General features: G+C 41.2%; 1 non-coding gene across 1 annotated transcript; it reads right to left on the bottom strand.

Moving 5' to 3' along the window:
* Positions 1–13,265: 13,265 nt before the first annotated feature.
* Positions 13,266–13,339, bottom strand: TRNAW-CCA (transfer RNA tryptophan (anticodon CCA)). The gene has a single exon. It is a non-coding gene; the product is annotated as a tRNA-Trp (tRNA).
* Positions 13,340–72,089: the final 58,750 nt, after the last annotated feature.

The raw sequence follows: 72,089 nt of genomic DNA on the forward strand, positions 1-72,089 counted from the left end.
TCCTAGTTGAAACTTCACTTGACACAGTCTTCGTTCACATAGTAGAAGAGGTAGAGGGATTGCTTCTTGACTGAAAGTCTTATATCCGAACAACTAGGTTGAGCTTGAAAGCTTAAGGTGAACCATAGTTAAGGGAATCTATCTTTACTTACTTCCCGGCAAAGAAAAGGAGAAAGAGGTGCCCTATCTGCAGGTGCTTCACCCGATGACTTAAGGCGTCTTGGCCCAGGCCTTATCCTATTTATTTGGCATTCAACTTCAAAGCTAAGTGGTAAAGGCACGGAATCCGATATCCGATAAACTAGGCCACTTCTCTTACGATCACTGATGACTCAACCGCGAAGAATGAAAGAGTTGGGCACTCGATCGCGCTGTGTCTCTCTCTTGTTGCGGATGACTATACTTCCACTGCCAGACAAAACTAGTAATAAAGATATGGAATCCGCTTTTCCCATAACTGCTTGACTCCCGGGCATCACTTGAAGTTTAAGCATAAGGACTTGGGCCTTACCTGAACACAAGCACTCGTACGATTGATTCAATCAATAGGAGCTATCCTGTGCCTACTTCTTGCCTACTATATAGTGGCCCCTACGGATACGCCTGCCCCAAAGACTTCCACAACACCAATTCCGACTACTTCTGCGTCTGCCACGTCTCTAACGAATTAGCTCTCGAGCTTTCAATGCTAGAGCCATTCCCGCGGGAGAAGAACTTACTATAATAGGGAATCTAGCTTGAAAGACTTGATCGGTAGTGCCAGTCATTCCCTACCTTGCTTGTTCAACTTCTCCTATATTGATTCATATAGCAGAGGGAAACTAGTAGGGATATAAAAGCAATCAAATAAGGCATTCTCCGCTGGAGAAGAACAGACTAGGTTTTCTTTCTCTAAACAGATAGAGTTCCGGGATAAAATTAAGCCTAAGCCTGAGTTCAAGAATCTTGCGACTAAAGAATAGTTTCATAAAATGCCTTTTGGCACTCACTCTCTATCATGTTCACTATCCCTGATAATAGATATACTAGGTATTATCCCCTAAGTCGCCGGGGGCTAGGTCCCCACCTGTTGTTCCTATGACATAAGCTACCTTACCTGATTCTGACATTCGACTTGAAAGGAAAGCATAAGGAGCCTCAGCATCTTTTCCCTACGTGACAGAAAGAGATAATTTCGTAGTTAAGGCACTTCCCGATCTAGTAGCTATTTCTGCTGCTCCATTCACGGAAGCATTTTATACGGCCTCTCATGAGACAAGAAAGCAGAAGCTTCTAGAGCCGTATCCTAACCTGATTCAGAAACAGAACGTGACGGAGGCCTAGTTGTTGATGAGTGAGCCCCATCCGATGAATGTGTGGACTTGGACGCTGGGTTCAAAGGCAAGAGCGATAAAGAAGGCATTCCATGTCCCCTTCCTTGTTCAAGTTCCGATTACTTGACTTCTAATCAATCTAGTCCAGACTGCCCCGGCATTCGGTTCATATATCTAAGAAGGAGATTTCTTATCTACTATACTGCTATGACTGCCACAAAAAAAGCTTCAGCAGCTACATCACCAGTTTCAAATGCACTGGAGCTCTTTACCTCTCGGCTTTACAATATGGATTTGCCAACATGAGCGCCACCAGAGACAGATTGAGCTCACTCTTTTCCCACCGATGACAGACTTGTTCAAGCACTATAGACATCCGATGCCAGACTTGTCTTCGACGCGGGCAGGGTTGCTTTCTAGACAGACGAGTATGCTCTTTCTCTTCTTGCTATTGATGGGGCATCTTCAACTGGCGTATCCAATAGTGCCGCGCAAGACTTGACCGCGTTAGGGGCTTCTTCCTCCGCCTTTAGTGCGACTCCCTAACCTTATTTTCCGGATTCAACTGGAGCTCGAGACCTTCTTTTCCCATCAAAAGGTATAGATGAGGAATCTATCGAGTGTGCCACTAGTGGTCAATATCCATCAACTAGAAAATCGATCTTTATAGGTGGGACACCAAAAACGAAAACAGAAAAAGCTGTCGAAACAGAATAAAAAAGAGACTCCTCAATGGGCGGAGACTCAGCCTCAGGAAATTCTGTTAGTGAGAGACGACCTGGCAACCTTGCTATGTGATTACCGCCTTTAGAAAGCAATTAAGACAGAATGGAATGAATGACTGAACGAGCAGCCGGGCATGGGCATGGGAAAGAAGTTCCCTTATATAATGGAATCATTGAACTAGGCTAGGAAGAAAGATCAATCAATTCTATATGCGCTTTTGCCATCCGATCCGATGACCCCCTTGATGCCCTTTATGTTCTCTCTCTTGCCATAGAGTAAGTGTGCCGTTACGGGCCCCTATCTAGGTGCTTTGTCTCCGACTCACCGGAAAAAGAAGAAAGAAGGTTTAGCGACTCTGCCCTAGACTCCTATTGGCTAGTGAGCTAGTTCCCCTTATCTAGAAAGTCAATATCCCGGATAATGGATCCTATAAGAAAGAGGGGATTGTTGCAACTACAGAAACAACCGTACCAGAGAAATAGAGACAACTACTAAAGCAGAAACGGGCGTAGCCCCGGGGTCTAGTTAAAGAGCCTCCTCGCCTTACCTTGTTGATATTGGAAATAGTCGAGAATAAGCCCTTGTCATGCTTCCCTATGAGTTGGGCATCGATAGAACTTGAAGAGAAAGAAGAAGCAGAAAAAAAAGCCATATAAAAAGGGGCATCATCCGATCCAGAACTTGTTGTTGATGAGTGAGCTGCCTTGCCCGAGGACCCTTACCTTTATGGTGAACGATCCCAGCCAGGCCAGATAAGAATGTGCCCTCTCCTTGTTTCCATGATAGTCTAGATCCGGTTTAGCGCTTGATAGTTACACTTTTTTTTGTTGGCATCCGATGACGTCGACACGCTGGGCTGGGTGAAAAAAGATATTCCGAGAAAGTAGGTTTAATACAATAATATCATAGTATAAAGAGTGATGCATCAACAGGTCAGACAGACCGACCTTCCTCCTGCCCACTGGCCTTCTTCTGGCTTACGAAACTTGTTAGTGAAACTATAGCTATCCGGGAATCCGCAACTAGAACTACAAAGCAAAGGGATTACTTGTCCCCAACAAAAGGTGCAAAGCTTGGTTGGGCCAGTTCCTGCTTAAACTCCAAACCCCATAGCCCTTCCTGTTATGGCACGCCCTCTATTGCCAAGACGAGACTGAAACTGCCATATGCACGGGCGAAGAAAAGCCTATATCTGGGTCTGCGTCAACAAGTTATGATTCCTTTACTGAAGAATTCAAGCTCTTCAACATGGGTTTAGTTCATACATTATGAAAGCTTTCCTATTCAAGACCTACTACCAATTCCTTTGAAGCTACTACCACTACCGAAGCTTGCTTCTTTTGGTTACCGGTTGGGGGTTTGAAACCAGAGAAAGAAGATCCGGTTGGGTATACCATCTCGATACAGAGTGAAATTAATTACCAGCTTTCATACCAAGGAGTCTTTTCCCGTATAACTTCCTTACTCTTTCAGTATTCATACGCACCTGCATCTGCAGCTAATTCGTAAAAGTAGTTGCTTAGTTATTTTATACGCACGAGGCTCGAGGTTGAGTTCTACACCGATCCCTTCACATTTGAATGAGCGGCTCTTTATGCTTTAGTAAGAAGGATTAGTCTCGCCCTGAGGCGTACCCCGCTTGAAGAATGCTCTTTGAGGGTTTTAAGAATAGCAATTATAGGGGAAACTAATTCATTGATGGAGCCGAAGCCCTAGTTTCTTGATGATAGGAATTGCCGTTTTCTTCTTTCAATCCCACCGTATCTGCTGAGCCTATCGGAGTTGCCTATGTGAGGTTCCTTCCGATCTCTGGACTCTTTCTAATAAAAAGTGTCAAAAAAACGAAAGCTAGCAAAGTTTTATTCTTAGTCTCTTCTACTCAACTGCTTCTAATCCGGTTGTGGCATCCGATCCGGTCTTGCAGCAGGGGTTTTCTTGGCCCTTTTGCTTTAGCTTTCCCTTTGCCTGGGTATGAATCCCATCTCTCAATTGAGTTTTCTTTCCTGCTCTTACTTGTCGTTTTTTTTAAACCTCCTCTTCAATGCTTTCTTTAAAATGAAAAAGGGGGATAAGACAACTTTATTCCCCTACTGAAGGAACCGTTGGAAGGTCTGGTGCGCTAAGCGCGCGTGGTGCCAGTAGTAATGGTTCTGGCGCCATGTACCACTAGATCAAAAATCCAATCATAGCGAACAAAGCGAATGTATCTTCTGCTAGTACAAGTGTTTCCTCTAGTCGGAAGCTCTTAATTCGTGATGCCTCTTCTTTCTAGGCTATCGGCAAGACAAAGTAGCCTCTCGGGCGAGGGACTTATTTCCTTGCTTTGCTTGCATCCCTTGTTGGAACTAAAGAAAATCGCTGATCTCCTTTTGGTGCACATTCCGTGAGAATAAAATCCTGGATTTGGAGGCCCCCCGACGCTTCACAAAAGTCATCTAGTATAGCTTTCACAGTACCCGCTTGTTCCATGTCTGCTTCAGCAAATAAGATGAAGTCATCAGCAAAAAACAGATGGGATATGGCCGTACCTTTTTTATGCAGCCTAAAAGGTAGCCAACTACCCAGATCAACCTCACTTTGTATCAGATGACCCAACCGCTCAACAGCCAGTACAAAGAGGTATGGTGATAACGAGTCCCCTTGTCTGACACCACGTGAAGGAACAAAATCATTAGCTCTAAGACCATTCCACAAGAGATTCATCCGCGGGGAGGAAATACATTCACAAATGACAGATTGTATGTGTTCAGGGAGCTGCAACTCCTTCAAGCAATGGAAGATCAAACTCCATTTGGTGCGATCATAAGCTTTTTCTCAATAAATCTTCATGGCCATGTACCCTCTCTTCCCTTTAGATGTTTTCATGGAGTGAATGATCTCCTGCGCAAAAAGAATATTATCTGTACTCCCTAACAAAGCTGCATTGATTCGGAGCTATAACGAGGGGCATAATGCTCTTCAACCTGTTAGTAATGATTTTGCCTTATAGATGACGTTGCAAAGACTGATGGAAAATCTCTGATGGTCGGAGCCTTAGGAATAAGAACAATTTGCGTGGCATTTACCTGTCTTACAACACTAGGATCAAGAAAGACGGATTTCACCATGGTTCCACTGGCTTTGAAAAAAAGGATTCAATCGGGGCTTTGAGAAAAGAGCTTGCTTGATTTCCCCTCCCAACGCCAACTAACAAGTGCTGATCAATAGAGGGATAGGTGCATCCAAAAGAGAAGTTCACATCCCGATCGCTTTCATCCGTGTAAAGAGTCTCGAATCACTTTGTACCCATCTCCATGATTTCCTTGGCATCATATGACCATTCCCCATTATCAAGCTTTATAGCTTCAATCCTATTTTTCTTCCGTCTTGCACTAGCTAAAGAGTGGAAATACCGGGTATTACGATCTCCATGTTTATACCAATTGCAACGAGAATTATAAACCCACATTATTTCTTCCTGAGCCAGCAATCCCTCCAATTAAAGCCAGAGATCATTTCTCAGTCTGTCAATTTCAGGGTAGTAAGCGCCAGCTGCAAGCTTTCGGTTAATGCCATCCAATCTTCGGTACAAAATTTCCTTCTTCTATTTCATATTTCCAAACACTTCCTTATTCCATCTAGTCACACGGTCTCTGAATCCATCAACAGCTTCATTCCAACCTTGTTCCCCTCTCCAGGCCGCTTTGACAAAATCCGGGAAGTCCTTATGCAACACCCAAGGGAGTGGTTACGTGAAGTAAGTCCCCCCTTATTCCCGACATGCTATGGTGGCCGGGGGCTGTCTCGCGAAGATCTTCGATCCGAACCTTCGCATCTACTCTCTCTTAGAGTATGAACCACGCCTTCCCCTCGCTACTGCTAAATCTCGCTATCGCAAGAATATAGCGATCGAAGAGCGATGGCTCGGCTGCATCGCGTATTACACCGTATTGCCCGAAGGGGGCATGCTGCAAGAGCGTAGGTTAGTGATAAGCTTAGGAGGCGTGCCCGAAGGGCAGCGGCAGCAGTGTGGTTACAGATGCCGTCGCTAGATTGAGATCTGCAGGCTGGTGGGTACTTTGACTGAGGTGAAGAGAAGCCACCGGAGGTGAAAAGGTAGGCTTAGTAGGGCTCGAACCTACAATATCACCGTTATGAGCGGTACGTTTCAACCAATTAAACTATAAGCCCCTACGGATCTCTACATGCAATTCGCTCACTTCGGGAAGAGCGAACGGAAAGAGGAGGCCTTTGCTCTATCTGCTTCTTCCTCTCCCTAGGAATTAACAATTGGAAAAAGAAAAAGATTCTATATCTATTTTTTGTTTATAGATAGATATAGAATTGAATATATTATTATATAGAATAATATCTAGAAAAATGAAGTGAAGCAAGCGGCCCTTTCGCGACTCAAACTGCCGGTACACTTTCCGGCTCGCAACCGATCAAACGGGCGGAGGCTCTCTATTTGCTTGCAATGCCGGCTCTTCGCCTTTAGTTAGAAGTAGAAGTAGAGGGCGCCGTTTGCCCCACACTTCAGAAAAAGTAAAAAAGTATGGATGAAGTAAGAAAAAGTACATAAGGAATGATAAAGAAAAACTTGGTTACGGGAACCGAAGGTTAGGCCAACTACTTTAGTATAGCTACACCTAAAAAAGTGTATTCCTACCCTTTCCCCTTTCTGTCAATGTTGCCAATTCCCAGAAGACTAATGTACCCTCGTGTATACAGTTGTCCAACTACTTTCTTCCTCCGACTTCTTTAGCCACTTCCGGCTTCCCCACTTCCGCATCTGTCGTATTCGGGAGAGCTTGCTTCGTGGCGGAGCATTTAGCAATGCTAGCAGCCTGGTGAGGGCTGGCTGTCTGGGGACATTTTAAGGTAGGGCCTATTGGGCTTGCTTCTCATGAGATTGGGTAAGGGAATCGGAAATGGGCTCATAAACCGGGCGGGCTTTTGGGCACACGGAAAAGGGGAAGTGGATGGAGGGTGCTTCTCAGCTAGAGTTGGGGGTGGGGTCGCTATAGTGGCTAGGGTGAGTCTTCCTACACGGCTGGACGACCGGCTCTAGACGAGAGGGGGTTACCACCACATCCTCTCCCGATAGACTCGAAGCTCTTCATAGTCAGGCGTGGTATAAAATCTTCTCTCAAAAAGAAACAGACCAGAGATGACAGAGGAAGGTATTCGGTTCAAAAAAGATACGGCAGTCAGAACAGCTTCAGTCCAAAATTGACTAAGGACAGAAGCAAGCTACAAGCATTAGCAACCGCTTTCGTTTAATCTTTTGTAAAAAAAAAAAAATAAGCAGCGAAGAAAACAAGCCTCTATGCGGGGAGTTGCTCCTGCCAAACAAGAAGGAAAAAGCGAAATCAACTGCACTTTACTTTTTCGGATAGGTTTTCCTCTAGAACTCTACCGGATGCTTGTACCGATCGTGCGAAAGTACCAAGCTAATATTGATAGGTCGCTAAGGAGAAACCCCTCAAAACCCCAACAAAGCGGACCAAAGGCCAAATCGGGATAGAAGTTCCAACTAGTAATCATCTCATTTCCTATCGGCATTGTCAGAAGCTCAGTTCCTTTTCATCACAGGACAAGATCCGAGCAGAATCAGAGGACAATCGAACAGCTACAAGCTAAGATGAAGAGTCTAAGTGACGAGCCTTTTAATGCCGGGTTAAGGCAAGGGAAGCGAGAACATTCAAGCGGAGAGAGATTGTTCCCAGCATGGATTCTTTGCCAGCAGTTCCCCTCGAGCTAGCCTAAGAGCTAAGGAGAGGACTTACTTTGTTTTCTTTCCTACGCAAGTCTGGTTCTGTCTCGGGTAGTTCGAGTAGTAGTAGCAAGCCTGTATATACATATATTCTATTTCATCAGGATAAACACCCGGCTGAAGCCTTGTTGCTTGCTTGTCTAGCTCTGCTGCTCGTGAAGAGCTAGATCCATAACATTCACACCTGGCTACTCGCTCTGTTGCGGATTTAGTTTCAGGGTTCGTTTTGACTGATTCTTTAGTTGAAGCAACTGATGCCCTAACTTAACCCGCCTTACCTTTGGTGCTTTCTATTTCTATAAGTAGTACTTGATCCCGGAAAAAGGTTAAAGGGATAGGCTTGATGCCAGATCCACTTTTAGGGTTGACTCAGCAGTTGAAGAAGGTTGTAATTTGACTAGCTGTTCTCTCCTTCCTGTGCTCGCTAACTTTTTCATCCGTGATAATTGACTAAACTCTGTCAGGTGCTATCTACGAACACCAAATCGGGTATCTTGAGCTTGAGAAGGACAGCATCCGATCGGGAGACAGACCCTTCAGCGGCCTATTTTCTTAATTCAGCTTCCGCGACTGGTGAATCGAAAAAGCCTAGTTATTTATCTTCGGAGACAGTATCCGATTTAGCATTTAGTGGCAAAACCCCCTCCCGGGCGATCTTCTTATACGGACTTTCTATCCCGTAAATAATATATGACTTCTCGGCAAAGACCTACTCCAGATAGGTTGAGGAGGCATAAGTCAATGATGATGGCATCGAATGCCTCTTTGAAAGGAAAGAAAAAGCTCTTGTCGCTATTATTGAATCAATAGTTAACCCAAACACAGAGTAGGCTGCATGAAAAAAAGCTCTAAGCCTTTCGCTCTTCCCTTCCCAACCCCACTTTTTTCTTAACTACCTTATTCATGAACCTTTTACCCTTAAACAACGGGAGTTATGTCCTATCCCCCACGGTTATGCCCGATTTAAATTGAGGAGAATGATTGGACTTAACCCTTTATACAGGCTTGCTTCTTTTCCGGTCCGGGCTAGTTCGCAAAACCTAGACTCCCATGGCTCGCTTGGAAAACGTTCGTACGTTGCTAACCTCTTATTCTCCTCCTACCCTTGAACTCTTCTTGAATCGAGGAGTTAAAGCTCAGCTAGGGCTGTTCCTCTCTCCGATGGATGAGCGGAGAATAGCATTCTGATATGATTTCTTAAGAAAACCTCAGTGGGGCGTGCCCCAACCATAACCCAAGCGGGCCCAATGAGAAGAGACCCGCCCTCCCACTCTCTCTCATTTATTCAGCGAAAAAAACTACATAACGGGGGCCCTTCCGTTCAGAGGTAGCGAATCTACTTTTTTATGTTTTCGGGGGGGATCTCTTGCATGACCAAGTACAAAGTAGAATAGACTTGTAAAGAAAATAGTAATTCTCATTCTTTCCAATTCCAATAGGAAATATTATATCGGAGTCTTTTGGAACAACTTGCGGATTTTCCTTGTTCGTTTAAAGCGGAAAGCATCCTTTGGAGATCTTCCAAGGAAGACTCCTGATCTTTTTGTCGTCCTTGAAAGAATTTCTCTCGAATGACTTTTGTCAATTCCCATTCATCGTTGGGATAAAGGGATTTCATTTTGGCGATGATTTCATTTTTGAATTCAAAGTGTCGAATAGCTATATCCCTTAATTGGGCTTGTTGCTCTGCGTTGAACTCCTTTAGTGGCTTTAGAATGGAGTCTGCCCTAATTACGTCTTGAAGTTCTGCCTTAGGAAGTCGATTTATTAGAGAAGCCATTTCGTTGTCCTGAAGTTCAACGTTGATAAATTTATTGTTTGGAATTTGAATCCGTTGTTCATACACTATTTTTGGCAGTTCATTTAGATTAGGAAGAGACTCCCCCCTTTCTAGGGGCGTTCCTGGTGGGCCTAAGCGCAATTCCAGATCTGGATTGTCAGCGCATTGCGCTATTTGCACGACCCCTGTGAAATACATATAGAAACAAACAATACACGTAGAAATGGAAAAAGTTTTCTCAATCTTAGGTACCCATGAATCCCTACACTTATTATAGTGGAAATGCCATAAAGCGCGAACCAAGATCCGTGAGACGAAAACCAAAATAAGAATGAGGAAGAAAAAGATATCGTGATGTAAGTCTAAATAGAACACTAGAAAATTTTTAAATCGATAACAACATTTATAGAGCTTTTGCTCTATGATAATAATGAAAAGACCCAGAAATAACGAATAATGAAACAATTCATATAGTTCAAGAAAGAGTCGTCTCATTTCAAAATTTATGTTTTGTTATTTCCATCATCTCTTACTGTGGTAAGAGGATGATTCACAAGAAAGGTGGCAGGATTCGAACCTACACTCTTCAGGTCATGAGCCTGATGAGTTGACCAATTCCTCTACCCCGCTTCTTTTTTATTAGAAAAGTTAAACTTGCATGTGTTAAGCATATAGTTTAAGTAGCATGATTTCCCTTATTAGCGCTTTTATACTACCTATAAGCTTCAACCTTCCCTTCTCTTACTTAGATGGAGGAGAAAATAAGCAAGACTTTCAACGCGGCTTTTCTTTATTTCTTTTCTTAATTAAGAAATTTCTAGTTAGACTTTGTTTCCTGCAACCAAGCTTTTCCTTTCCGAAATCGAGAAAGAGCACTCCTAAAAGCAACCGTTCTCTTATTCTATTATACGAGACCCTCGCCATGGGTGATACGATTCCAAGAGACAAAAGCATATTCGATTAGCTACTTAGGATGAACCACACGGAGGCGATCTCGAACATCAAAAAGAGATATATAGAATTGAAAAAAGACAGAAGACCTTCCTAAGATAGATGGAGAACTCACCCTCTCTCCTATAAATCTTGTTTACACGAGCTTTAGTAAGCCTATCCTGTAACATCCTATCGCCTGCCTGCCACTACGCTTGCTGCCAAGCCATCTCCGACTCCTTGAACGAGGGGATGAAAGAGCATGAACTAATCTCTAAACCGATGGACTTCTCTGATAAATGAGATTGGTTAGCTGCTCCCTCACAATATCGGTTCATTGACCGGAATAGAAGGCATCAAAATCTTCGAACACCCAATCCCCGAGGTTCCCCCCAAACCGATTCCTCTGGAATCGAATATTTGCATTTGATCCGACTTCGATCGGAGAAAGCCTCTGGAATTGGAACAGATGTGGTTCGCCCGTCACCCGGTTGCTTATTGATCCCTCGGGTAGAGGGGGGGGGGGTAAGGCAAATGTCACTCTATCGATACAACGTATTGAGCGACCGCGATGAAGAGGGAGATGCTCCTTTACTTGACTGGAAATGACGGGTCGACAACTCCGAATCACAAGCTATTGACAACTAACTAAACTACTCCGGATGAGGGGTGAAATACGCCGCCTTCCTTAAAGTATACGCGCTTTCTCACTAAATTAAAATTAGGGAAGTTAAGGATTTAATACCCCCACCCAGAAAGACGTGTTTTCCATTTTTTAAATAAGGCATGTAAGCCTCTTTGTCCCTCCCGGTTCGGCAGCAGAAGCATTCTCAGCTCCCGAAGAAGATGAAGCTACTGAGATAGGAATTAGGAGCTGCTTTTCCGGCCGATAAAGCTATTGAGAAAGCCAACAATTATATCCGTTTATTCCGAATATCTTAGATCGAACATCACAAGCCTTATCACCAGAATTCACAACTCACTCCCGACCGATAAGAGGCGCCTCCGTCCAACCTCGATAGTATTGAATGCTCCTTCCATCCAAGCATGAGAGTTGCATTTTATGGTCAGAACTAAATCCCGGGATGGTGAATTAGACTCAGCCTATGCTGGCCTTATACATCCGGGAATCTTCTTAAATAAGAGGGCCACGGCCGTGGCGTTGGGCAGAAAGCCGATGATTTCGGCGAGGCCCTTCCCTTTAACCCGAACAGCCAGATTAATTACAGGTCATCCCCTACCTCCGAATCCTTTGACGGACACCAGAGAAGTTAGTTCTTCGCCTATCACATTGGTCGACTTGAACTTCCCTCTAGTCCTAGAATCACTACCTCTTTAAACCTCTGATGATAAAGTCGTAGGTGAAAGCGGGCCTTTCACCCATACTCATTCAAAAATGGGGGAGCTTACTTATCCATTTCGAGATAGTTGCTACCTATATGTTCGGATTCATTTACCACAAGAAAGCCACTATTCCAAGCGTAGGTCGAGATTTAAAGGCAAGAAGGAGTGTTCAAGCTGTAGATGGTTCCCAGTTATGCTTGTTTCCTCTCTTCCATTGCTTCACTTCAGAATCATAAGGAGACTAGGTTATTCTCATTCCTGTTTCAGTCCATCAATGCAGGCGGTTAGACTCTTGCTATAGATTAGGGCCTCTATCGTGCTATTCTAGACATAGGTAGGCGACAAAGACAAGGGATCTCTCTCGCTATGGATGGTTGCTGCTTGCGAGAAGCGTCTCTTCCACTTTTTCCTTTCAAAAATTGAAATAAAGAAAGAATTTTTCCACTGGTATTCTAGGCTCGATCTCTACTCCCCGAGAGCTCACTCACAATCTATGGCTCACTTAGGGCTAGAAAGAGAGGCTTCTTCATACAAAGCCAACCGGGAACCTTATTTCGACAGATCAAACTAGCTAGGATCGAGGATTCACGCCTTCCCTTCCGCTTACACCATTTCTTTGTGAATGAAATTAGACGACACAGTTATTATTACTATGACTTAAAAAAAAAAGAGTTGCCATATCTCGGTAATGGGGTCTGTTGATTCGTAATCGTGGGATGAGTAGATGTAACAGATGATGTTTTTTTTTATACCTCTGTCACTCTATCTTTGTTAGTGCCTTATATTAATAACTGATGAATCAAAAACAAACTGTCAATTGGTATTTTTTATTATCCTCGTATCTGGAAACTTAGGTAAGTTTTTTAAAAGAGTTCTAGTTATTATAACTATATAAAAACGTATCTCATTTAGCTCCTTCATGCCTATTATAATAGAACTACTTATTTCTATTTTGGTGGCTTCAACTATAACCCCAGCTCTCTTTATTGGTCTGAGGAAGACTTATTAGAAATTCATTGAATGAACAATTTTCAAAAAGAAATCTTTCTGTGAGATTCCAGGTATTCTAGAGTTCCTTCCCGCGTCAATTGCCAATTCTTGGTCATTGAGGTTCATGGGCGATTCGGATGTTTATTTAGGTTTGGAACCCTATATTTTTTCCCCTTTCAAATAAATAGAAATGATTGAAGTTTTTCTATTTTTAATCGTGTTAGGTCTAATTCCTATTACTTTTTGGCTGGATTATTCGTAACTGCATATTTACAAGACAGACGCGGCGATCAGTTGGACCTTTGATTCATTAACATCTCTTTTTTATTGACTTCCTCCTTTTTTTGATCCGCGGGAGGTTCAATTAAGGTTGCTGTTCAAATGAGTGAAGTTCTTGAATTCTAATTAGACCTAACAAGAACAGAATCACGCTCTGTAGGATTTGAACCTACGACATCAGGTTTTGGAGACCCACGTTCTACCGAACTGAACTAAGAACGCTTTTTTATCACAGTAGATACGACTAAAAAGAAAAGGCTTCTTTTTGTACCCCCAATACTAAACATGCATATAGTCTCAGAAAATGAAAATTATGTATGTCCGAATCGATCTCAATGGATCCCTCGTGACTGCCCAGAGGAGAAGAATAGGTAGGGATGACAGGATTGGAACCCGTGATATTTTTTACCCAAAAAAAAAGGCGCTACCAAGCTGCGCTACATCCCTTTCAATTGGTCTACAGTGTCATTGTAGAGAATCCCTGCCCTGTTTTCCACATCGGCAATGCACCTCCATCGATATTCAATTTCTCTTGCCATTTCTTCTTTTTTGTCTTTATTGATTTAGATACTCATCATCATCCCGCCGATCCCACCAACGCTTTCTTACTTATCTTATGAGCAGGGTTCTAAATAATCAGCCCTTTGAATGAATTGAATAAGCAAGGCTTTCCCGATAGAAAGATTTGCATGTGACAGAGATCCCAATTCCGTGTATCCGGTTAAGCAAGCCCCGCCGCCAGCTTCCACCCAGAAAAAAAAAGTGAGCGCCTAGCGCGAAAGGTTGCTTTACTAAGTAATATAACGTTAGCGCTTTAGTTTGTTTGATTGCTCGTTAGTTTCGTTTTCAATAAGGGGCGGGAAGAAGCGAGCCTAGAGTAGCAGCGCAGCCTCTTACTTTTTCAGGCCCCTTTTCTATTCTATTAGTAAAGCGCTAGCGCCCTTATAGAGTCAGGATATTCTGCTATCAATGAAACCGAAAGAAAGAAAAAAACCAGTGCCTTTCGTATAGATCGAGATTTGTAGCTTGATTCTTTACTCATTCCATACTGGGAAGAATTGCAGGCGATAACACTTATTCCTATTTATTTTAAAATGATACCCGACGATCAAGACAATTCCCGTGAAAGTCTTTCATAGAAGTGAATTCTTCTTCTTACGAAGCAAATTACATTTCCTATTGATTTGTCCCCTGGACCTATTCTGATTCTGAATTATCCGTCGCTACGCTGTTCCCAAGGACTAGCAGAATCGAAATAGCGAAATTCTTGGGTCATCTCAATGGGTTCAAAAACCACACGTTTCTCTGGATCATCATAGCGTACTTCCACATATCCACTCAGAGGAAGGTCTTTTCGTAATGGATGACCCTCGAAACCATAATCTGTTGATATACGGCGTAGATCTGGATGATTTATGGAAGAAACACCAAACATATCCCAAACTTCTCGCTCCCAAACTTCTATCAGTTTGTCATCGATTTTCATAAGATTTGTTTTGATTTATTTTTGTTGTGTTCAATTATTCACGTTTTTCCACTGTAAATGAACTTATCTTGTATGCATTACAATTGTTTGAGTTTGATGAAATGCTCCACATATTATGTCAATGTACTTGTTTGTCATTGATTTTGATATGATTTGTTTTGATATTTAGTCGTTGTGTGCAATTTTTCATGTTTTTTATAATTATTGAACTTAACTTGTATTCACCTTAAATGGTTGATGAAATGCTTCAAATAGTTTTGTTATAATTTTTATATGTTATTCACATGTAAATAATATATAAAATTTCTTATTTACTTTCTCCTCTTAATAAACATATATTGATTCACTTGTGAATATATATATATATATATATATATATATATATATATATATATATATATATATATATATATTCTTTATATGGTTTAATCACAAGTGAATATTACATAAGCCATTATGCAATTTATACAATGAATTTATGCAGTGAAAAAATAAAAATCTTAATTGGTCAACATAAACCTCCATTGATTTTGACTCGGTCTGCATTCCCTATCCATTCCCTATCCCGCCCAACAACCTCCCTTAAATATCGCAGGTTTTGAATTGGTCAAAAGATGCGCCGTTCAAAACTACACTACCCAATCTCTGCACCTATATGTGGAATCTCGCCTCCTTCCCCACCGAGATAACGTAAAATTGGTCTCCCATGAAACCTGTCATCGCCTATTTTGCACCATCTCTAAAAAGCCTAGAGCGAATGTTGTCGCTGCACCATATGACACTGTTGGAGCCCAACAATCTATGCACTCACACCATATAGAGATCCAGAAATCAGGAAGAATCACCAAAAGGTATCTCTCCAAACTTTATCTTTGAATGTATGTGTGACGATTTTGTGTGTTGTTTACTGTCTTCACCTCCAAATCCGAACAACCATCACTCATTTGTCAATATTAATGTAACGCGTTGTTCCGAATCGATTCCTAGTCTGAGGCTGTGGCCCGAAGATCGATCATCATAAGGATTAGGGCTTTTGAAAAGGTATGATCTAGGCCCATTTGGGTGCGGGTGATGTATTAGAAGTGATCTGAGTGTTCGGTTCGTGTTTTAGAGCCTAGAGGTATTTCGGTAAAGTGTCAGTTCGGGATTTTGTGGAAAATGGATTTTTGTTCGGAAGGTCTTAAGAAAGGTTTGAGTTGTTACAAGTGTAGGGCTTCTCGTTAGCTTTCCGTTGATATAAGGATCGTTGGAATCGGGCTTCTAACGAAGAAGTTATGGCCTTCGGAAGTTTCGTGGGTTTAAGGCTTAACCGAGTACGCGGGGCATACACAAAGAGTACGCGGGGCGTACTAGTGAAGAAGGCAGTACGCGGGGTGTACTTTGGAGTACGATGGGCGTACTGAACAGGATGGTCGTGAATGTTCATCGGAGTACGCTGGGCGTACGCCAGTCAGATCAAAACCCTATTTTAGGGTCTTGGACCCTATTTAAGCTCCTTAACTCATAACCTAACCCTAATATCTTCAGCCTCCATCCCTCTAAACCCTAGAAATCGACCCATAGCCCCCATTTGAGTGATTGTAGAGCTTCAAAAGTGATTTTTGTGTGTTTTGGTGCTTGAGGAGGAAGAAGGAACTTCTTGAAGAGTCATTGTTTGACTTAGAGCTTTTGGATCCGAGCTTTGTGCACCTAGATCTATCTTTTGGAGATATAAAGTCTTAACCTTGACAACGTTTTCTTGTAGATCTAGCTAAGTGGTACATTGTTATGGTTTTGGTCCCTTGAGGTGGTTCTTGTGAGTAGAAGTTACTCCAAAACCTTTGAGCTTCATATTTGCCCCTTATTGAGGTTATGGAGTCATAAAGTTTGGATCTTGATGGGTATAAACCTTCCATGCATGATTTGGTAGTCATTTGATGAAGTTTGGGACTTAAGGTTTTGTTTTGGGCCCCACTGAGTTATGCTAAGTCATAAAGTTGGAAACTTTATGACTTAAGAAGTCCCTTGAAATCAGATCTGGAAGTTTGGACTGAGGTCTTAAGGTAGTAAGAAGTTTTAAGACATTTTGAGAGTGATTTTGACCTTTTAGAATTCATCTTTGGTGTTTGGGCTTTATTAAGCCATGCAAAGGCTTAAAGCCTTCGACTATATGGATCAAGTCACTTATATTTGGCTATTATGAGGTGTTGGACGTCTTGACTTAATGGGTTAAGAGCTAGAATTGAAAGTTGGTCATCAGGAGGAGTACGTTGGGCGTACAATCCTGTACGCACATCGTACAAGCTCTTAAGCCAGTACGCTTAGCGTACAAGCTGAGTACGCCCCGCGTACTCAGAAGAGTGGGATTTCGGGTTTTGGGCTTCAGTTTGGGCCATATGTTTGGGCCTTGATGCTTGGGCCCTAATGGACTATCTGAGTAGTTGTATTCTGGACTAATTGGAGGATTGGACCTTAGGATGGCCCATGCAAGGGTTTGGGCCCAATTTGGAAAATTGGGCCATTAGTGGGCCTTTATGGATTTTGGAGTTTTGGATTGATTGGTTTTGGGCTTGGTCCTTAGTTATGTATCTTGTTGGGCCAGGGGTAAAATGGTCATTTTACCCCAAGTATGGATTATGGATCATGGTATAGAACCTAATTGCTAATTGGGTGATATTTTGGTATTGATAGCTCGAGGAGTTGCAAGGATAACAATTAAGGATTTCTTAATTGTAGTGGACTTCAGCAGCATGAGGTGAGTTACCTTCCAGTAGAAGTGGGTCTACGGCCACAATGCCGACCCACTAGTAGGAATTGTTTTCTAGATGATTGTCTTTGTGATAATTATCTAGGTTTGCTACTATCTGATATGCTTTATGTGCTAGGATGCTCTGTTATATGTGTTAGTAGTAGTATGGGTGAAATAGTCCCCGGATACCGGTTGAAAGATACCGAAGGGGTAGTCAGTACCCATGCATGCCTGGCAGTATGTTTATGTTATGTTCTTATGTGGTAGTGGCAGGGGGTGAAATAGTCTCCAGTAGTCGGCTGAGATAAACCAACGGGTAAGTCAAGCACCCCAGAATGGCTTGACATGGGTAAGTCAAGCACCCTAGAATGGCTTGACATGGGTAAGTCAAGCACCCCAGAATGGCTTGACTTGGGTAAGTCAAGCACCCCAGAATGGCTTGACATAGGTAGGTCAGGCACCCCATTATTGCCTGGCAGTATGTTTGTTATATGGTATGTGGTATGATGGGGGAACTCACTAAGCTTCGTGCTTACGGTTTACAGTTTTGGTTTCAGATACTCATTTTCAAAGGAAAGAAGTCGGCTTGATTGCAGCGCATCACACTATGTTTTCCGCACATGAGATCTTTGGGATTACACTCTGATATGGATTTATAATAATGTGTTTTGATTATTGACACTTTGGTTTTTACATGATATATTATTATGAATGTTTTTATACTGTTGGTTTTATATAATAAATTAATTAAAATGAAATTTTTGGTCGTGAATTTTGGGATGTTACAAGTTGGTATCAAAGCCCTGGTTTGAGGGATTCGGACACACTTTCGGGTGTGTCTGGACTCAAATGTAGGGTTTGAAAGATTTTTACAAGAAATTAATTTTCTAAAAATTAAAATAACGAGTTTTGATAAAGAACAAGGAGTGTGATGCGTGCAATCAGCCGAGCTCAAGTAAGTTTTCCCCAAGATACCCATACATGTATGTTATGTTATGTTATGTTATGATACGAAGTGAGAATATGTGAACTGCATGCTAGATTAGGGCTAAGGATCTAGGAAGGATGCCTTATATGCCTATTATATGTGCTTGTAGACCTGCATGCTAGTACTGATCAGTCAGTGATAGGATGACCTGTTTAGGTTATGTCTGATTGTATGAGCCTTTGAATTGCATGTATAGATTCCTGATTAGAGGATAGAATGGTTTGATTGGATCATGTTGGTTAGAATTTCCATTGTCTGAATGCTTCTTGCTTTGTGCTTTGTGCTTTGTGGGACTCCTAGTGATGTGAGTTAGCTACTAAGTGAATATGCTAAGTCACATGGGACACAAGCTGGATAATCTCAGAGTGATGCACCTGACCCTATTGCGCAACTCTCGTTTGAGTCTAACCGTTCTAGGGATGAATCTTTTACTTGAAGGATTATCTGATCTCTGTTGCATGTGGCTATATCCATAAGGTAGCTAGTTGACATTACTGAGAATCTTTCAGCAGCTGAGGACTGGATGGGTTCGGGAACCTAGGGAAATCTTAGGATAGGATTAGTGTTGGGAATGGTATTAGTGCAAGGGACTTGGTGGAGTCGAGGCAATCTTTGAGGAAAGTACAGATAGATGTGGAAGGTAGTAGGGGCCCATACTACTGAAAGCAGAGGATCCATACTCGATTCAAGGAAGGCTGAGATAAGACCAGGGAACTTGTAGTGCTTGTGATCCCTCGATATGTGACGAGTATTCAGATGGTTGTTATGGTATGTTTTCAGCATGGAGACGCTATGTGAGATACCAATTGGCAGTTCGGGTGCCGGTGAGGGATGTGGCTCAGGCTCTGGAGCCGGGCAGCTTGGCGATCGGATGAGAGAGTTTATTTCAGCTGAGATTATGTGCAGCATCATTGATCAGACTCCTGTGATCTTCAGTTCAGTCAAGGAAGGGATTTTGGAACTTTTGGATGGTCGCCTAGAGGCCTTTTGAGCCGAGATCGTTTCAGGGCAGTTGGGGGCTCATCCGGAGCCCAATGCTTACGGATCCCTGAGATCCTTCAGGAAGGAGGACCCTACTGTTAACTCTGGTCATTTGGGACTGGGGGTGGGTTATGCGCCTTGTCTTCAGGAGAGGCTACCACATGATTGGATCACTGTAGAGGTTTCGCGAGCCCTACGAGAGGATTTACTCGACATCATTAGGCGTGTCTCTGATAGAGTGGTCGCCAGACTTGAGGGGCGGACCTTAGTTATACAGATGATTGAGGGGATGGTCGAGGTAACTCAGGAGAAGAAGATTGGTTTGGATGGACAGCTGGGGAAGAGGAAGCGGGAACATAGTCTGGGTCGACAAACCGAGCAGTTGGGTGCGACGGAATCAAGTGTCAGAGATACAAGGGGTCGTGGTGGTTGCACGAAGGACGAATGGGTACAAAAGGATGTTCGTAGCAGGTCTAAGTGCGGCAGGTGCGGGTGGAAGGGTCACAATCGCCAAGAATGCACGTTAGAGGTAGAGTTGTGCCATCGTTGTCATCATCTTGGTCATATCAGGGCGAATTGTCCCCACATATAGGTTAGGGCTACTCATGATTCATCGCAGGTACTTCCGCATGAAGTCAAGATCAAGCCACAATAGATTGCTGATATGTAATTTGAAATTCCCCTTTCTGTAATGAAATTATGGTGTAACTACTCTTAATCAGCAGTTGTATTTGCTTTGAAACCTCACTAAGTTTTGGGTAAGTGTATCCATGGGTTTATTTCTCTACTTGTATGTGGATTATAATTTCAAGAAATATCATATGCCAATTGCATACCATGAGTTGTTAGTGGATTAGAAGATGGATGGTATCTCGTATAGAGAGTTCCAAGTGTTTGGTTGTTATTTAGGGTTGAGGTCGAGATCGGCTCTGGGGTATTGCGTGAGTGGTTTGTGGTTAGTTCATCGGGCTAGCTCCCCTATATCGTTGGGTATAGTGATTTCATCATCTGTTTGGGAAAGATACCAGAAAGATGCAGGTGTTAGACGCATAGGTGTTTGGTCATTGGATATTTCAAGAGAATTGTATTTTCGCATGGATTGTGTTCGGTTAGAGTTCAGTGGTGCTGTGAGAATGGAAGTAGGAGCGAAGATTCGCCAGCCAGGGTAAAGATTGAGGCCTCCATTTGCCAGCATGGGAGGTGGATTGAGGTATCGGACCAAATCGGATTTCAAGAGTACTCTTCAAGATTTCAGAGAATGGGTGATCTTAAGGTTTGACTGGTAGTGGAACGCTAACATTGGTAAGCATAGGTTGTCGACAGTGGACTATTAGGAAGTAAGAAGGATTGGGAATCCTTCAATTCTCACGTGTCGTGAAGACTTAGTAGAATCTAAGCGGGGGAGAATCGATCAGGTATCCAAGAGCAGAGTGGGTGTGAAACTAGGATGAGTTTCACATCCCCGCTAGGGAGAAAGACGGCCGAGTGGCAGTCTAGTTTGAGGATTGTGGGAGTTTGAAGTTCGGAAAACGTTACAAAATTTGGTCCTCGTTTTCCCATAGCATTAGATAACAGGCCTCGGGAAACAGGTCAGGGATTTCAGTCAGGACATGAGTTCATTTGGGGATATTAGATCGGGTATATAAGCTCGACTTTGGGTGTGTTCAGAATAGTAATCAGCGGAAAGACCATGGTCAGCGGTTAAGTTAGCATGAGAAGTGTTGTAAGTCTGCGGGTGTAGCCGTAGCATTCACAAGTTTGTCAGATAGTGTTAGAAGTGTTGTAAGACTGCGGGTGTAACCGTAGCATTCACAAGGTTGTTAGATAGTGATAGAAGTGTTGTAAGTCTACGGGTGTAGCCGTAGCATTCACAAAGTTGTCGGATAGCGTTAGAGTGTTGTAAGCCTGCGGGGTAGCCGTAGCTTTCACTAGGTTAGTAGATAGTATAGGAGTGATGTTAGATCACGGGATGAACCGTAGCACCCATCAGTTCTGGTGCAGCTGTAAGGACGTGGCAAATCCACGGATTGGGATACAGAATTACCTAGATGGATTAGATCTGGTTGAGCCCGTGGAAGACCGTGGGAACACCATGGCAGTCGTGGGATCAAGGAAGCGATGGGCCACATAAGGTCGTTTGTGATATAATGCTATCTATAGTCATGATGCATTCACTTTTAGCTTTGGGATTGGTGACGTCAGGATTCAACATATGGACCGATCGATTGGGTCAGGAGGTCGATAGAGCCTCAGGGGCAAGATAACTAGTGACAACTATTGACAGATGAGGATTGCATTCGGAAGTCGTGTGGGGCGACTGTGTGGGAGTCTTTAGGCTCAGGAACCGGAATGGAATCCGGTACCTCAGATGACTGGTAGATGAATTGGGACGAGGAAGGTCTCGGTGGATTTTGGAAAGCAGCCAGGAGGCAGCATACTGTTCAGGTAGTTTGGTGCTTCGGGCAGCTTCGGTGTCTCAAGCGGTAATCGTGTTATAGGATGTCATGTACGGACGAAGCGACTGATTGATTGGGAAGTGATGAGTCACTTACAGTAGGATTAAATAATATCAGAGTAATTGATTTGAACCTGTTGCGCAGCTCTCATATGGGTCTAACTGTTGCAGTGATGAATCTTCTACTCGAAGGATTATCTGAGCCTTCTGTCAAGTATGAGTGTTCTGTAGCGGTATATGGTCGGTAATTTTTCTCTGTTTGAGATAGCAGGGTGAGCAGGGATTGGAATCAATTTGTGTGGTGCGAGACTATATGAGGATGGTTTGGTGGCAGATTTGATAGGGAGTCAGGCCATTGAGACTCCGGCTTCAAATTTCAGGTGAAGTAGGGTAGGTTTTATTTGAAGAGATTGAGGATTCGTCTTCACCGGGTTTGAAGAATTAATCTAAGGATTCATTGTATGATTAGAGTTGGAAGGGTTATGACTGGTTTGCCATTAGTTGGAAGAAGGCATGGGTTGTTTCAGCACGGGCGAGCTGTCGGGAAGTCAGGTTATTATAGATGTCGGGTATCGGAAGGTAGAAGTGGCTGCAAGGGCGGAAGGTTCGGGTGTTATTTCCAGGATAAGAGTCCCGGTTGCCTGGAGAAGGTTATTTTATGTGCAGGACTTCTGGTCACGATCATCAAGTTGATTGTGTTGGCATAAGTGTTAATAAAGAGCGATTTCGAGGATGAAATCAAAATTAAGTGGCGAAGAGTTGTAACGCCATGTTCCGAATCGATTCCTAGTCTGAGGCTGTGGCCTGAAGATCAATCATCATAAGGATTAGGGCTTTTGAAAAGGTATGATCTAGGCTCATTTGGGTTCGGGTGATGTATTAGAAGTGATCTGAGTGTTCGGTTCGTGTTTTAGAGCCTAGGGGTATTTCGGTAAAGTGTCAGTTCGGGCTTTTGTGGAAAATGGATTTTTGTTCGGAAAGTCTTAAGAAAGGTTTGAGTTGTTAGAAGTGTAGGGCTTCTCGTTACCTTTCCGTTGATATAAGGATCATTGGAATCGGGCTTATAACGAAGAAGTTATGGCCTTCGGAGGTTTCGAGGGTTTCAGGCTTAGCCGAGTACGCGGGCATACACAAAGCGTACGCGGGGCGTACTAGTGAAGAAGGCAGTACGCGGGGCGTGCTTTGGAGTACGCTGGGCGTACTGAACAGGATGGTCGCGAATGTTCCTCGGAGTACGCTCGACGTACGCCAGTCAGATCAGAACCCTATTTTAGGGTCTTAGACCTTATTTAAGCTCCTTATCTCATAACCTAACCCTAATATCTTCAGCCTCCATCCCTCTAAACCCTAGAAATCGACCCATAGCCCCCACTTGAGTGATTGTAGAGCTTCAAAGTGAATTTTGTGTGTTTTGGTGCTTGAGGAGGAAAAAGGAACTTCTTGAAGAGTTATTGTTTGACTTAGAGCTTTTGGATCCAAGCTTTGTGCACCTAGATCTATCTTTTGGAGGTATAAAGTCTTAACCTTAACAACTTTTTCATGTATATCTAGCTAAATGGTACATTTTTATGGTTTTGGTCCCTTGAGGTGGTTCTTGTGAGTAGAAGTTACTCCAGAACCTTTAAGCTTCATATTTGGCCCTTACTGAGGTTATGGAGTCATAAAGTTTGGATCTTGATGGGTATAAACCTTCCATGCATGATTTGGTAGTCATTTGATGAAGTTTGGGACTTAGGGTTTTGTTTTGGGCCCCATTGAGTTATGCTAAGTCATAAAGTTGGAAACTTTATGACTTAAGAAGTCCCTTGAAATCAGATCTGGAAGTTTGGACTGAGGTCTTAAGGTAGTAAGAAGTTTTAAGACATTTTGGGAGTGATTTTGACCTTTTGGAATTCATCTTTGGTGTTTGGGCTTCATTAAGCCATGAAAAGGCTTAAAGCCTTCGACTATATGGATCAAGTCACTTATATTTGGCTATTCTAAGGTGTTGGATGTTTTGACTTAATGGATTAAGAGCTAGAATTGAAAGTTGGTCATCAGGAGGAGTACGCTGGGCGTATAATCCTGTACGCGCAGCGTACAAGCTCTTAAGCCAGTACGCTTAGCGTACAAGCTGAGTACGCCCCGCGTACTCAGAAGAGTGGGATTTCAGGTTTTGGGCTTCAGTTTGGGCCATATGTTTGGGCCTTGATGCTGGGGACCTAATGGACTATCTGAGTAGTTGTATTCTGGACTAATTGGAGGATTGGACCTTAGGATGGCCCATGCAAGGGTTTGGGCCCAATTTGGAAAATTGGGCCATTAGTGGACTTTTATGGATTTTGGAGTTTTGGATTGATTGGTTTTGGGCTTGGTCCTTAGTTATGTATCTTGTTGGGCTAGGGGTAAAATGGTCATTTTACCCCAAGTATGGAGTATAGATCATGGTATAGAACCTAATTGCTAATTGGGTGATATTTTGGTATTGATAGCTCGAGGAGTTGCAAGGATAACAATTAAGGATTTCTTAATTGCAGTGGACTTCAGCAGCATGAGATGAGTTACCTTCCAGTAGATGTGGGTCTACAGACACAATGTCGGCCCACTAGTAGGAGTTGTTTTCTAGATGATTGTATTTTTGATAATTATCTAGGTTTGCTACTATCTGATATGCTTTATGTGCTAGGATGCTCTGTTATATGTGTTAGTAGTAGTAGGGGTGAAATAGTCCCCGGATACCGGTTGAAAGATACCGAAGGGGTAGTCACTACCTATGCATGCCTAGCAGTATGTTTATGTTATGTTCTTATGTGGTAGTGGTAGGGGTGAAATAGTCCCCAGTAGTCGGTTGAGATAAACCGACGGGTAAGTCAAGCACCCCAAACTGGCTTGACATGGGTAAGTCAAGCATCACAGAATGGCTTGACATGGGTAAGTCAAGCACCCCAGAATGGCTTGACCTGGGTAAGTCAAGCACCATAGAATGGCTTGACATAGGTAGGTCAGGCACCCCAGAATTGCATGGCAGTATGTTTGTTATATGATATGTGGTATGATGGGGGAACTCACTAAGCTTCGTGCTTACGGTTTATAGTTTTGGTTTCAGGTACTCATTTTCAAAGGAAAGGAGTCGGCTTGATCGCAGCGCATCACACTATGTTTTCCGCACATGAGATCTTTGGGATTACACTCTGATATGGATTTATAATAATGTGTTTTGATTATTGACACTTTGGTTTTGACATGAGATATTATTATGAATGTTTTTATACTGTTGGTTTTATATAATAACTAAATTAAAATGAACTTTTTGGTCTTGAATTTTGGAATGTTACAATTAAAAGGCTTCAACTTTACATTCTAGGTAATCTATGATTTCAAACCGTAAACCTCACTCTTGATTCAATTTGAAGCCCTAAACTTCCCTCTTTTTCTTTTATTGTAAGTCCCAAACTATGAACCAACTAGTGATCAATCGAAATCAAAGAGCAAATGATGAATCAAATCAAAATAAATCAAGAAGAAGAAGAAGAAGAAGCGAAATCAATCCAATGCACACAATAATTCAAGAAATCGTCTAGTACAATGGAGCCTTCATAATGCTATGACCGAAAACTGCTAGCTGAAATCCGGCCATGCAAGTCTCCTTATATAGGGAACACATTTGTACAAGCCAACCCAAAACCGAAAACACCAAAGGACCGAAATCAAGACTGATTTCGGTCCAACCAACCGAAAACCCAAATTAAGCCCTAAACAAATAATAACAAAGCCTATAATATATATGCCTAGCACAAACCAACAAAATAGGATCTAACAATCTCCCCCTTGGTTTGATGCTAGCTTGATCTCAATGCTTGTCAACAATCAACACATCTGAGCTCCCCATAGCAGCTACCCACACCTTCATGTTAATGATTTCAGCAACCATACCAGTGAACTCTTTGGCAACAACCTCCTAAATATCATCTTTGACCACAATCTGATGACCTGCAAGAGTACGGATATCACACTCACCGAACTGTAAATGATCCTTCGTTTCAAGAAGACGAATAACACCAGTCGGAAGCTTGATGACGGCAGTGGTTGTGGCTTCATCAAAAACCCAATATTCCATATTACACAGAGAACCGTCAGGTGACTATTGAATAATAAGAATTTGTTTCATCTGCTTGGTGGGAGGCCACATCACATTCTTCACGGTTCGGTTGGTGTTGGGATCAAATACACCTTTGACTTTCTTCACGAAAGAATCAGCAGTCTTCATCCCATCGAACTTTCTCTTTACTTGATTCTCCAAGAAGAGCTTGAATTCAGTTGCACGAGGATCATTCGATGGGTTGTGGAAGGGAGCGCTAGCTAATTCTGTAAGATCAACCTTATTCCAAGAACTAAAGTCATTTTGATGCTCGTAGTACTCCACATTGCCACTATTTCTTTTGACCACCCAGATATTCTTCTTGTTGTGAAATCCCCACACCTTTATGCCCGACCGATCGCCATACGTAGCTGAGAATCTCCTTTTACCGAGCTCAGTGACACTTACTCGAGGCCAATCTCCACGAACATTTTGATCGGAGTTTTTCATGAAAAGAAATTGACCTTTTCCTTGAGTTTTGGCTTGCCTCTGAGCTCGCTTCAAGATTACTCTGGGATCAGCATTAGCAGGTTCATTAGCAAATCGGTCAACAATATGAGTTGCATTGGCCTGAAGATGAACATCTTGTGGTGCTTGGGCAGGTACACTTGGGGAGGCATTGGCTTCATCAGGCTCACTGACAGATGTTTTGAATTTGTCGCCAAATTCACTGATTAGTTTGTTCTTCAAATCAAAGTATCCGGCAGTGAGAGCACCAAGATTTAGCTGCAGATCAGAAATATGTTTTGACTTTTGAGAATTTTCTCTTTCAAGCTCGGAAACTCGACACATATAGAGTTCCAATCAAGACATCTTTCTCAATAAGCTTTTGATTCAAACCCCAATTTCTTCCTTGAGCTCAAAAATTGTTGGACCTTCATTATCGGAGCTCCCTGCACCAATTGATATGCCTTTGCCTTTGGGTGCAGGATCAACACTTTCTCGGGCAAGAAACCTGGCAAGCCTTTCAGAAGCGGCATCGTGCGCAAGTTGAGGAGCTGAAGAGCTTCCTGCTTCAAAAGATGTATGAACAAAACTAGGCTCCTCATGCAAAATTTGGCTTTCGACACGAGCTGGTTGGGCTTGTTTATTGGTTGGGGTTAGCTGTTGAGTAGGTTGAGTTTGTTCCCTAATAAGCACTCCCGGCCTAGGATCATCACGCTTTCGTTTCAGTGGTGGCTGGGCGGCTTGAGACTCTTCAAGATCACATTCAGATGGAATAATGTTTGGAGTAGCAACTGCTCGGGGAGGAATCCTTGCAGTTGAATCCAACTGAGCTATAATCTCTGCCATTTGAGCGGGTGTTTAAATTGCCAGGTTGAAAATGCTAGGATCTCCTTCAGTCTCTATTGGAGAACTCGATCACAACGTCAACGACTTCATCAGACTCAAAAAACGAACGAATGTCATCATCACTGAGCTCAAAATCAAACATGAAATCTTCATCATTGAAACCCCTTGCATCACCCCCTTCATCAATCATCATCAACATCATCACCATCATCATCATCATCATCATCAACATTAAGAACAGACACATGTTCCTCTGCCATAATTGCCACAGGGGGAGTGACATCAAAAACAACTTCAGGTTCATGATCAGGTATATCTTGAAGTACAGGAGCTTCTTTGATCTCAGCAAATCTTCCAAATTTCACCAAAGGACTTGTTCCCTTGAACACAACCTTAGAACCCTTGCGATTCTGCTTCATCAAACCAAAAGTGTTTGGAACCAAAGATTTCATATCCAAAGTTTCACCCGTCCTTTCCAAATCAGGATATTGATCATCAAAGATCATTTGTAGAAACCTTGGGTACATCAAGAACCCATCCTTCTTTTTCAATTATAGGTTGCTCTTCATCTCATTGAACACAAGTTTTGAAAAGTTGAAGTCCAAATCCATGATCAAACCAATAATGGCACCCGTACATGACTGGGAGATCTCATCCGCTCCCCCTTTTCTTCCTGAAATGCATATCACGAAAGTGTGAGCAAGGAAGCACCAGTAGGGAGGGAGTAGCTTCTTCAAGGTTGGAGGAAAGGTTCCTTCATACCACATTCATAACACATTCTTTCGAGAACCTCCCTAATTTGAGAAGCAGGAATTTCAGTCGGGGATCCTGGCTAATCTCCAAATCGAAGAACTTCTCGAATGGTTTGTTTTGACACTATTATTTTCTCCCCCTTGATTTTTGACTCAACAGTGCCTGCTCCGTCTGCTCCTGCTTTATTGAAAGAAGCCTTATATCCCAGAATTCACCCACTAGATTTTTATAAATGACAGGATTTGCTCAAAGGGCATTAGTGATCCTGCAGTTGTTTAGACCATGAACCATGGACTTAAACTCTTGATGGCTCAGTGGTGGATCAGAAAGACATCCAACAATGTTGTGAGTGTCAGAAAATTTCAATCCAGCCATTTTTCTGCACCAACGAGCCAAGTGAGAAAAAAAATTAAACACATAAAATTAATTTTCTCAATACTTTGATTTCGATTAACTAAGGTTGATTTCGGTCAACCAAAGTCAAACATGCTCGAATTGGGCTTGAAATTTGTCAAAATTAAGTCGATTTAGTTCAAAATAGTCAAAGTTTAATTTATTTTGTCCGTTTTCGGTTGGATTTGGGTTTTCGGCCGAAAACGTCCCACCGAAAACCTAAAACCCTTGAATTTTGGGTTTTCGGCCGAAATCGTTCCACCGAAAATCAAAAATCCTTGAATTTTGGTTTTCGGCCGAAATCGTAAACCCCAAAGTGACGTAAAACTTCAGTCAAAATCGAAAATCAGCACCTAAAATCTGTAAAAATTTCAACCAAATCAATTGTACAACACTCGCAATCCACTTACGATGATGATTCAGTGAACAATTTTTGATTAAATACACAGAGGAGACAACATATGGCTAACAGATAGAAATAATTGCATAGTGAAGGAGATGCATAGAGATAGAGTTGCATATGTTGCATTCTAGGTCGGATCTCTTCCAATCACGCAGAGGAAGCAACATATGACTGACAGATAGAAAACAAGAAAATAATTTCCTACAGACCTACTTTATCAGAACCTCCCAGTCGCTCTATCAGTACCAGAATTAAGGACATAAGTACGTACATCGAAGAAGTGTTGAGCCACAATTCTAGATACATATGACTTTAATGTATCTCGCAGATTCCCAAGTTTATCTCACTGCTCAATCTACCCGAGAGTCGTATTGTCAGTCCAAATGAAACTATCTAAGTCCACATTGTCAAGTCCTTTCATTGTCAATCTATGTCTAGTCCTTTTAAATCCTTCATGCCTACCAGCGCATTGAGCACAGAGTCTAGACAATTCAGCTTCAATACCTTACACTTGTTTAAGCTGCCCATTATCACTCATACTTAATATCACTTCCCAGATAACACCTACAAACGAAAAACCGTAAGAACATATTTTTGGATTTTTGATTTATATTTTTTTTAATTTTGATTTTATAACTTTATTTATTTATTTTTATTTCTCCCCCTAAATTTGTTCATAGGAGAGAGAAAAGAAATGAAAATAAAATAAGATGCGCAAATTTAAACTAAACTAAAAAATTAGTCTTCAAAACGAATCATCTTTAGAAAGCCCACAAGCACATCAAATTGAGCTTTACTGAAGGGTTTGGTAAACAGGTCCGCCACATTATTATCAGTATGGATCTGCTCCAAACGAATGAGTTTGCGCTCATAACAGTCTCGGATAAAATGAATTTTAATATCGATGTCCTTGATTTTGGAATGATGAACATGATTTTTAGCAATTTGTATAGCAGCATCATTATCACAAAATATGGAAGTGTCAAGAAAATTCAAACCGTAATCCAACAATTGGTGTTGTATCCAGACAACCTATGAGCAGTAGGCTGATGCAACGATATACTCAGCCTCAATCGTCGAGGTCGACACCGTTTGCTGTTTCTTGCACTGCCAAGACACCAATCTCTCCCCCAAAAACTGACATCCGCCTGAAGTTGATTTCCTGTCAAAATCACAACCTCCATAATTGCTTTCAGAAAAAGCATATAGGTCAAATTCAGGAGTCTTAGGATACTATAGCGCCAATTCAGGGCTACCTTTGAGGTATCGAAAGATCCTTTTAACAGCAATCATATGAGAGAGTTTAGGATTAGCCTGATATCTAACACATTGATAGACGGCGAACATAATGTCAGGTCTGCTGGCAGTCAAATACATAAGAGATCCGATCATCGATTGATATTTGGTTTGATCTACAGAATCTCCTTCTGGATCTGGTCCCAGCAGAGGTCTTTCAGCCATGGGAGTAGAGGTAGGTTTGGAGTCTTTGAACCCGAACTTCTCAAGCATATCCTCCACATATTTTCCCTGATGCAGCAAGATTCCAGATGAATCTTGGCGAATTTGTAATCCCATAAACATCTTCATTTCACCAAATCTTCAAATCTCTTCTTCATGACTTCTTCAAATTCTTTTCACAGCACTGAACTCGTCGACCCAAAAATGATGTCATCCACATAGATTTGGACGATAATCAAGTCTTTATCCACTTTCTTTATGAACAATGTCTGATCGATCGTGCCTCTTGAGTAGCCATGCTCCAGCAGATGATCTGTCAGGGTAGCATACCAAGCTGTATGAGCCTGCTGTAACCCATACAAAGCCTTATCTAATTTGTAGACATGATTTGGAAATTTTGGATTGACAAACCCTAGGGGTTGATCAACATAGATCTCCTCCTTCACGAATCCATATAAAAAGGCGATCTTGACGTCCATTTGATAAACAGTAAGGCCCATGTAGGAAGCATATGCCAAGAAGATACGAATAGCTTCGAAGCGAGCCACAGAAGCATACACCTCAATGTAGTCAAGACCTTCAATTTGCCGGAAGCCACGAACAACCAAAAGCGCCTTGTTTCGCACAATTGCCCCTCTATCATCTTGCTTATTCCTAAATACCCAGTGTGTATCTAACGACTTCTTTCCCTTTGGTAGCTCTACCAGCTTCCATACTTTCAACTTGTCAAATTGGTTCAATTCTTCATTCATAGCGTCCACCCAGCTTGGTTCATTGAGAGTCATGTCCACGTTCTTGGGCTCAATTTGAGATATAAAGCATGAGTAGAGATATGAGTTTACATCTTCACTTTGACTTCTTGTTTTAACTCCTTCTGCCAGTGGACCAATGACATTCTCGATCGGATGATCACGTTGAATTCTGGTGGGGATTTCATGGCTGATGTCATTAATTGAGATTGGAAGGTTGGTGATGTTGATGAATCTGTCTTCTGCCGAATCACTCGCCTCAGACGATCTAGGACCATGAGAGGTACTTGCCACATATTCATTTGAGATAGGTTCAGGAAAGAGAAGTTCCATGAACGATTGTGTGGCAGCAGAGGTATCCCTTGACATAATTTCTCTTTCTTCAAGGGAAAGGGGAGTGACTTCAGCATCAGAACTGGTCCTTTAACTTGGTGAAGAAGGGGAAGTACTTGGAGCAGCTTCATCCACTTGAGGAGACTCAGGAGTCACCAGGGGTGGTCTGTATACAATTTCTTCCTCTTCATCTTCAACAGCAACACTTGTACCTGAGCTGGTACCTGAAACAATATCAGAAAACACATTAAAAGATTTAAACAATGATGCATAATCAAACAACCAGTCAGGTCCGTCTCGAGCATCCGTCTCGTTCTCTTCTAGCCAGTGCACATCGAATGACTCCATAATCTTCTTATTGGACTTGTTGTACACTCGATAGGCAGTGCGTGCAGCATATCCCACGAAGTAGCAGTCATCAGCTTTTGTGTTGAACTTTGGGTTGAACTCCAGGTGAAGGAGGGTGCAAGGACATCCAAAGATCCTAAAATGAGCGACCGATGGCTTATGATTATATAGAATTTCATACGGAGTCTTCATCTGCGATTTGTTGATCAGAACTCGGTTCTGAACATAGCATGCAGTGTTGATAGCTTCAACCCAAAAGAAGACCGCTAACTTGGAATCACAAGCATTGTCCTTGTAGCATCGATCAAAGTACGATTTTGCCGCTAGGCAACACCATTTTGTTGAGGTGTCCGAGCTGCACTGTACTGACACAAAATACCCTTTTCAGCACAAAAATGATCCAAAATAACATTCTTGAACTCCGTGACATTGTCAGTTTGATTTGCCTTCACCTTTTCGTTGGTCTGATTCTCAATCATCACAATGAATTTCTTGATTAGGTCACCAGTCTCACTCTTGTTGGATAAGAAGAAAACCCATGTAAACCGTGAGTAATCATCAATGACAACCAAGCAGTAAGAATTCTTATTAATGCTGAGAACATTGACCGGACCGAACAAATCCATATGCAATAACTGAAGAACAGTGCTGATTGAGTTGACTATTTTTGGCTTATGTGGCTTGCGATGAAGCTTTCCTTGAGCACAAGCCACACACTTCTCGAAAGTAATGAAGTCCTTGATTGGAAGACCATGCACAATCTCATTCTTCTCAAGACGGTTGAGGTTCTTCGCATTTGCGTGACCGAGTCGACGATGCCAGAGCATAGCATTGTGTTCAGAAACCTTGGAGAAAAGACATGTAACTTGCTCGGGAATGTTATGGTTCATATCAATGACGTAGTCATTCCCTTCCCTTTTTGACCTCACCAAAATCCACTCTTCTGGAATGATGATTCCAGGCTTCAGAATTAGACATTCCTTGTTCGTAAAATGAGTTAAATATCCTTTATCATAAATCTGAGATACACTCAGCAGACTGTGTTTCAAATCGGGAGCATAATTCACATTTTCAAAGTTGAGCACGCCATTAGTCATAGTACCCTTTTGTGTGATCTTTCCACCTTCTCCTCCCACAAAAGAAACATAACCCCCATTAAAGTTTTAAATGTCTTGTAGTTGGGAGATGTCTCATGTCATGTGCCTGGAACAGCCACTATCGACATACCAAGGTATGACGATATTCCTCCATAGTTGTTCCTGCACGATGTGCGGGATTAATTAGATTTTGGAACCCAAGCCATAGAAACACTGGGTTTACCTTTTCTATCAATAGAATTAACATTTTCACATTTCATGTCAGATAGATTGCAAGATGCATTTAAAGGACTCTGAGGTGATTGGACAGATGAGTTTTTGGGCACCATTTGTAATTAGGTTTAGGAACATTAATATGTGATTTTGAAGTATTTTTCTTTGTTTTTGATCGTTTGGGTATCCGTCTATGACTAGATGAAGATCCAGACGATGACTTTGGCGATACCAATCTTGGCTTAACCAATTTCGGTTTCGTTAAAGTATCTTTTGAATTTTTGTTCAAAACCTGTTTGTCCTTTTTAAGTTTAGCAGCCCGATTTCTGTCTTTATTAATGTTCCAATCACCATCAATTGAATGAGATCTCGAGGACTTTCTTTTAAGAGATCTTCCTCGTGACTCATTCTGCCTACCTTGTGCATAGTATGGAATATATGCACGGTCTGGACAATTTCTTCCGATATGTCCAGGAGTTCCACAGTGGAAACATGTATGTTTCTTCATGTAGAAGCTGGTACCGTTCGTTCTTGGTGCAATGTCCTTGTCACGTCCTTTATTGTTTCCACAAGAACACTTGCATAGCTCAGTTGGTTTGGTTGGCTTAGGTGGCATGTATTTGCTAATAACAGTTCCATTAGGATTAGATTTCTCAAACACATCAGCACATTTATTAAAAACAGTAGGATTATTAATTTTCAAAGGAGCACTACTTGAACATTCATCAAAAACAGTTTTCAAACCATAATTATCATAAACTAAAATATCATTTTTTTCAAAGCAGAATCATTATAAAAAAACACTTCCTGCAGCTTCCTGTCTGTCTTGTACTAAGGATGAATCTGCATATGAAGTAGATAAATTAGTATCGTTCACACTAGAGCTATTTTCTGGCACAACCACAGCAAGTTTGCCATACTGAAGGTGTGCTTATCTGTCCATTTCTTCCTTAGTCATAGGGATAAAAGTGTAATTGTGATTAAAAGGAGGAGGAACACTATTGTCACACCCCAAACCGGAAAGGCGGAAACGTTCGGGGGCGGAGGATGTCATGCACAGTATCATAACAATTGCATAATAGTAAAAAAAAAGCAAAACATCCATTGCATTTAAAATAGTTAATACATGTGTGTTCTGTGTATTGTTTATAAGACACCAAAAATGTATAGCAAAATAAAAGCAGAGTCTTGAATAAGCTCCGTCTTCTCAAAAACCTGGATGCGTGTACCTGATTACTGGTTTCCTGAGAATACAAGTTATTTTGAAAGGAGAGTATCAACATTTAAGTTGGTGAGTTCATAAGATTTTAGTATTTGAAGATGTATTTGTTCCCTAAAAATGTTAGTATGTTCTCCAGAAAATCTCATATTTTCTACAATAAATGAAAAGTAGTTTTAGGCCTTAAGACCAAAATGTTTGTACGTTTTTGTACTCTGAAATAGTGTAAGTGTATGTTTTCCATAAATGTATGTTTTCTATGATAGAAACTAATGTACTACACTTGTATGAAATCTATAATGTGTTAGTGTTGGAAAATAATGATAGGTAGTCCTATTCCTTAGAATAAACTACTGAAGTAATGTTTGTTTTGTAAACCCAATTGTTTAGTTAATGCTTAATGTGAATGAGATTATAACCATATTGAACTGACTAGTGGCCTACACGACGTTCTTCAGGCGTCTGAATGTTATGACATTTGTCACCCGTAGACCTGCCGGTCCAACTGTAGCTAACAGTCAAGGTGCGGCATTGTCAGTCCCGTATAGATCTATACACAAATTCATGCTCTCCCTCCAGTAGACTCTGGTTATAAAATAGGACTTTAGCATGTACCTTAATAGGTACCGTGAAGTGATGGCTCATATTCTAGTATTAACTCGTTTACGTATAATGCATATATGTTTTCTTGTTCTTGTAACTGAATAGTATATTTGTAATGTAAAGTAATAGTGCTTATGTATTGATTATTATAATGTAGCATTGAACTAGAAAATAGTGTGATTTGATCTCAAAACTATACCTATTACAGTTTACTAGTTATGATGTTTGTATTCAAATAATTGTGGAAAAGACCCTTTTGCTCAACATATACAAAAGAGTTAATGATGTTATTGAAACAAGTTTAATACTCATATATATTTAGCATGTATAATTATGATTTAACCGACAGTCGGACTGGTGATCCTACCCTAAGCCCACAACCAAACAAGGAACAGGAGTTAAGGCATTAGCAATAGTCCAAAGTCCGTTAAAGCCTAATTGTACATAAATATACATATGAATATGATTTTGATAAAAACAACAATCTAAATAGTTGAAGTTAGTTTAAAAAGGGGTTTTGACAAGTTTCATAAAAGTAAATGTTTTCTTTTGATTGTTTTCATTTGTACTTATGTCCTAACACAATTTCATTGTGTTTTGCTTGTATTCTCCCCTAAAAGCATTGTAAAACAGTAAACTATAGGGGTATGAACTCACCTTATGTGAGTGTTCGAGTGAAGATACGGTGTAATAGAGTAAATTCCACAAGTTAAATCCCATAACAAAACTGAGTCCTAATAGCATTTCACGCAATATATATGTATATAATCAGTGAAAATAGTGGTAAATATGATATGGAATAGCCTAAAAAGTAAGAATCACTTACAATTAGGGGTATTAGAATGGAACCGAGAGGGTGATAGGTGATTTTGGTCACCTTTGGGTTTTCGGTCACTTGATGATTCAAGTGGTGTTCTTGGTATCTTGGTGTTCTTGGTGAACACAAGAAGATATGAGTGCTTTCGGTCCAAGATATGAATATTGGAAGGTGTTTTCGGATGGTACTTGAGAGAGAAGTAAGGATTCTCGGTTTGTGTTCTTGAGAGAAAAAGGGTGTTTTCGGCTGGAAGGTGTAAGAATGAAGGGATGATTTCGGTCCCCCTCATATATAAGGTCGAAATCATGATGGGACACCTTGGTTGGGATATGTGAAAATGCCTTTAATCTCGGGAAGTGGATAGAATTTAGGGGTTCTCGGCCAGGAACTCTACCCGAGGAATAGATTTTCGACCGAGAATGGTTTACTGCCTTCGGACGTTTATGGTTAGAGGAGGGTTCACGGTCCGAGGGGTTTACAGCCGAAAAGAGTTTGCGGTCCGAAAGAGTAGTCTCGCAGGTTTGCGGCCGGAAAGGATTTTCGGTGCGATGGTTTGGACTTATGCGAGGGTTTTCAGTCCTAGCATTTGGATCTTTATTATACAACACTTATCAATTTATAAGGTTTAGTTATATAAAAACATTAGATAAGCTTCTATTAAATAATTTACTCACAAGTTTGACTTTTATTTAACAAGTTATGACTTTTGTTGACTTTGGTTGACTTTCACAAACTCCCAAAATAACGGGTTGTTACATCATCCCCCTGTTAAAGGGAATTTCATCCCGAAATTAAGTGTAAAGTAATACTGATGGACTAGGGAAAAAGGTGTGGGTACTTTTGTTTCATTTGATCTTCCCGCTCCCAAGTGAATTCAGGTCCCCTCTTGGCATTCCATCGAACCTTCACTATGGGTAAACGACGTTGTTTGGTTTGTTTGACTTCCCTATCCATGATTTCTACTGGTTCTTCCACGAAATTGAGGCTCTCGTTTATCTCGATTTCATCGAGTGGGATCACAAGAGTCTCGTCGGATAGACACTTCTTTAGATTAGACACGTGGAAGGTAGGGTGTACGTTGCTAAGTTCTTGGGGTAGTTTGAGTTTGTAAGCTACCAGACCAATTCTAGCGATGATCTCCAAAGGCCCAATGTACCTTGGATTCAGCTTGCCAAGCTTTCCGAAGAGTATCATGCCCTTCCAGGGTGAGACCTTCAATAGAACATGGTCACCAACCTGGAATTTCAAGGGTTTTCGTCTTTTGTCGGCATAGCTCTTCTGTATGTCTCTAGAGGCTTTCAATCGTTCACGAATCTGAACAATCTTTTCAGTCGTCTCTCTGATGATTTCCGAGCCAGTGAGAGTGCTGTCAGGAGCTTGTCCTTTAGCTAGTTGCGTATTGCTCACTTCAACCCAGCACAGAGGTGATATGCACTTCCACCCATAAAGGGATTCGAATGGAGCAACTTTGATATTGGTATGGTAGTTGTTGTTGTATGAAAACTCGACCAATGGCAAATAGATATCCCACGCTTTACCAAAGTCGAGCACACAAGCTCTCAGCATGTCTTCTAATGTTTGAATCGTTCTCTCACTCTACCCATCAGTTTGTGGGTGGTAGGCTGTACTCATATCCAGACTGGTTCCTAGGGATTTTTGTAGCGACTGCCAGAACCTTCAGGTGAAATTACTGTCTCTATCAGAGATAATAGATATGGGCACACCATGTAGTCGCACAATCTCACTAATGTAGGTTCTGGTCAGTTTCTCCATTTTGTCGGTTTCTTTAATTGGCAGGAAGTGCGCGGACTTGGTTAACCTGTGAACGATCATCCAAATGGTATCGAGACCACCCGTTGTCTTGGGTAACTTGGTTATGAAATCCATTGTAATCCGCTCCCACTTCCACTCAGGTATTTCTGGTTGCTTTAGTAAACCTGAGGGTTTTTGGTATTCTACTTTAACCTTGGCACAAGTCAGACACTTGCCCACAAAGGTAGCAATCTCTGCCTTCATGTTTGGCCACCAATATAACTTCTTGAGGTCCAGATACATCTTGTCTGAACCTGGATGAACGGAGTATCGAGTATTGTGGGCTTCGTTCATGACAACGTCTCTGAACCCACCCAACTTCGGTGTCCAGATCCAATTTACGAGATAACAGACTCCATCACTATTGACTTATAAGTTCTTATCCATCCCTCTTAAGGCTTCACCTGCCACATTCTCTGATTTCAAAGCTTCCTGCTGAGAACACAACCAAGTCTTTGGTTGGAAGCATCGCAATAAACTACGAAGTCTTCTATTCCTTCTGGAAGGGACAATATCGGTGCACTGCATAGGGCTCGCTTTAATGTTTGGAATGCATTTTCTTGATTCTCTTCCAAGCTGTAAGTCATACCATTTTGATTCAGGGTGGTAAGTGGTTTGGCGATCCTTGAGAAGTTTTGAATGAATCTGCGGTAGTAGCCAACAAGGCCTAGAAATTGACGAATTTCAGTAGGCGTTCTAGGTGTTGACCAGTTCTCAATCGCCTTGATTTTGGAAGGGTCCATGTGAATTCCCTCTTCGCTGACCAGATGACCCAGGAATTCGACTCTCTGAATCCAATATTCACACTTTGAGAACTTCGCATAAAGCTTTCTGCTCGTAGTGTTTCTAAGATCCGTCGTAAGTGTTGACTATGTTCCTCCTTACTACGCGAGTAGATGAGTATGTCATCAATGAATACTATTACGAACTTATCTAAGTAAGGATGGCACACCTTGTTCATTAAGTCCATAAACACTGTGGGTGCATTGGTTAATCCAAAGGGCATCACTACAAACTCACAGTGACCATAATGAGTTCGGAAGGCTGTTTTGGGGACATCTTCCTCTAGAACCCGTAACTGGTGATACCCGGATCTTAAATCAATATTTGAAAAGTAGCTTTCTCCTTAAAGTTGGTCGAACAAGTCGTCTATCCGCGGCAGAGGATATCGGTTCTTAATGGTTAGTTTGTTTAGCTCACGGTAGTCGATGCACATATGGAACGATCCATCCTTTTTCTTACAAACAAGACCGGTGCTCCCCAGGGTGAGAAGCTCGGTCTGATGAATCCTTTGCTGATTAGTTTGTTTAGTTGACTGGATAGTTCTTGCATCTCTGCTGGTGCTAGACAGTAAGGAGATTTGGATACGGCGGTAGCTCCAGGAATTAAGTCGATTCTGAACTCGACTTGGCGTTCTGGTGGTACTCCAGGGAGATCTTCAGGAAAGATGTCAGGAAAATCACGAACTTTAGGAATGCTCTTTATGTCTTTCACTTCCTGATTCCCGTCTACCACACGATCTAAGAACGCATGGTATTCCTTTCGTAAGAACTTCCGGGCTTGGATGTACGAGATGATTCGAAGGTTCGTGCCTGTTTTGTCACCATAGATGACTAGGGTTTCACTACTTGGTAGACTAAGACGAACGACTTTCTCATAACATAAAATGTCAGCACGATGGGGGCTCAACCAATCCATGCCGATGATAACGTCAAACTTTTTATTGAGACCAACATAAGGTCGATTTGGAAAGAATAACTATTTAGAATGAGGGTGCATCCTATAAATATATCACTAGTGCTCTCGATCTTGCCGTTAGCCATTTCTATGGTAAATATTTCTTTTAGTGTTTGTGGTTGTTGATTGAGTAAGTGTTTAAATTTGTGGCTCATGAAACTCCTCTCCGATCCACTATCAAAGAGTATGCATGCATAAGAGTTATCGAGGAGAAACGTACCCGTGACCACCGAGGGATCTGCCACTACTTCCTCATGGCTTACCGCCAAAACTCTCCCTACTCCACCAGCATTCCCTGCCTTCGGGAAGTTCCTCTTGAAGTACCCTATTTCGCCGCACCCGTAGCAGGCCTGGCTTACTCCAGTACCAGGGACCTGGGTGATTGGTTTTGCTGGTGCCTTACAGAAACGGGCAGTGTGCCCCTTCCTGTTGCAGTTAACACAGTGCATCTCCCGGCAGGGTCCGTGATGATGGAAATTGCACTTGCTGCATTTTGGCAGGTTTCCAGCATATTGCTTTGCAAGGGTAGCAGGGGTTGTTGCAGCATAAACATCCACAATCTGTTGTTTCTTGGCGGGGGTTCTGTGCATGTTGGTTCTTCTTGCTGTCCCAAAACTTTCTTTTGTTGTCGTTCATCTTGGCTTGTTCGGGGACAGGGGTCGTTACGCGTTGGCGGACTCCATGGTCGATGAGTCTCTGAGCCAAGCGTTTGGCGCTATCGAATGTAGTAGGGTTTGAAGATAATACATTCCCTTGAAATTGAGGTAACAGTCCTCAGATATACCTCTCAATCTTCTTACTTTATGTGGGAACCATCCCGGGACATAGAGCAACTAGATCACTAAACCTAGTAGTGTAGGCTACTATGTCGGAGCCTGTCATGGTAAGGCTCCAAAGTTCCTCCTCCAGCTTCTGTACCTCTCCCCTCAGGCAGTACTCCCCCGTTATTAGTGTTTTTAAATTCTCCCAACCCAATGTGTTAGCCACTATGAGTGTAAGTGACTTGACATGGTCATTCCACCATGTGAGGGCCCTATCAGAGAAAGTGCAGGCAACAAATTTCACTTTGCTCCCTTTAGGGCAGGAGCAGATCTCGAAGATTGACTCCGTTTTCTCGAACCATTGCGATAGAGTAATGATTCCTCCACTCCCATTAAAGTTCTTAGGTTTACAGTTGGTGTAATCGTTGTAAGAACACTCCCTAGGGTGCCGATGGCTATCTCCATGATGCGAGTTGGTACCGGTTCCACCTCCACTGGTGCCACTATTGTTGATTTGGGTCAGGGCTGCTGTCATAGCCGTTCTCACTGCAGCTTGGAAAACTACAGGATCGAATTGCGGTGGATGTGGCGGTGGGGTTGAAGTTATTGGAGGATTGTTGTTGATACGTCTATTCAATCTACGTGGCGACATCTTTCAGCTATAAAGTTTATAAAGATGAAAATGGTGGTAAGACTTCTTTTGTGATTATAAGTCGGATGTCTTTGAACTAACTTGGACTAGTTCATAATGTGTTCTTTTAAGGAGTTTATAATAGAAGTCTACCACAAGTAACAACTTGTAACGTGATGATATGAAATTGGATGGTAATTTTTCAACAAGAATAAGATGCATGTCGATTTATTGGTATATTAGATGCATAGTGTTTGGAAAATTTGACCTTGAAGTAGGTCTACAACATACCAACCTAACTGGAAAACTTCAAAAGCATACCGACCTATCGAAAATGAAATCTCGAGGTCGAACCATAAACATGAAAAATAACACTAGTGTATATATGTAGACTTAACCTACATCCAAAAGAGTGAGTAGAGTAAGCCCTACTCGCGAAGAGTGTGGTTCTTCTTCGAACTAGTTTCAGCCCTGGATTCAGCCAACTGGTGTTCTGTTTCATACACACACCTTTCTAATGTTACTTGGCATTCTTGAAGTTTCCTAACCTCGGCCCTGTTCAATGTTAGTTCCCTTTGCAGGATTTCAGTGTGATTTCGGGTTATCTCCTGGTCTTCGTTGAGGTGGCAAAGGCGAGTTGTGTGGACTACAGTGGTAGCACCAACCTCCACGACTTGGTGGATGGCTGCTCTTGCTTGCTCATCGTTACGAGCAACTCGACGTACTAATGCAGGGAGGGCTCTGTCTGTTGAGCCTCCCTCATCTAGGTTGTAGAAGCTTCGGTCCCCATTATATGAAATGTGTTGACCTTGTTCATGACTCCACCTCTCTAAGTTTACTGCCCATTGAGGTGTCGGACCTTGGAAATTTTGTCGGGGATTGGGAATTTGGGCAACTCGAGGTGGGTCATAGACTTCCGGTTCCGAGTCAGAGTCTTCTTGAATTTACTTTTCTTCCTCTTCCTTGAAGTCTTCTTCTATTGGAGCCACAGGGTCGTCTTCCAGTTCTTCTTCGAGCCATCCTCTGTTCCCCTGATTGGGAAAGTACGGGTCTCCCGACAGATGAAATCCAACCATGTTATCTAAGCGAGAATAGGGATGTAAGAGATATTAATAAATCTATGAAATTTATAACACATTCAAGTGGTGTTCTTGGTGTTCTTGGTGAACACAAGTAGATATGAGTGTTTTCGGTCCAAGATATGAATATTGAAAGGTGTTTTCGGATGGTACTTGAGAGAGAAGTAAGGATTCTCGGTTTGTGTTCTTGAGAGAAAAAGGGTGTTTTTAGTTGGAAGGTGTAAGAATGAAGGGATGATTTCGGTCCCCCTTATATATAAGGTCGAAATCATGATGGGACACCTTGGTTGCGATATGTGAAAATGCCTTGAATCTCGTGAAGTGGATAGAATTTAGGGGTTATCGGTCAGGAACTCTACCCGATGAATAGATTTTCAGCCGAGAATGGTTTACTGCCTTCAGAACTTTGCGGTCAGCGGAGGGTTCACGGTCCGAGGGGTTTACGACCGAAAAGAGTTTGCGGTCCGAAGGAGTAGTCTCGCAAGTTTGCGGCCGGAAGGGATTTTCGGTGCGAGGGTTTGGACTTATGCGAGGGTTTTCGGTCCTCGCATGTGGATCTTTATTATACAACACTTATCAATTTATAAGGTTTAGTTATATAAAAACATTAGATAAGCTTCTATTAAATAATTTACTCACAAGTTTGAATTTTATTTAACAAGTTTTGACTTTTGTTGAATTTGGTTGACTTTCACAGACTCCCAAAATAACGGGTTGTTTCAACTATCATACCCTAGACCTACTTTCTTTTTGTCCTGCCATTTTAATTGTTTTCTATCATGGTCTCAATTGTCTTACTTGACACATCATACTTTTTGAAATTAACATCTGCATTTTCAAATCTAGTCTTTAATGTGTCAAGTTCGTCAGTCAAGCTGGCAAGTTGTCTCTTAACATAGTTATAGCTCTCACATTTGTTGCTATAGTCTTCCTAAAGTTTTCTAAAGTCCTTGGTTTTGGCTTCTAATTGTTTTTTCAGAGGTTTTTGGCCCTTCCTAAGGTTATAGGCTTCATACCTAAGGTCCTCATTGTCTCTACGTAATATATCAATTTTATAACGTAGAAATTTAATAGTATCCATGCACTTTTGAGAACAAGAAACTTCACTGACCTCTTTTGTTTCGGGAGTGGTGGAGACCATAAAAGCAAACTGTAGCTGCATTATCTCCGTTGCAACGTCTTATTCAACATCTTTATTAGGGAACTCACTTATCTGTGCCAGATTTGCAGTTTCAAGTCTTGTAATGTTCAATGCCTGAATCTGGTCCTCCCAATCAAATGTCTGAGCCACCACTGCCAGGTTTGCAGTTTCATTGTTGGTGGCAGCTCCTCTATTATTCACAACTGGCACCATCGTCCTATCAGGATTCTCTCTTCTGTCTGGCTTTGGGCAATCACGAGCAAAGTGACCTAGCTCGTGACAATCGAAACACCTAAGCTTGCCTCTATTAAACCCAACCTTCTTGTCCCCATTCATACTCCAATTGTTCTTCCCAGTCTTCTTAGCTAACTGCTTAGCCCTAAATAGAGCCATTGCAATTTTCCAGGTGATATCCATCTCTTCCACATCTTTTGGATGAATTTGATCAAGATCTGCGAATAAGATATGAAGAGGTAAGTCGCCAGACAAGAAAGCATTGTAACAGTTGACAATGCCAGAAGCTACAGCCATGTTTTCTTCAGCTTCCTTGGGAGTTGAGATTATGGCAGGAGCTTTTGAGGAGGCTGGATGTTGATAAGGCATAGTAGGAGGAGTAGCATGAGTTTGTGAAACAGTGAATGATGAAAAAGCATTGTTTGACGAGATTCCCAGATTTGCTGTGGAGTAGGAATTCACGTGATTTATCTCACGCTGCTTATCATCCAAATCACAGGCCTTGATGATAGCCATAGTCTCAACAAGAGTAAGCCTGTGAAGATCCTTGATTTTCTTAATGACAGACACATTCATGTCCCATGACTTTGGAAGAGAGTTTAACAGCTTCTTGTTTATCTCAGAATGGGGTACTAAGATTCCTGCAATACTCATTTCATTAGTGAGTGTGATGAATCGTTGCAGTTGGGCTTCAAGAGTCTCCCCAAGAACAGGGTTGAACATATTGAACTTTTGACAGAGCATATCCTATCTGCTCTGTTTCATATCATCGTTTCCCTCATAAACTTCTATTAAGGATTCCCAAAGATCCTTTGCAGAATCATATTCCCTGAATCCTTGAGCAATGTCAGGAGACAATGTCATGGTCAAAGTTGCAAGTGCCTTTCTTGTTCGTCAATCTTGTCAAAGGCCTCATCAGTGTAGTTCTCCACTTCTTTGTCAATTACTGTACCATTTTTCCAGTGTTGTGGTAATTCTAACCGGACCTCTAACGATGCTTCTCCATATCTTAAAGTCTTTCATCTTAATGTACTTTTCAATCCTGTCCTTCCATTCTGGAAACTCATCAGCTGATAAAAGACGTGGAATTCTCGTAGTGGTTCCCATGATTGAATCCAGTTCTTGATGTAATGCACTGTGTTGAGGTTCCATTTTTTTTAATTGATTAAAATAAATAAAAAATCCAAAAAGCAAGGAGTGTCACCGAAAACTCAGAAAGTCAACAGACGAGTTTTGACCGAAAACAATAGATTTCGGCCGAAAACGTGATTTCTGCCTAAAACGATGATTTCTGCCTAAAATAGTAGATTTCGGCTGAAAACGTAGATTTATGCCGAAAATGAGCAACCGAAAACAGGAGACGCTCCACCGAAAAAAGCCACCGAAATCACCTACCGAAACGTTACGAAAACGCCCAGTTCCGCTGAAAATGACGATTTCAAACAAATTTTCAATTCTTTTGCCTTGAATCCTCGATGAACACTAAGAACACAACAGCAACAGCAACAACAACGAATAATTTCTAACAATAAACTCAAAACAGTTTTCAATCAAAAGCTTAAATCAAATAAAAACAACCAAATTCGAGCTAAATCACAGTTGACACTAGATTGGCTCTGATACCAATTGTAAGTCCCAAACTATGAACCAATTAGTGATCAATCGAAATCAAAGCAAAATAAATCAAGAAGAAGAAGAAGTGAAATCAATCCAATGCACATGATTATATTCAAGAAATCGTCTAGTACAATGGAGCCTTCACAATGCTATGACCGAAAACTGCTAGCTGAAGTCCGGCCATACAAGTCTCCTTATATAGGGAACACATTTGTACAAGCCAACCCAAAACCGAAAACACCAAAGGACCGAAATCAAGACTGATTTCCGTCAAACCAACCGAAAACCCAAATTAAGCCCTAAACAAATAATAACAAAGCCTATAATATACATGCCTAGCACAAACCAACAAAATAAGATCTAACATTTATTTTTATGTCTAATGAAGTAGAATGGACAGGATGTGTTTTTTTTTTGCAGGTTTGTTCGATTTTTTTTCTTTGACTTTTTACATCTGTGTTTGATTTTTTTTTGCAGGTTTGTTTGATGCTAAAAAAAATTTGTTTTTTGTATAAGTTATTTCAAGACCTTATGACCGATTTGAAGTTTTATGTGGTTATTTACTTAAAGTATTGTTTACTTTTGGTTTATGCATTTGTTAAACTAACTGTTTGTGTGTTTTAGAGTCAAGTTTTCTGGTTTGGATGTGGAGTAAAACAAATTTTCACTAGCAACAGGCATCATTGGGAACATTTAGAATGAAGGTTAGAAGCAAAAATATGAAGGTTATGTTAATTTGTTCAATTTGTTAAATAATTTGTGATTTTGTAGGTTCCGGAGCAAAAAAAAAAAACAAGTGAAGGTAATGTTTGTTATGGTTTGCCAACCTATGGCAACGATATTGTGGCTGCAAAAAGGTCTATGTCGTAGTGGCGAGAAGAAAATTTGAGCCTGGTGGATCGTTGATGTAATGTTTGAATTTCATGTTAATATGTTTTTTTCAAGTTTTTGTTAATTTTGGCAAGCATTTTTAATGTAAGGTTTGCATTCTCTGTTACATGGTTTAGCTTGAATATTAATGTTTTATTTATGATACTAACCAAGCGTTCTCATGTTATCTTACTGAGTCCACATGTAACGACCCAAATTTTCCAAAGAAAATTTTCATTTTTAATTAATAAAACACATTTTCATAAATCATGAAATCCCAACATAATTGTTTTCAAATCAGCATTTATTACAACTTAATTAAATCATCAGAGTGTCCCCAAAACATATCAGTGAAAGAGATATAGAGTGCACACCACGCCATCGTGCCTTGCCCTTGCCCTTGGGCTCAGATGTACCTGAAACAAATCAACAACCTGTAAGCGAAATGCTTAGTGAGTTCCCTAGAGCATACCACACACAATACACATACACATATTCTGTTAGCTAATTAAAACTACACACATATTACATAAGCCATGCATACATAAAACCTGTAAGAATGCCATGGGCTACCCCACATGGTCTTTACCTAGGACGGCCATGGGCTACCCCACATGTCTTACATCCAATTCCATGGGATACCCCACATGGTCTTTACCTAGGACAACCATGGGCTACCCCGCATGGTGTTATATCCAATGCCACGGGCTCCCCCCGAGGTCTTCCATGCAAAACACGCATTAACATGACATACCAAAACATATAATGACCAACACATATATCATAATCACATAATGGGCCGGCCTTGGTGCCTTAGACCCATGGGTATGGTGTGAAGACTCACCTCACAAATCTGAACCGGCAACTGAATTCAGGTATGTCCAACGCTGCTCCTCCCAAACTGCCTATAACCAATAAATAAATAATCTTAACTCAGCCCCCTAAGGCACCTCTGAGTCATCCTGGTCAAAGTCTAGGTCTATAGTCAAGGTCAACAGTCCATATTGACCTTGACTCGTCGAGTACAATCAGTCACTCGTCAGGTCCCCTACTTAACTCATTGACTCACCGAGTCACCCGAGCGACTCGTCGAGTCCCTTGATGTTCACGGCCGTAAACCACCAAACGAACACCCTTGACCGTGAACCCTTGGCTGTGAACCCTTGACCGTGAACCCTTGGCCGTGAACCCTTGGTCGTGAATGAGAAAACCCTCTCGACTCGCCGAGTCACCAGAGCGACTCGACGAGTTCTCACGTATTCGGTCCGTTCTAGCGGGATTTAAGGTCTCAAACTTTAGATCCATAATCTCCTAGTGAAGATGTCACGTAAAGTTGCAAACTTTACGTGCATGCATGTCCTCACATGGCCATAACACCAAAACTAACCTTCAAACAACGTTTTCATGTATGGAGAGGGGATAAGCTTAGCAAAAGATGTGACTTTATGATATTTGGGACCTAAGAAAGTCCAGATCTGGAACCATATCCTTGTGATAGGTTCAGATCCAAGCTTGATTCCATCTCCTCAAGGTTAGCCATAACTTCCAAAAGAAATCAAGGCTTAAGGTAGCAGACTAATACCTCAGACAGATGCCCAACACGAAATAGATGTTGATCTAACACTTCTCCCTTGATACTTCCTCTTCAAACTTGGAATCCTCCCCAAAATCTCAAAGATAAGCTCCCAATTGTTCTTACTTCACACACTAGAGAGTTTGCGGCCATGAATGTTCTTCTATGGTGTTAAGGGAGGCTACTGGGGCGGATAGTGACGTTTATATAGGGGGCAAACCCCAAAATTAGAGTTTTCTCTAAACAGCTCCGACTCGCCGAGTCGGGCCTTCCGAATCGCCGAGTCAGCTCCGACCCGCGCCCAAGACGTGACGACCTACTCGACGAGTTGGACTCCCAACTAGCCGAGTCCATGCATAAAATTCCCCTTAAATGGTAAACTCCAGCCAATCCTCGAAATAGATGTTACAAGTCTCCCCCACTTGAACTAGACTTCGTCCTCGAAGTCTGTTGAAACGAACAATTCCGGATAGTGCCCTCGCATTTCCTCCTCTGGCTCCCAAGTCCATTCAGAACCCCTTCGATGCTACCATTTTACCTTTACCAGCCTTAACTTCCTTATTACGAAGAACCTTGGTCTTCCTATCCAGAATTGCAGCAGGCTTCTCTATGTAATTCAAGCTCTCATCCACCTGAATGTCATCCAACGAGACAACCGCAGCCTTGTCGGTGACACACTTCCGAAGTTGCGAGACATGGAATGTGTTGTGAATCTGACTAAGCTCTGCCGGCAACTCCAAGCCGTAGACTACCTTACCTACCCGGTCAACAATCCAGAATGGTCCTATATATCGGGGCCCTATCTTTCCCCTCTTCCGAAACCTGATGATCACCTTCCAGGGTGACACCTTCAATAATACAAAATCCCCCACCTGAAATTCCAGGTCTGAACGCCGACGGTCGGCGTAACTTTCCTGACGACTCTGCGCAATTCGCAGTCGGTCGCGCACTTGATGAATCAGTCCGGTAGTCTTGAACACTACCTCAGTGCTCCCCATGAGTCGGTGTCCAACCTCATCCCAACAAACCGGGGTCCTGCACCTTCGACCATATAACATTTTGAACGGGGCTCGCTCGATACTGGCATGATAACTGTTATTATACGAAAACTCTGCCAGTGGAAGATACGTATCCCAACTCCCTCCAAAATCCAACACGCATGCCCGTAGCATATCCTCCAGTGTCTGAATCGTCCTCTCGCTCTGACCACCGGTCTGGGGGTGATACGTCGTGCTAAAGTGTAGCTGAGTGCCCAGCTCCTCGTCGAATTTCTTCCAGAACCTAGATGTAAACCGAACATCGCGGTCAGAATCTACCGACACGAGCACCCCGTGACTAGCTACCACCTCACACACGTAAATATCCACCAACTTCTCTGCAGATATACTTTCGGATATCAGAATGAAATGGGCACTCTTCGTCAGTCTATCCACGATCACCCATATGGAATCCACACCCCTCGCCGTCCTTGGCAACTTCGTAATGAAGTCCATCGTGATATCCTCCCACTTCCACATGGGAATGGGTAGCGGCTGGACCTTACCATGAGGCCGCTGATGCTCGGCCTTGACCTTCCTGCAAGTCAAGCACCGCTCCACAAACCAAGCAATTTCCCGCTTCATGCAGGGCCACCAATAACTCAGCCTCAAGTCCCTATACATTTTTGTAGCTCCTGGATGTATAGAGAACCTGGACTTATGAGCTTCCACCAATATCTTTTGTCTCACTCCCCCAGTCGTCGGTACCCACACCCGACCACATTGCGTCAATAGGCCTCGACTATCCTTAACAAACAAAGGATACTGTCCTCGGATCCTCTCTTCCGATTCTCTTTCTTCACTCCCTCAACCTGAGCCTCTTTTATCATCTCCAACAATGGAGAGATCACCGTCATTTTCAAACACACACTCCCAATCGAGGAACCTGCCGTCTTACGACTCAAAGCGTCGGCCACTACGTTGGCCTTCACTGGGTGGTATAGAATCTCACAATCATAGTCTTTTAGCACGTCCAACCACCTTCTATGTCGCATGTTGAGGTTCTATTGGTCCATCAAATACTTCAGACTCTTGTGGTCGGTGTAAATGGTACACCGCATTCCATACAAGTAATGCCTCCAAATCTTGAGGGAAAACACCGCTGCCCCCAGTTCCAGATCGTGAGTAGGGTAATATGTCTCATGTGGCTTCAACTATCGCGAGGCATATGCTATCACATGCCCTATCTGCATCAGTACCGCACCTAACCCTGAAATCGATGCGTCACAGTACACCACCAGATCATCTAATCCCTCCAGTAGTACAAGGATTGGAGCCTCGCACAATTTCCGCCTCAAGGTCACGAAGGCCAACTGCTGATCCGTACCCCACCAAAACGTCACATTCTTCTTGGTCAGACGGGTCAACGACACATCAATATTGGAGAAATTCTGGATAAATCTTCGGTAATAACCCGCTAAACCCAAGAAGCTACGAATATCTGATGCATTCTTCGGTACTTCCCACCGCATCACAACCTCAACCTTGGTTGGATCAACCGAAATACCCTCCTGGTTGATAATATGCCCCAACAATTGTACTTCTCGCAGCCAGAAATCACACTTGGAGAACTTGGCATACAGCTTCTCTGCCCTTAAGGTCTCCGGCACCTCCCTTAAGTGTTGTTCGTGCTGCTCCCTGGTCTTAGAATAGACCAGGATATCATCAATGAAAACGATCACCGATCGATCCAGCATCAGTCTACACACCCCGTTCATAAGATCCATGAACGCTGCTGGGGCATTGGTGAGCCCAAACAGCATAACTACAAACTCATAATGCCCATACCGAGTCCTGAAAGCCGTCTTCGGTATGTCCTCATCCCGAATCCTCATTTGATGGTATCCCGACCGAATATCAATCTTGGAAAACCAAGACGCGCCCTGCAGCTGATCGAACAAATCATCGATCCTTGGCAACGGATAACGGTTCTTCACCGTTAGCTTGTTTAGTTATCTATAATCGATACACATCCTGTGGGATCCATCCTTCTTTTTCACGAAAAGAATTGGTGCTCCCCAGGGGGAACTGCTCGAACGAATGAACCCTCGGTCTAACAGCTCCTGAAGCTGTGTAGATAACTCTTGCATCTCAGGTGGTGCCAACCTATATGGTGCCTTTGCTATCGGAGCGGCACCCGACACCAAATCGATGCGAAACTCCACCTGCCTCTCCAGAGGCACTCCTGGTAACTTTTTGGGGAAAACAACCCGAAAGTCCTGAACAACCGGCACACTGCCTACATGTGACACCAGTCAAATTTAGGTCAAAAATAAATTGATAAATAATCGTAATTGGGATGAACCAAGTGGTAGAGTTTGTAACAAGGTTTCCAAAAATATAAAGAACACTGAAATCCGAGTTATAACGAAGAAGTTATGACCAATCGAAAATCCACGACAAACCGGCAAAACACTATTCAGTGTAAAAAGTGAATTTTCGATAAAAGGTTTTTTAGCCTTAACATTCTAAATGAAAGTTGTAGAATATGTTAAACCGAGAATGTTCATAAAAAGAACGTAAAAATCTGACTTGGTATGAGGAAGTTATGATTTTTCCAAGTTTCGGTTTAGCAGTAGACAGCTAAAAATTCGAAATATAAATCGATTGATATTTAGCCGACGCAACTTAAACGAGAATCGAAGGTCTCGTCAAAAGTAGTACAACGGTAAAAAGACAGACGAAAACGGTCGTCGGATGAAGAAGTTATGAATTTTTAACGAATTTCCTGTCCCGGTCTGTTAAAAATAATAATATTAAAAATAAATTCAAAAGTAGCCAACGAAGTCTAAACGAAAGTCGTAGAGTATAATTTTACCTACACGGGCATATAAAGAACGCCAAAAACGGAGCTCGTATGCGAAAGTTATGAATTTCGCAAGTTTTTGGCACAAAAATCAAGAAAATCTTGAAAATCGGGCAATTTCGCATGGGTGACCTTCGGACCCGTCACCCTCGCATGCAGCCTCCACGTGGCGTTTTCTGATTGGACCGCAGTCTCGCATGGCACCTTCTGATTCGACCAAATCCGCGGTCCACTCACCTTCGGACACCCTCGCATGAGACACCCTCGGACACCCCTCGGACCTTCGTGGAGCCTTCCCATTGGACCGAAGTTGGGTCCAGTCCGAAGCTACCACCTGCGAGCCAGCTGTCCGAACCGAAGCCACCGCCTCGCCACCTGTCCGAGACACGCGTCTCCTTCCCTTTGCTTCGGATCCGAGGCTTCGGACTATAAATAGCCCGCGAGACCCTCCAGATTTTTACACTTTTTCACTCCATTTTTGGTCATTTTTCACTCCTTTCACTTCCATAACCTCACAAACAACCCCCAAGGCCCCGGTATCGTGTCTAAAACCCGAAGCAAGCCCCGGAGCCTCGGAATTCTCGAGAAGATAACCTCTTTCCAGTCGAAGTGCTGCCCGCATAAAGCCGGTTTTTACTCAAAACTCGCGGTTTCTTCGAGAAAGATCATCTATAGAAAAGAAACGCTGCCCGAATCACCACTTATCAAAGTGAGTTCATACCCCTATAATATACCTTTTTAAATGGTTTTATATACTTTTTAGGGGGGAATACAAGTTTAACACAATAATAAATTGTGTTAATAACTGTATGTGATAATAATCACACAAAGGGTTTCCTTGTGCTTTCAAGGATTACCAAATACTTCCAAAATGACTTAAAGTCATGTTAAATCTTTAAAGTCATGTAAACTCCGTTAAATTCTTTGAAAAATGTTTTTAATAAACTATTTCAAATTATAAATTCCAAAATCATGTTTATATATGTATAAATATATAAATAAGATTTGAAGGGCTTAGGACTAATGAATTATCTTATTTCCTTTTCGTTGTTTGGATGTGGAATTAAGGTTGCATTATTTGTCCGAAGGTCGTTTCCTTCTTAATTATATATATATATATATATATATATATATATATATATATATATATATATATATATATATATATATATATATATATTCTACATATATGAGTATAAAATGTTACTCCTTTCGGTATCATTACCTTTGTATCATGCCGAGCAAAGGTGTTCATCCATGAGAAATCATGCTAATCAGATAGAACATATAAATTATAATAGGTATAATTTATGATTCAAAACTAAATATACGAGTATGATTCGCGATTGTATACTTTCCAAGGATATTGCCAACAATTCATTTACCTATACCAAGATATGTATAATACTTTTAATATAAGGATAATATATTAAAGAAGTAAAAATACATCATATCGGGTTTGCATTAACAAAGGTACTATACAGAGTACCAGGGTTAGCAAACACGGGGTAATAATACATCATACCAGGTTTGCATTAACAAAGGTACTATACAGAGTACCAGGGTTAGCAATCACGGGGTAATAATACATCATATCGGGTTTGCATTAACAAAGGTACTATACAGAGTACCAGGGTTAGCAATCACGGGGTAATAATACATCATACCGGGTTTGCATTAACAAAGGTACGATACAGAGTACCAGGGTTAGCAATCACGGGGTAATAATACATCGTAAATCTCGTTGAAACAATAAATTTGTGAGACTCTTCACGGTGTACTTATCTAAGTACGACTTTAAGTCCTGACCTATTAACCAGAATCTCTTGTAGGGAGAGCGTGAATTTGTGTATAGATCTATATGGGACTGACAATCCCGCACCTTTACTGTTCGCTACAGTTGGCCGGCAGGCCTAGGGTGTCAAATATCATACCATTTCCGACACCTGAAGAACGTCGCCGCAGGCATATCAGTCATATTAGTATGGTTAATAGAACTCACATGGATAAAACAACGAGTAAATTACTAAGTAATATACTTCTCTTAAAACAGTAAGAAAAGATAATTAAATCCCGACCAAATATACCTTCTGTAGTTTTTACTTATAGTAAAAACTATGTATCATGAAATCAAGTATGGTAAATATACTTGTACTTCTGGTTTTGAACATTTAAAACCACAAGGCAGTATTATGGATAATATAATATTTTCCAAGATTAATACTAAGGTTTTTACTATAGAACAGATATAACTAAGAATACTTTTACAAAGGAAACGGTTTATGGGATGAAACCACTTTTACAAACGAAACGGTTTATGGAATTAAACCACTCTTACAAATGAAACAGTTTATGGAATTAAACTACTTTTACAAAAGAAACGGTTTATGGGATTAAACCACTTTTACAAAGGAAATGGTTTATGGGATTAAACCACTTTTACAAATGGAAACTTAGTCATTCACTTTCTATAAACTAGTATAACACAAAGGACCTTTAGTGGTTAATTCTATAATTCCTTAGTTGTTACATCAGAGTTATACATAAGTAATATCTGATTGACAATGAAATGTGTGACTTCCGCCTTACTTCCTGTTTCTTGTTTGGTTGTGGGCTTAGGGCAGATACACCCATTTAACTATCCATTCGATATTGGGTTATATATAATTAGTATAAACTAAGTAATTACAGAGGGAAACTATTGAGGTTGTCAATCTATCACCTCAGGAAATATAGGATTTTCTGGAGAAACCAGTGAACTTATCCAAAGAACGTAGGGTATACTTAACAGAACTAAAATACTTATGAACTCACCAGCTTAAATGCTGATCTACTCTTTTCAAATAACTTGTATTCTCAGGAATCCAGTAGACAGGTACACTCCCGAAGCTTTTGAGAAGACTACCTAGTACCGTACCGCGACTCTTGTCGTCTACTGTACCTACTTTGGTGTTTGAATATGTAATGTTTAAACACTTATGTAAAACTTATACATATTAAAGGAATGGTTGTTTGTACTTTGATTACTATATTGCATGTGTTGTGATACTTACCTGAAGTCCTCCGCCCCCGAACGTTTCCGCCGTTCTGGTTTGGGGGTGTGACACTACATCCTTCGTGATCTCTACCCTTGTATCCGAGATATAAGCCAGAAATCCCAAACAACCTCGCTGCAGGAACCTCCTAGCCCTCGCAGCCGAACAGAGGATTGGCCCCTGCGATGCCCTATCACCATGTATCACCAGTTCTCCCCCACTTGGGGTTCGAACCCTCACCAATTTATGCTTATAGTCAATCATGGCCTCGTTAACCCCCAACCAATCCATTCCGATAATTACTTTCAGCCCTCGCAATGGTATCGGGACTAGGTCGACACGAAATCTCTCGCTAAGCACATTCAGGACACAGTCCCGATACACCCTCGCAACACTAATGATGCGGTCATCTGCAATATCCACCTCGAGCGGGGAATCTAAAGTTCTCGGCGCGTCCCGAAACTTCTTGTTAAGCGCAAGAGATACGAACGATCGGGTAGCACCCGAATCAAACAAGACATGAGCAGACATACCATTGACCAAAAAGGTCCCTATACAAGCATATACTACACATAAGCGAAACAGATACATAGAGTAGAGAAGAGTAAATACATACCATCCACTACGTCTGGCGCTGTCCGTGCCTCCTCGGTAGTCAGCTGAAATTCCCGGCTCTTTACTGCTGGAGCATCCGCCTTAACAGGGCGTCCATCGGTAATCCTTATCGTGGCGGGCGTGGGCACCGCCACTGCTCTTCCCCCTCCCTGCAACCTCGGACAATCGGCCTTTTTGTGGCTAGTCTGGTTGCAGTGGAAACATATCAAGCCCTTCTTGGGGCAATCCCTACTCACGTGGCCCTGCTGACCACAAGAGTAACATCCCGATATCCCAACTGTCCGACACGCCGCACTATGAAACCTCCCGCACTTGGCACATTGGCCCTGACCCTGTTGGCCTTTACCCGAAGAATTAGAGGTCTTAGGCTTCTTAGCCTGAGCCCCTGCTGCCTGCACCTGCTCAGTCTTCCGCTTCATGCGGGAATCCAACTCCGTCTCCCTCTCACGGGTCTTCTCCACCATCTCGTGTAGGGTTTTGCACCCCGTAAAGCTCACAAAATCTCGGATATCATCTCTCAGCATGGAATGATATAGGGTCCCTCTCATCTCCTCATCAGTAGCATACTGTGGGATCAACAAAACTCGTTCCCGAAACTTGGCGGTGATATCCGCCATAGTCTCGGTGGTCTGCTGCAAATCATGAAACTCTCGCACTAGTCGTTGCACCTTAATGGGTGGTGCAAACTCCAAATCAAATCGCCGAACAAACTCGGCCCATGTCATCTCAGCCACCTCGACTGGTCCTACCTGTCTAGTAACCTCGCTTCACCAATCCCGGGCTCTGTCTCTCAGCATGCAAGAAGCAAACCCAACCTTTGCCACATCCGGGCAGGAACTCGTGTGCTGGGCGTTTTCGATATCCGTCACCCAGCGTCGGCTGACAATGGGGTCCCTGACCCCGAAAAACTCCGGCGCCCCACACGCCTTGAACTCCCGGAACGAGGGGGTCCGGGCCCCAATCTGGCCCAAAGCAATCTCAGCCCTGAATGATCTGAGTCTCTCCTCCATGATCTCCATAATGCCCTCCTTGACCGTCCCAAAGATGACTGGGGTAGCGTCAAGGATGCCCTTTGTAACCTCGGCTGCAATGATATCGCACAGTCTCTCATCAATAGGCTCAGTACCGCTGCCTGATCCAGACCCAGACCCCGATCCAGACCCTGATCCTGATCCTCCTGACCCAAATCGTGTCACCACCATGCTGAACTGAAATGTCATAACCCATAATAATCAAGACACATTATATATAGGGGATCTTCCCACACCGGTCCTCCTTAGAGTGGTCAGATCTAGCATTGGTTCGGGTACAGGTCCTGTGCTTTTAGTAGTACAGGCCCAATACTACCTTCCACACCAACCTGTACCTTTCCCCAAGGCTCCACCTGATGACTCCAATTCGTCCCAAAATAAATCATAACCCACAAACCACTACATAACCCAAATCCCAGGCTGTCCTAAGATTTTCTCTACCCATATCAATCAGACCAATCATAACAGGTTGCCTTTATGCATGCAAATTATACACAGGAAAGGATCAAATAGACTTTCGAATAAAAGATTCTACCCTAGGACCACAACCAAACAAGGAACAGGAGATAAGGCCAAATCAATCATTCTGAGGCTATAAGCTCCTAACCGTATACAATTTTAAAAGCATACACATAGCAAGTCTCATACGATCATCAAGCTCAAATATCAGTATAACATAGCTAACACATTGGGAACTACTTACTTGGCTCGGCCGATCGCGCACGTTGCACTCCCTTCTCTTCATTTCTTAAAAGTTTTTAACCTTTATTTTGAAAACAATTTATCATTTCCTTAGTTTGAGTCCTGACACACCCGAGTGTGCCCGAATCCCTCAAACCAAGGCTCTGATACCAACTTGTAACGACCCAAATTTTCCAAAGAAATTTTTCATTTTTAATTAGTAAAACACATTTGCATAAATCATGAAATCCCAACATAATTGTTTTCAAATGAGCATTCATTACAACTTAATTAAATCATCAGAGTGTCCCCAAAATATATCAGTGAAAGAGAGATAGAGTGTACGCCGCGCCATCATGCCTTGCCCTTGCCCTCGGGCTGAGATGTACCTGAAACAAATCAACAACCTGTAAGCGAAATGCTTAGTGAGTTCCCCAGAGCATACCACACACAATACACATACACATATCCTGTTAGCTAATTAAAACTACACACATATTACATAAGCCATGCATACATAAAACATGTAAGAATGCCATGGGCTACCCCACATGGTCTTTACCTAGGACGGCCATGGGCTACCCCACATGTCTTACATCCAATGCCATGGGCTACCCCACATGGTCTTTACCTAGGACAGCCATGGGCTACCCCGCATGGTCTTACATCCAATGTCACGGGCTCCCCCCCCCCCTGAGGTCTTCCATGCAAAATACACATTCACATGACATACCAAAATATATAATGACCAACACATATATCATAATCACATAATGGGCCGGCCTTGGTGCCTTAGACCCATAGGTATGGTGTGAAGACTCACCTCACAAAGCTGAACCGGCAATTGAATTTAGGTATGTCCTACGCTGCTGCTCCCAAACTGCCTATAACCAATAAATAAATAATCTTAACTCAGCCCCCTAAGGCTCCTCTGAGTCATCCTGGTCAAAGTCTAAGTCTGTAGTCAAGATCAACAGTCCATATTGACCTTGACTCGTCGAGTACAATCAGTCACTCGTCAGGTCCCCTACTTAACTCATTGACTCGCCGAGTCACCCGAGCGACTCGTCGAGTCCCTTGATGTTCACGGCCGTAAACCACCAACCGAACACCCTTGACCGTGAACCCTTGGTCATGAACCCTTGACCGTGAACCCTTGGCCGTGAACCCTTGGCCATGAATGAGAAAACCCTCTCGACTCACCGAGTCACCAGAGCGACTCGACGAGTTCTCACGTATTTGGTCGGTTCTAGCGGGATTTAAGGTCTCAAACTTCATATCCATAATCTCCTAGTGAATATGTTACGTAATGTTGCAAACTTTACGTGCATGCATGGCCTCACATGGCCATAACACCAAAACTAACCTTCAAACAAGGTATTCATGTATGGAGAGGGGATAAGCTTATCAAAAGATGTGACTTTATGATATTTGGGACCTAAGAAAGTCCAGATCTGGAACCATATCCTTGTGATAGGTTCAGATCTAAGCTTGATTCCATCTCCTCAAGGTTGGCCATAACTTCCAAAAGAAATCAAGGCTTAAGGTAGCAGATTAATACCTCAGACAGATGTCCAACACGAAATAGATGTTGATCTAACACTTCTCCCTTGATACTTCCTCTTCAAACTTGGAATCCTTCCCGAAATCTCAAAGATAAGCTCCCAATTGTTCTTGCTTCACACACTAGAGGGTTTGCGACCGTGAACGTTCTTCTATGGTGTTAAGGGAGGCTACTAAGACGGATAGTGACGTTTATATAGGGGGAAAACCCCGAAATTAGGGTTTTCTCTAAACAGCTCTGACTCACCGAGTCGGGCCTTCCGACTCGCTGAGTCAGTTCCGACCCGCGCCCAAGATGTCACGACCCTACTCGACGAGTTGGACTCCCAACTCGCCGAGTCCATGCATAAAATTCCCCTTAAATGGTAAACTCCATCCAATCCTCGAAATAAATGTTACACCACATGTACCCCTCATGATCATAATCAAGGCACTACCACAATGTACACCCCTAAGGGGAGACACATAACCAACCCTGGATCTACTGAATTCTTTCTTCCTCACAACCTTACCTAAAGGGTGAAGTACTAACATATCTAACGAAATGACGAACCTCAACCGTTAACAGAAACATAGTCATGAACAACCAATACAAGATCCCACACCTCGATTAAAACTGAACAGATCCCACCTATACGTAACTAGCTCTATAACTTGCAAATTTATTCAGAAACATTGCTAATACCATGGTTAGACCAATACAAACACCAACCCTATCGACACGACATGCCAAAATTGGATTCTACGCAGATCCTAAGCTACACATGAAAAACTAAACAACGTCGCTCCGATGTCTGAACTTCCAATAACATAGGACAGCTTCCAAACCCGAGCCCACTATGAAAAACACTTCCATAACCAACAATTGAGGGTACCCATACCCAAAAACCAAATTATTCAATGTACATATTTTGATGATAGGTTGACGCATCCATTGACTTTAACCAATAAATCTCGAAACTTTCGAAGAATCTCAACTATTTACGATGAACGAAATGACCAATGATCGAGAATGCATTGACAACTAATCGAATGACCCAATACACTACTGAACAAAACCCATGAAGAACTAAGAACACCAAACTCTGAAGCTGATTTACTGATCAATAACTACCTAGCCTGGACTATATATAGCAACCTATACAAAGAGCCGACGAATCCATCAACAACCGATACTCAACCTGAGCGTCCCAAACACCTCTTGATCTATTCACCGACATCCCGAAAAGGAACCACTGGCTACAACGAGCTCCTTCTCCAACAACTTCTTGTCGCTAAGACAACTCATGCATTCATAGCAAATACATTTGATGGCAACTTGCTCTCCGCCCCTGTCTTGACCAAGTCTTGAACCAAAGTCTTGCATACCCAGACCACAGATACGTGTGACCCATTCTTCTAAAAACATAAACTCTAACCGATTAATGATTCTCCAAACAAAATACCCAGTTCTCCCCCACTTAGGGTTCGACAAACCACCAACTGACATTACAACTAGGCCAAATCTCCAAATTGGCTCAACCAGATACATAACATCCCATACCTTTGGAATGTATAACACATTGCAAGATGATCTTCCAGATGAAGACCGAGAAAAATCAAAGAGATTCTGAATCTCAGATGAAGACCTCAGAAACTCCCCATCCATAGCTGCATCTAGCATCAATAATCCCATGTATATGCACAAGCAATACTTCTAACAGTCCATTCATAACACCGATTCTCTATCTAGAAAAAAAGGAATTACCACACACCTCGTCTACAAATTCCTAATCATCAGTTCGTCACGAGAATCATTCATAAATAAAAGAGGCATCAATCTAATAATTGGGATACATTAGAGAAACAAAAGTTGTCATTCCCAATTCACCTCCCTTGATCACATGAAACAATCATCTAGCACCTGAACCAACTTTATTCAAAGAAAGCAACTTTATTCCAACTTTATTCAGAGAAAACAGACTCTTGATCTCATCTCATAGAAATCATACCACAAGAATCCTCTTGTGTATTCCCACATTACCATACTTGTCTCCAAAGAAAACCCTAATTATATAGTCTCATGATGGGTCTACTCCCTAACTTAGAAAATCAAAGGTCTGATCTCTCTTTCCTCTGAACACAGAAAGTTAGAAGAACACAACCCCTATCTTAGGTAGTGACATCCCAAACCATCCACCAATCACTCGGCCTCCAGCTACAATCCTCGAGCCGATCATCACAATCGCTTCCTTCTTGAGTCCCGCGACTCAACTGGCACTACTTCGAGATAGGCCCTCGAGACCTCCAATCAACTAACTTACCTAGGCATGCACCATTAAACTCAGACTGACATTGCCACTAAGGCCCAAACAATCTCCAGACCCATCCTTAGTCTGAACAACCATAACCGAAAGGTCGATAAAGACAGGAACACACTGTAATGAATCATGATGCCAGACCATGCTATCTACCCTCAACCAACTCCTTAGAATCCTTGAAATTTTCCTTGATTTGAGTACGGATCCTATTCTCTAAGTAAATACTCATGTCCACTACCAACATATCCAACCCCATATACCCGCTCATAAATGAGCACACACTGCTAATCTTCCTAGATTCTCCTTCCAGGATCACTCTTCCGAAAATGCTCACACAAGCATATTCTAACATTCTTACTAAGCTTTCCTAGGGTTCCCTCCACTCCACTCTCCTCCATCAGTTGTAGAAGAAACTCCCACTAATACCTTCTAACTACCTCACGAATAAAATTATATGCCACATGCACTAAATAATTCTTCAACTGCAAGGTCTCACACTACAACAGTGGGACTCAAACAAGAGTTATGCAATAGTGTTAAACCTAACCTTCTAAAATTATCTAATCTCTACAACATGTAAACTAACATATTCACTTAATAGTTAGCTGATATTATTGGAGGTCTCTAAAAGCACAAAGCAAGCAGCGTTCGTGCATAGAGTAATCTAAACCAGTTCCTCACTTAATCAAGCCCTTGTATCCAACAATCTGAAATCCATACTAGCATGTAGTTCCAATAGCTCAATCAAAAGACATATAAAGGCATCTCTCCTATCATTATATAATGCAAATCGTGAGCGGATCCTTAGCCCTACTCTAGCATGCAATTCTCATATACTCATACAAAAACAATAAGAATGACACATGTATGGTATTTTGGGAAATACTTACTTGAGCTCTGCTGGTTGCATGCATTGCACCCCTTTCTCTTAGAAAACGTTTTTAGAAAATCATTTTATTTTAAAAGATTTTAAAAATCCTCAGTTTGAGTTCAGATACACCCCAAAGTCTGTCTGAATCCCTCAAACCAAGGCTCTGATACCAACTCGTAACGTCCCTAAATTACCGAGTACAAGTTTCATTTTAAATAAGTCAAATCCATCCATTCATTATCTCAAAAGACGGTTATAATAAAAGTATTCTCAAAACATCAAAGTAAAATCATAAACGGTCAATGCATAATAAATCTCCAGGGGATGCAGTGCGATAAACTGGCCCTTCCTTTTGAAACCAGAAGTACCTGAAAACATTTTAAACATAAACCGTAAGCACGAAGCTTAGTGAGTTCCCCAAAATACCACATAACATACATACATACATACATTGGTCCCCGCCCGCTACAGATATGTCAGTCATATGTGGTGGGCCCAGCCCAACATATTCATCAGGCCCCGCCCGGTATACATAAAATCATATGCAAGAATCACAAAGACAACTGACATCCTATAACATAAAATGGACCGACATGGGTGCCTTCGACCCGCAAATACTGTGAGAAGACTGTCACACCATCGGCAGGCAACGGAAAATCTGGGCGGTGCGAACCAGGGGAGATTGGGCCGACGCACACACACACACACACACACATATATATATATATATATATATATATATATATATATATATATATATATATATATATATATATATATATATATATATATATATATATATATATATATATATAACATAAAATAAAATAATACCACAAACATTTCTTTTATTGATTATAAATTATTCTGAGATTACATTGTTTTTGATGAATTAACAGCTCACTAACCCATTGACCTTTAAGTATTTATCTTTTATCTTTTATCTTAATCCTTCCTAGGAATTTCCTCTAACTATCACAATATAAATCTTTTATCTTATATTTTATAATTATAACTTTTGATCTCATAATTATTTTGAATATATATATATATATATATATATATATATATCCTATTTATGGTTATTTGAAAACGGGATATTTTGGCAGTGTAACAACTAAGTACATTGCATATCCTTATATTTGACCAGCATAACTTCTAGGTACTACATTATCCTAGGGATTTAGTCATTATAACATCTAGGTATTATCTCTTCATACACTATCAGAAATCATATATGTTAGGCATAATATCATAGCCTAACACTAGGCATAGTATCTACAACTACATTATCCTAAGGCTTTAAGCTTTATAAAATGATTTGACATTTATAACTGTACCTTCACGGACGAAGATGAATGACGACAGTACTGTTCTTCAGCAATATCATCGACATATCTCGATCCAATTTTTAATCGATTGGGCCTCATCTTCTCCATCAAACTCGACGGATTTGTTTCCTCCGACATTTCAAAATCATCACTTTCTGCTCTGGTTTGCGTCTCCTTCCAACCTCGCCTTCTACTCTGGTTTGCATCTCCTTCCAACCTCAAACACCCTATACATATGTCTCTTAGTATATGGTTTATTACTCTCAGACTAGTAAACAGGTCAGTTCTAATTTCGTTTCTGAAATTGAAATCTGTAAGTTCTTCAATCTCGACTCAGATTAGTAGCAAGAACATAATTCGAGGGGTATGATTGTACCCTTTGTCTTCTCTCTAGCTGTGTTGATTTCCGATTATATGTTCTTTCTTTTGGATACCATAAATGCAACCGGGTAGATACGATGTGTTTGTGTTCTGTGAAGATGGTTTTCAGAATAGTCACCTGGAATACTCATTGGAATACTCATTTTGGTTGGTGGTTTGATGAGAAATGAAAAAATTACTAGAGCGGTCCACCTGTTCAATGAAATGCCTAAGTGAGATGTTATTTGATATACCACGTTATTGATGGGTCTGTAAAGAGAAGCAAGATCATGGGAGGGAAAGAGATGGTCCTCCATCATATATTGAGGCATTCAAAACAGAAAGAAAGAAAATATTCATTCTAAATAGGTCTTTATAATCTTCCCTCGTTTTTTCTTTTTTCTATTTTCTATCCTCAGAGAGATGTAAGGTAGTGGTCTAGAAGGACCAATACCTGAAAGTCTTTCCTTCTTGAGAAATTTAACAGAACTGTAATTTAAATGTGTACTCCCTTTATCAATATTTTCAATTCTTTCCATTCATGCAGTTATAGGTACTAATCTACATGTATGTATGTACCCGTGTGCAGACGAATTTTTGATTTAAGTGGAGAGGGCTCACATTTTCTAAATATGAGTAGGTTGAAAAGCATGAGTTTGTTGTAAGTGATTGTAGAATTTAATAAATTTTAACAACTTCTTTAATTGAAAACAATATATTCAAGAATTTGTGTGGATGTTGTAGGGTGTTGAGAAGCTCTAACATAAGTGGGATGATTACAGATTATATATCAAATATGTCCCTTTTGAAGCATCTGTCAAAGTTCCAAAATGTAACGAACCATCTTGCTTTAGCAATCTACTTGGAGCATGATCTTACTTCATTGTTAGCTGGATGTTTTTCTGAAAGAAAGATAGTGATATAGATGTAACATGTATTTGAATTGTCTTTGTTTCACAAGAATACTAGAAAAAGAGTCAAACCATGTATTTGAATTGTTCTTATTCTTATGATTAATGTTATATTTATTAATTTTATAATAATTTTTTTTAATAATTAATGGTCCCCGATTAATCCCCGCCTAGCCGATTAATCCATTGACCCTAGTCCACCGATTAACCTACGTCGAGCGATTTCTACAACCTTGCTATAAATATATTTTCATAAAACCATTTGATAAGCATGTATTCTCCCCTCCCCCGTAAAACATTTAAAACAGTAAAATAGGGGTCATGTACTCACCCTGGTCGCGCGAAACCTTTGATGTAGGGTAGAATCCGGCTTGGGACTCCGGGGACCGCTGCAGAGGGTAGCAGCTTCGATATATATATATATATATATATATATATATATATATATATATATATATATATATATATATATATATATATATATATATATATATATACACACACACACACACACACAGAGAAGTGTGAACGTGTGAAGAACTGGAATGACACTACCTTTATATTTATAGTCGAGTTTTGGAGGTGTGCGCCAGGCAAATATTTGTGCGCACCGCGCGTGAACATCGTGCCTCCATCCGAAAGTTGCCACGTGTCACTCCCCCACTCGGCCACACCACTCGCAATCTACTAGAATCTGGTGTCAGGTGTGCGGCGTGCGGAGACGCGCACCTTGCACGCACGAAAGATTTTGTAAAAATCATAACCTTTTCATGCGAGATCCGATCTATGCACTATCTATATCTATGTGATGATATCAATGGGTACTGCAACTCACCTTTAGGTTGTTTTGGCTAGTTTTGACTTTCATTTTCGTACCTAACGGAGTTAAAAATAAATGATTTTATAAAAATCATATCTCTATCATACCCATCCGGTTTTCGATAAACTTTTTCCTAAAGTTTATATCTTGAGGAGTACTACGAAACTCCTTTTTGCACTTTTAGTCAAAACTGAACCAATCTCTGAGTACCGTTTTGACGTAATTAATTTTAATTACACGATTGATTTCTATTTTTATAAAATCAATAACTGTTTCATTTGGAGTCGGATTTTTACAAATCTTATATCTTTGAGATCACGTTAACGAGTACTATCCAAGTACGTTAACCAACTTAGAAAATGTTACAACTTTTCGGACGCTAATTGTTGAGCCTAGTGTGGGATGTTTTTATAAAGTAAATGTAACATCACATTTGATTCTTATTATGTGATAAATCAAATATTCCAATACTCATCTATTACATCCATTTCCCTCTTATTTCCTAATGGTGTTCAGTAACGGAAACCTCTCAGTTGTCACAGTCTCCCCCTGTTTAGGAAATTTCATCTCGAAATTTTATCTTGTCGTCGGGCATCCTACGAATAAGTGAGGGTACTTGTCCTTTATTTGGTCCTCTCATTCCCATGTGTACTCTGGTCCTTTCTTAGAGTTCTATCGCACCTTGACAATGGGAATCCAACTTTTCTTGAGTCGTTTGACCTTACTGTCCATTATTTCGACTGGATCTTCAATGAAGTTCAGTTCAGGGTTAATATGAATTTCATCAAGTGGAATGACGAGCGTATTGTCAGAAAGGCACTTCTTAAGATTTGAAACATGGAAGATGTCGTGCACGTTTAAGCTCTTGGGGTAATCTAAGTCGATATGCGATTGGACCTATCCTTTCAAGGATTTCGAATGGTACTATGTACCTTGGATTTAGTTTACCACGCTTCCCGAATCTTATAACTCCTTTCAAAGGAGATACCTTGAGCATCACCCTGTCTCCAACTTGGAACTTCAGGGATTTATGCCTCACTTTAGCATAGCTCTTTTGACGGTCACATGCTAGCTTCATGCGTTCTCTTGTCTGCACTATCTTTTCAGTCGTCCCGTGGATAATCTATGGGCCTGTTCATAGGATATCCCCTCCAAATTTCTTGGCTAGTTGGGTATCTCCAACTTTTGTCCAACAAATGGGAGATCAACATTTTCGGTCGTATAGTGCTTCGAACGGTGCTACTTTGATGCTCTTGTGATAGCTATTATTGTATGAGAACTCAACCAGAGGAAGGTGAGTATCGCATGCACTTCCGAAATCTATCACACATGCTCTGAGTATGTCTTCTAGTGTTTGGATGGTCCTTTCACTTTGGCCATCAGTCCGCGGATGATAAGTTATACTCATATCCAGACGCATACCAAGGGACCTTTGTAAACTCTGACAGAAGCGAGAGGTAAACCTACTATCTCTGTCAGATATAATAGATAAGGGTACCCCATGCAAGCTGAAGATCTCTCTAAGGTACGTTCTGGTCAGCTTCTCCATCTTATCCATCTCCTTTATCGTTATGAAGTGGGCAGACTTGGTTAATCTATCGATAACTACCCATAGTGTCATAACTAACAATAGTCTTTGGCAATTTGGTAACAAAGTCCATTGCGATCTGCTCCCACTTTCACTTGGGAATCTCCAGATGATGTAACAATCCCAAGGGTCGTTGATGTTCTACCTTGACCTTTGAACATGCTAGACATTTACCTACGTAGGTCGCAATCTCAGCCTTCATGTTTGGCCACCAATAAAGGGCCTTTAGGTCCATATACATATTGTCTGCTCCAGGATGAATGGAATATCTAGTCCTATGAGCCTCATTTAGAACTAGTTACTTAACCTCTCCATATTTCTGAACCCATACTCAGTTCATGAAATATCTCGTTCCATCATCCTTAATTTCGAGTTGTCTTTCCATCCCTCTAAGGACTTCTTCTTTAACGTTTCCTTCCGTTGAAGCCTCGATTTGAGCATTCGTAAGATTTGACTAGATAGGCATCATAAGTGCTTTGACTCTACAGGGTTTAACTTGCTCTTTATGGCTCAATGCGTCAGCTACAACGTTATCCTTTCCTGGGTGGTAACGAATCTCACAATCATACTCGTTTAGAAATTCTAACCATATTCTTTGTCTCTAGTTGAGTTCTTTCTGATTGAAGATGTGATGCAGACTCTTGTGATCCGTGTGTACTACATACTTCTTTCCATAAAGGTAATGACGCTAAATTTTCAGGGCAAAAACTACCGCTCTCAACTCTAGGTCGTGGGAGGTGTAGTTGTTCTCATGCATCTTAAGTTGTCTTGAGGCGTAGGCTATGGCCTTCTCCCTTTGCATCAATACACATCCCAACCCCTGATGTGAAGCATCACAATATACTATGAAGTCATAAGTGCCTTTTCAAAGGGATAGTATTGGTGTACAACATAACATTTCCTTTAGATTTTGGAAAATTGTTTCCTATTGGTCTCCCAAACGAATTTTACTTCTTTTTTGGGTTAATTTTGTGAGGGTTTTGGCTATACGATAGAATTTTCTATAAATCTCCGGTAATAGCCAGCCAGTCCTAAAAATTGATGCACCTCTGTTGGCGTTTTCGGCGCTTCCTAATTCTTTACCGCTTCTATATTGGAAGGGTCTACATGAATTCCTCTACTACTTATCACATGCCCAAGAAAGTGTACTTCTCTTATCCAAAATTCACACTTAGAGAATTTTTCATACAACTTTTATTTCCTTAAAAGCTCTAGGATCACTCGAAGATGTTGCCCATTATCTTCGATGGTTCGTGAGTATACCAGAATATCGTTCATAAATACAATCAGAAATATATCCAAGTAGGGCTTGCAGACTCGATTCATAAGATCCATAAACACAGCTGGGGAATTTGTCAATCCGAGGGCATGACCAAGAACTTATAATGACCATAGCACGTCCTGAAGGCAGTCTTTGGAATGTCCTCTTCCATGACTTGAAGTTGATGATATCCCGATCTCAAGTCGATCTTAGAGAAGTAACTGGATCCTTGAAATTGATCGAAGAGATCGTCTTTTCGGAGTAGTGGATATCTAATCTTAATGTTCAACTTCTTTAGCTCTCTATAGTGAATGTACATTTGAAAAGATCCGCCCTTCTTCTTGACAAATAGAACGAGTGCTCTTACATCTCTGAGGGTGCGAATATATAAGGAGACTTTGCTACTGGGGCAGCTCCTGGAACTAGATCGATTTGAAACTCTACTTTTCGAGCTGTTGATAGACCTGGTACTTCCTCGATCTTTTTCTTCTTATTGTCTTTCCTATAGACAATATAAGCTAAGAAGGGGAAACACTTTTTCTGCAAGTATTTTCTAGCCTTTATGCAGGAGATGATCCTAAGGTTTCTATCGGGATTGTCGTCGTAGACGATTAAGGGTTCTCCGTTTGGTAGGGGTAGACGTAAGGCTTTCTCGAAGCACAGTACCTTGACGTGGTTAGAGGATAACAAGTCCATACCGATGATGACGTCGAAACTTCCAATGACCATTGTCATAAGGTCGATGAGAAAAGTATGATTATCTAACGTTAAGGCACAACTCCTAAGTATTTCTTTAATACTACCGACTTGGCCATTAGCCATTTCTACCCTATAGGCTTCCCTAAGTTTACTAGATGGGTGATTTAAGAACGTCCTAAATTCAAGAATAATATAGCTTCTATCAGCGCCAGTATCAAAAAGTATATTTGCATATAAATTACTGATTAGGAATGTACTCGTCATTACCGTCAAGTCTTGGAAGGCCTCTCTTGATCCTATAACAAATGCTCTGCTTCTAGAATTATCTCCCCAACCTTTCAACTTTGGACAATCCCTCATGATACGTCCAATCTCCTTACATTCATAGCGCGCTCGACTATCTACTGTTGTGGTTCCTCGATTGGATGGGGTTTTGCATCTGTTGGCAAGATGACCTTTTTTTCTGCAGTTGGTACAGACCCAACATGCTCCATTGTGATGAAACCCACACTCATTACATCTAGGGATACTTCTAGAGGTAGTCCTTGTCGAGGGTGTTGAAACCACAAACGCTTGAATAACTTCTTTCTTCTTCGCTGCTGGTTGCCTAGCCTTCCTTTTGGACTCGTTGCCAAACATCCTTTTTCTACCCTCCACCTTCATAAGGTCAGCCTTTTGAACCATCGTTCCATGACGAACATCTTGATGGGTCAGACTAAAGGCTAGTATCTTGGCACTATTGAAGGTAGTAGATTTTGAGGTGGTGACTAAGCCTTAGATAGGCTGAGACAAACCCAAAATATACCTCTCTATCTTCTTCACTTCTAGGGTAACCATCTTGGGATGTAAGGTGGAAAGTTTGTTGAAACAGCTTGTGTAGGTGGCAACATCAGCTTCCTGCATCGTAAGATTCCACAACTCCTGATCCAGCTTCTGCATCTCTTTGCGTGGACATTCCTCTTCAATCATGAATTGCTTCAACTTATTCCAATACATGGCGTTTGCTATGTTAACGCCCATGGTCTTGGTGTAACTATTCCACCAGCTTAAGGCTACGTCTGCCAGGGTATAGGTGGCGAACTTGACTTTACATTCCTCCAGACAAAAGCTTATCTCGAAAACAGACTCCATCTTTTCCATCCACTTAGTCAGCCCAACTACTGTCACACCCCCGGACCAGACGGCGGAAACGTCCGGAGGCAGGTGACTTCATTATGTAGTATCATAACAATTGAATATAAATGAAACATACAAATCCAAACATCATACATCAATATAGCAAACTTACATTGTTTTAATATAGCAAACTTACATTGTTTTACATCATGTTTAAGTTTTTGAATTACCAAAAGAAACAATGGTGAGTACGTTCCAAAATACATCAAAATAATTCAGCATCCTCGGCTCACAAACCTGCTTACTGATTTCCTGAAAATACAAGTGGTTTGAAAAGCGTCAACATAAAATATGTTGGTGAGTTCATAAGAATTTTATATAAAAATCTGTGTTAGCTGGAAACCAGAAAATCCAATATTTTCTTATCAAAATAGTTGTAAGTCTTGTTTTCAATCAAGTATAGTTGCTTGTGGGTCTTAGTATATCGTTTTCGAAATCGTATAAAATCGTTCTCCACAGAAAATCCTATATTTTCTGAATGTGTAAAATAGTAGTATTAAAACCCTAATACTTGTGTGGTAAAACTTCGTTTAAGGTATCCAGACAATCGTTAGTATAGTCGAAAGGTGTAACATATGTTTATTTCTAAACAATTCACTGTTATATTCTGAGTGAGTCGTTATAACCATACTAATATGACGGAGGTCTGTCTTGGCGCTTCTCAGGCGCCCGCGTTTGCTTAAAGACATTTGTCACCCTAGACTGGCCGGTCTAGTTGTGGCAAATAGCGAAAGTGCGGGATGTCAACCCCGTATTGATCTATACACAAATTCCCGCTCCCTCTTGGAGACTCTGGTTATAACTCTTTACAGGACTTTAGGCGTACAGTAATATATATATATATATATATATATATATATATATATATATATATATATATATATATATATATATATCATGGTTGCAGAAATCCGGATTAATCGGCGATTAATCGCTTGGCGTTCTCCAACCGTCGAGGATTAGGGCATTAATCGGAAATTTAGGATTAATCGGGTTTGGCAGGATTAATCGGCCTTGGCGGGATTAATCGGTCAACAAAAGTCAAAAAAGTCGAAAAAAGTAAAAAAAAGTCAAAAAAAAAAGTCAAAAAAGGTCAAAAGAATTTAAAAAAAAATTCAAAAAACCAACTTTTTTTTTACTCCAAAATTTTTAAATTTTCAAAATTTCAAATATTATACCAAAATGTTCATATTTTCGTATTTCCAAATTACAGTTTTTCTTATTTTCTAATTTTGAAGTACTTGTTTTTCTTAAGATATATTAATATTTAATTAATTTTAATATTTTATTAATAATCTATGGTCCCCGATTAATCTCCGCCAAGACCGATTAATCTCTTAACACCAGTCGACCGTCGAGCTACCGTTAAGCGATTTTTACAACCTTGATATATATATATATATATATATATATATATATATATATATATATATATATATATATATATATATATATATATATATATATATATATATATATATATATACACTGTGGAGATTCGTTTGACTAGAATACTAACAGGTTTTTGAGAAAATCGTGAAAATCCATTATTTATTAAATAAATAACATTAGTTGTACTCGTGACTAGATCTATCGTTTTCATTTATTGAGGATAATCTACTTGGAATCATAATTATCAGAAATGACCCAATATTATCGGTATTGGCAAAAATGGTCCTTTTTATAAAGTATCAAATAAGACCCATATTTGCCAAAAGGTGTCATAAGTGGTTCAAAACTTGGTGAATTGTTGAAAATGACTCATTTCTTCTAAAATGTTCATTTTAGACTTATATTTGTGAAAATATTCAAAAGGCCCTTGTTTATCCAAAAATATCCTTTTTGACCCTTTAGGAATTTAGATGTTCAATAATATCCCAAATTTATCCCATAATTCAAAATAGTCCTTGTATATTTATATCGCCGAAAATGGTCCCCCAAAAATATCATTATTTCCATTTTCTAACCACTTCCAAATATTTTGTCCAACAATTGTTTTAAACAAATCTTTAAGAAATTCCTTAGGGTTTTTGTCATAAAAATTTGTGACCCATATATTGTAACATGCTAGTTCTAGATTCAATACACCATTTAAAGACTATGGTTCAAACACTTGAAATTTGCACATAATTTCCAGCTCTAGGCCTATTTCAAATGGAGTTTTCATAGATTTAGCACATATATAACTTGCCATATATGTATAACAAGCAAATATATCAAGACTTAAACAAAACCTTGACTTGTATCCTCCCCCAAAACCATGAAAACAACAAAAAGAGGGGTACGAAGCTCACCTTGGGTAGAAGATAATGTAGGTGAAGAGATGAGATGAGGAGTTAGAGCCTAGAACACTTGAAGTGTCGGATGAACCTCTTGTGGATTTTAGCTAGTATAAGATTATGAACACATAAATTTATGTGTGAGTTGGAGTTTAAAATTACTATATGTATGAAACATTTACTAGGCATGAAACACTTACAAGAACTTAGAAGGATTGATGAAGAAATGGTTTCCTGGAACTTGGGTGAAGCCTTGGGAGAGTTTACAGGGAGTTTACAGAATGGAAATGAAATTATGAATTGGGGGAGTGGGGTTCACGGTCCCTAATATGGGATAAGGAAGTGATTAGATGTTTGCTTTGATTACTGTTGGATAATGCATGAATTACTGAGATATGTATTGGGAATCTACGCATTACAACTCATAACCACCGTGAACACACTTAATTTGGAAGGAGTTCACGGTCTAGATGTTCCTTAAGCCAAGGTTCACGGTGAAAAAGGAATCCCCTAAAGGGTTTATGGCCAAAAGAGATCCACTCAAGGTGTTTTACGGCCTAAAGGGATCCTAGGAAGGTGTTCATGCTCCATGGTTGAAGGCTTAGGGTAGTTTACGACCATAAAGCTTCCTTAGAAGTTGTTCACGGCCAAAACTACTCCACCAAATGTAGTTCATGGTCAAGAGCTTCCTAGGGAAGTGTTTATGGTCTAGATGTATA

Source organism: Lactuca virosa, chromosome 4 (assembly GCF_052849685.1).
Source record: "Lactuca virosa cultivar CGN04683 chromosome 4, Lactuca_virosa_CGN04683_v6, whole genome shotgun sequence".
Taxonomy (NCBI): domain Eukaryota; kingdom Viridiplantae; phylum Streptophyta; class Magnoliopsida; order Asterales; family Asteraceae; genus Lactuca; species Lactuca virosa.